General features: G+C 56.7%; 2 protein-coding genes across 2 annotated transcripts; one reads left to right on the top strand and one right to left on the bottom strand.

Annotated features, from left to right (window-relative positions):
* Window positions 1–32,624: 32,624 nt before the first annotated feature.
* Window positions 32,625–33,544, bottom strand: RPRML (reprimo like). Its single transcript, XM_009910530.2, has one exon. The coding sequence runs from the start codon at window positions 33,052–33,054 to the stop codon at window positions 32,719–32,721; it is 336 nt and encodes a 111-aa protein (XP_009908832.1). The 5' UTR covers window positions 33,055–33,544; the 3' UTR covers window positions 32,625–32,718.
* An 11,215-nt stretch (window positions 33,545–44,759) lies between these two features.
* On the top strand, window positions 44,760–65,728 carry ITGB3 (integrin subunit beta 3). The gene is made up of 14 exons (XM_054176945.1): window positions 44,760–44,840; window positions 49,237–49,429; window positions 52,747–52,999; window positions 53,893–54,055; window positions 55,427–55,588; window positions 55,747–55,842; window positions 56,035–56,124; window positions 56,506–56,640; window positions 57,479–57,908; window positions 60,962–61,184; window positions 62,556–62,656; window positions 62,766–62,885; window positions 63,875–64,041; window positions 64,750–65,728. The coding sequence occupies exons 2-14, from the start codon at window positions 49,240–49,242 to the stop codon at window positions 64,816–64,818; spliced, it is 2,199 nt and encodes a 732-aa protein (XP_054032920.1). The 5' UTR covers window positions 44,760–44,840; window positions 49,237–49,239; the 3' UTR covers window positions 64,819–65,728.
* Window positions 65,729–69,121: the final 3,393 nt, after the last annotated feature.

The following is a 69,121-nucleotide window of genomic DNA, read 5'->3' as shown; positions in this document are numbered from 1 at the left end:
TTCCAGCTGGCCAGGGTCTTCTTGAGCTTCTGTTCCCTTCCACACCTGGGAGAGAAAGGCTAATGGGCAAGCCAGCAATGGTGGCCAGGGACTTGGACTATGAGGATTAACTGATCTAGCCTTGCAGGTGTTGTTGTCACAGCTGATGGACTTCTCCATGTGTGCCATGGTCAGGTTGATGCCCACAGCAAGGTCTTTCATTCCTCCTCCTTCCCTTGCACCACCTCCATGACCAGCAGCAGCTGACTCTCTGTTTCCTTCAGCTAGTCCCATGAAGGAGGCTAGAAAGAGCCAACTGGTGGTGTTTTCACTTGGAAACAAGCAGATGGAGCAGCCAGATGGGAGAACAAAGCCATATATCTATATCTATATTTATTGCACAGCTAGCTAATAACCAATAAAATGGGTCTGGGACCACAAAAGTCTCTGGTATGGTTGCCATGGCAATCTGCACACAATTCCAGGGAGATGCAGGGGAGAAACCTTTTGTGCTGTCAGGGAGCTGCCTGAAAGAAAAACAAATGAGATTTAAATGAGTGATTACAGCTGCCTCAAGGAGCACCTGCCAAAGACTCTGGGCCAGGTCATCTACCAGCCCGTGGGGTGGCTTGTTTCCTTGGAGTGCAGCAGGGGCAGAGTGCCCTGTGCAGGAGCCAAAGCTGAGGGCAGCACTGACTTTGAGATGGGATGCTCGTGAGGGGAGCTGCCCTCTGGCATCAACCTGAGCCAGCAGGGTGCCCAGGGGGCCAAGAAGGCCAAGAGCATCCTGGCCTGCGTCCAGCCTGCATTCAGGGAGTTGTAGAGATCCAGGTGGTCTTCCCTCAGTCTCCTTTGCTCCAGTTCCCTCTTTCAAGACCTTAATTCTCCTTGCTTGATCTCACAACCAGCCTGAAGCCTTTGGGCTGTGAAACGTGGTAGCCTCCTTGCTTGTCTTTCAGTGGCTGTGGACAGCCAGTTCTCAACACAACTTCAGGGACTTGTTCCCAGGTGGCCAAGAAGGCCAAGGGCATCCTGGCCTGCAGCAGGAAGAGTGTGGCCAGCAGGAGCAGGGAAGTCCTTGTGCCCTGTGCTCAGCACTGCTGAGGCCACACCTGGAGTCCTGTGTCCAGTTCTGGGCTCCTCAGGTTAGGAAAGAGGTTGAGCTGCTGGAAGGTGTCCAGAGAAGGGCAAGAAAGCTGGGGAGGGGTCTGGAGCACAGCCCTGGGAGGAGAGGCTGAGGGAGCTGGGGTTGCTTAGCCTGCAAAAGAGGAGGCTCAGGGGTGACCTTATTGCTCTCTGCAACTCCCTGCAGGGAGGTTGTAGCCAGGTGGGGGTTGGTCTCTTCTCCCAGGCAACCAGCACCAGAACAAGAGGACACAGTCTCAAGCTGTGCCAGGGGAGGTTTAGGCTGGAAGTGAGGAGAAAGTTCTTCCCAGAGAGAGTTGTTAGCCACTGGAATGTGCTGCCCAGGGAGGTGGTGGAGTCCCCATCCCTGGAGGTGTTCAAGAGGGGCTTGGATGTGGCACTTGGAGCCATGGTTTAGTTGTCAGGAGGTGTTAGGTGACAGCTTAGACTTGATGGTCTCTGAGGTCTTTTCCAACCTTATTGACTCCATGATCCTATGAATTAGATTCACAGAATTGTTTCTGTTGGACAAGGCCTCTAAGGCCATCAGTTCTAACCATCAACCCACCACCACCATGGCCATTAAGCCATACCCCCAAGTGCCATGGCCACAGCTTTCCTGAGCACCTCCAGGGCTGGGGACTCCACCACCTCCCTGGGCTGCCTGTGCCAATCCCTGACCACTCTTGCAGCAAAGACTTTTTTCCTAGTATCCAACCAAGCCTTTGTGTTGTTGGAAGTTTAAATGAAGTCAAAAACCACCCAGGGAAGGAAAATCCACAGAGGATTGCTCCATCAGACCACAGCCAGCTCTGGAAGGCTGAATATAACCAGGAGAAGGGAGGCAAAGGGAAGTGGCATTATAGAGCACCTGCCTGTGGGCACTGTGCAATACTCAGGGCCAGAGAGGGTTAAAGTGATAAGGATCAAAAGGCATAAAAGCATCAGGGGAAAGCTGTTGTCTGCCCTGATGTCAGCCTGACACTGAGCTGCCTGCTGCAAGAGGCTGGAGTCTGAATCTGGCTCCCTGTGAATTTTTCATGAAGGAAGCCCTGGGGGGAGGCAGAGTGTTGGATGTTTCCATTTGTGAGGAGTTTCCATGGGTTGCCAACTCCTCCTGCAAAAGATTGGCACAGAAGAGGAAGCTTCACAATCTCACCATCCAAGTCTGTTCCAGGGGAGGCAGTGTCACAGCCTCTCATCTTCTGCATCTGGCCTTGCTGGGCTCTCCATGTGTGTGTGTCCCCCACCCACCCAGGGCAGTTTCCCCTTTGCCCTGGATTTTCACCTTTCATGGATCATAGAATGGGTTGGGTTGGAAGGGACCTTAAAGATCAAGCCCTGGGAGGAGAGGCTGAGGGAGCTGAGGTTGCTTAGCCTGGAGAAGAGGAGGCTCAGGGGAGACCTTCTTGTCTACAACTACCTGAAGGGACCTGCAACCAGGTCACCAGGCTGGCCCTGAGCACTCAGCCTGCAGCCAGCTCACCAGGCTGGCCCTGAGCACTCAGCCTGCAGCCAGCTCACCAGGCTGGCCCTGGGCACTCAGCCTGCAACCAGCTCACCAGGCTGGCCCTGAGCACTCAGCCTGCAGCCAGGTCACCAGGCTGGCCCTGGGCACTCAACCTTTAGGTGTTACCACCTGGAAGCATCTGCCTTTGCTTGCCCTGGCTGGAAACACCCACCAAGGAGTGAAGGCTCTGCTGTGCCTTATCCCTACCCCTTCTTTCTGCCCTTGGTGGGCAACAGGACACAGCTGCCCAAGAGCAGCTGATGTGGATTTTAGGTCAGCCACATCCTGGGCCGGGTGCAGGGGGAGGCAGGAGCCATCCACAGCACAGAGGGGCTGTGGGAGGCAGGCAGGGGAGCAGTGCTTCTTCAGAAGCAAGGGAGCAAGCTGCTGGGTGGAGCTGTGTGTGGGAAGGGAGCTGTGAAGTGTGACACTCTGGGTGGATCAATTCTGGGCAGCCTTGCCTGGAATAGACCAGGTGGAGGTGAAGGGAAACCAATGCCACGGAGGGGCAACCCTCCAGGCTGAGCTGCATCCGTGCCTGGGTTTGGTCTCTTCCAAGTGGGTTTCTTCCCCCACTTGCTACCTCAGTGGTGCTCTCTCCATCACTCCTTCAGTTTGCAGACACTCACATTCACACACACAGCTACTACCAGGGAGGGAGGCAGGGTGGGAGCTGCCTGAGCCACGCTGAACCTGGCTGCTGGGAAGTGTTGAGCTACGCTGAGCTACGCTGTGACTGCTTCCATGAGGGAGAGAGGGAACTGTTTGCCTTTAGGTTGGCTGCTGGATGAGAGCCTCCCCTCTAATTCCATTGAAACCATCCATTGAGCCATCCCCTTCAGTTTTCCAAGGCTGTAGAACACCTTCAACAGCAGAATCACAGACTCACAGAAGGGTAAGGCTTGGAAGGGACCTCCAGAGATCACCCAGTCCAACTTCCCTGCCAGTGCAGGCTCACCCAGAGCAGCTCACAGAGGAACACAGCCAGGTGGGGTTTGAAGGTCTCCAGGGCAGGAGACTCCACAACCTCTCTGGGCAGCCTGCTCCAGGGCTCCAGCACCTTCAAAGCAGACAAGATTCTCCTCCTGTTCAGATGGAACCTCCTGGGTGCCAGTTTGTGCCCATTGCCCCTCGTCCCATCACAGGACACCAGTGAGAAGAGCCTGCCCACTTCTTCTTGCCCCCCACCCTTTAGCTCTTGCTGAGTGTTGATCAGATCCCCTCTGAGACTGCTCTTCCACAGACTAAGCAGCCCCAGGGCTCTCAGCCTCTCCTCATCAGATATGTTCACAGTATCACCAAGGTTGGAAGAGACCTCAAAGACCATCAAGTCCAACCTGGCACCACAGACCTCATGACTAGACCATGGCACCAAGTGCCACATCCAATCCCCTCTTGAACACCTCCAGGGATGAGGACTCCACCACCTCCCTGGGCAGCACATCCCAATGACAAACAACTTGCTCTCAGTGAAGAACTTTCTCCTCACTTTGAGTCTAAACCTCCCCTGGCACAGCTTGAGACTGTGTCCTCTTGTTCTGGTGCTGCTTGCCTGGCAGAAGAGACCAACCCCCACCTGGCTACAACCTCCCTACAGGGAGTTGGAGAGAGCAAGAAGGTCTCCCCTGAGCCTCCTCTTCTGCAGGCTAAGCAACCCCAGCTCCCTCAGCCTCTCCTCCCAGGGCTGTGCTCCAGACCCCTCCCCAGCTTTCTTGCCCTTCTCTGGACACCTTCAAGTCTCTCAATGTCCTTCTTCAACTGAGGAGCCCAGAACTGGACACAGAGACATGGAGACCTTATTGCTGTCCACAACTACCTGAAGGTGAGGAGGGCCCAGAACTGGGCACAGGACTTTCCAGTCCCTTCAGCATCCTTGTAGCCTCCCTTGGACTCTGGAGACCCCCGAAGACCCATCTGGAGGCATTCCTGTGTGACCTGCCCTAGATGCTGCTGCTTTGGCAGGGAGGTTGGACTGGCTGACCTCCAGAGGTCCCTTCCAGCCCCTTCCACTCCGTGGTGGGGTGATTCCCTGACACTTCCTTCGTGCTCTTTGTTTCCCAGCCCGCGTGGGCCAGCGGTCAGCGCCCAAGCTGGATCTGTCGCTGGTTTGTCTGCGTGCAGGAAACTCTCCAACAGAGGGAAGGGGAAAAAAGGAGAGAGAGAGAGAGAGAGAGGAAATAAGAGAGGGAGGAATGGAGAAGGGAGGGCTCATGACTGCTGGCAGCAAATTTTCATTTGGCTTTGGCAGCTGAGGGGAAGTTATTCAGGGAAATCTTGTCCCAGAATAACACTGAGCCTGCCCTGCGTCAGCCAGGGAGGCAGGGCTGGGCTGTGCCTCCCCTCCCCAGCAGTGGGGCCAGGCAGCGTGCAGGGGGTGAGAAGTGGCATGCAGGGGGTGAGAAGTGGCATGCAGGGGGTGAGAACCGGCATGCAGGGTCAGACCAAAGGGCACAGGGCTCGGCAGCCGCCTGCAGCGCTTCCCTGGCTTGAGGCACACGGTGAGCGGGGCAGGGATGGGGGGGTCTGGCTCTGCCTGCCTGTGTGCCTTCACCAGGAGCAGAGGAAGGACTGCCTGATGGCTGGAAGGCCTGGGGAGGAGGTTTCAGCGTGGGCTGAGCCTGTGGCTTCGGCTCCTGCAAGCCAGGAGGAGTCCTGCAGCGTGCAAGAGCCCTGCCCTGGGCTCCCTCTGCACCTGCTGCTCTTTCATGTCCTTTGAGTTCTGCCTTTTCAGCTCTTGAAGAGAGAGCCAGCAGCAGTGTTTTGCTTTCCAGTTGCTCTCTGAAGCTCTCACAGACCTCAGCCACTTCTTTCCTGTCACTGAACTCTCCTGCAAGCTAAAGATTTCCAGGCTAGTCCATGCCTGTGGAGGAGCTGTGCCACTCTTCTGATCTCTGATTCCTTTGAATCCTCCTTTTAGAAGCTGCAACACAGACACCACATCAGGGCCCTGCCCCTTCTTGCACTGCCATGGGAGAGAAAAGCTCAGTTGCACTCCTCTGCCAGCAAAGCCAGGGCAAGACCTTTGGAGGTCCCTTCCAACCCAGAAGCCCAGGCTGGATGAGGCTGTGGCCAGCCTGATCTAGTGTGAGGTGTCCCTGCCCATGGCAGGGGGGTTGGAACTGGATGATCCTTGGGGTCCCTTCCAACCCTGACTGATGCTATGATACTATGGTTCTCTAAGGACCATGGACCCAATCCATGCTGGAGGAGGCAGCAGTGACCTCAGACAGGGATGACACAGGGCAGCTCAGAGGCTTCTAGGAAGATTCAGACACAGGACAGTGCCTGCTTGTGCCCAGCCAGACCCCTGACAGCCCAGAAGCAGCAGATCTGGGGGCACAGATCAATGTCATAGAATCATAGAATCAATAAGGTTGGAAAAGACCTCAGAGATCATCAAGTCCAAGCTGTCACCCAATACCTCCTGACAGCTAAACCATGGCTCCAAGTGCCACATCCATCCCATGGGGGAAACACAGGGACCAGGTTGTGCCCTTCCTGCCCATGCTCTGTTGCAAAGACTCTGGGGTTAACCATAGAATGGTTTGGGTTGGAAGGGACCATAAAGACCATCCAGTTCCAACCTCCCTGCCATGGGGACACCTCCCACCAGCCCAGGCTGCTCAAAGCCTCATCCAGCCTGGTCTTCAACACTTCAAGGGGTCCACAACTTCTCAGGCCTGGGAGAGCTGGAAGAGAGCCAAGTGAGCCTCACTGCTGCCAGCCTCTGGCATCTGAATGAGTGCAGAGACCTTGCAGGAGGCAAGCAGAGGACTAAGGAAGTTTGGCTCTCCTCAGGCAGCCAGAAGGCCACCCCCAGGGAACCCTCCCAGCTCTGCTGGTGAAAGGTTGCTGCTCTGCCATCACCTGAGCCCACACATGCTGCCTGCACTTGGTGCCATGGTTTAGTAGTCAGGAGGTGTTGGGTGACAGCTTGGACTTGATTCTATTCTATGATTCTATCTGGCCAGCCCCTCCAGCTGCCCTGCTGGGCACATCTGCTGCCTGCCAGCCAGCCCTGACCTCTGCCCTTCTGCCCTGAGACAGCCACATGAGAGAACAACCTGCAGGTCTGCACCTGGGCTGGCACTGCTCTGAGCCCTTTGCTTTGGTGTGGACACCTGGGAGCAGGGCTGCAGGCTGGCAGCTGGGCTGGCACTGCTCTGAGCCCTTTGCTTTGGTGTGAACACCTGGGAGCATGAAGAAGGGGAGCAGTAAGACTAGGGAGATGCCTGGGCTGTGCCACATAGGGAACCAAATATGTGGCTGAAAAACATCTGACTTCCAGCTCTGTAGCTTCATCACAGAATCACAGAATCACCAAGGTTGGAAGAGACCTCAAAGATCATCAAGTCCAACCTGGCACCACAGACCTCATGGCTAAACCATGGCTCCAAGTGCCACATCCAAGCCCCTCTTCAACACCTCCAGGGATAGGGACTCCACCACCTCCCTGGGCAGCACATCCCAGTGGCCAACAATTCTCTCAGTGAAGAACTTTCTCCTCACCTCCAGCCTAAACCTCCCCTGGCACAGCTTGAGACTGTGTCCTCTTGTTCTGCTGCTGCTTGCCTGGCAGAAGAGACCAACCCCCACCTGGCTACAACCTCCCTGCAGGGAGTTGCAGAGAGCAAGAAGGTCTCCCCTGAGCCTCCTCTTCTGCAGGCTAAGCAACCCCAGCTCCCTCAGCCTCTCCTCCCAGGGCTGTGCTCCAGACCCCTCCCCAGCCTTGTTGCCCTTCTCTGGACACCTTCAAGTCTCTCAATGTCCTTCTTGAACTGAGGAGCCCAGAACTGGACACAGGACTCCAGGTGTGGCCTCAGCAGTGCTGAGCACAGGGCAGAATGACCTCCCTGCTCCTGCTGGCCACACTATTCTTGATCACTTCCATGTTTTTTTCTCCCCAAAGGACCTGGATGAGGCTGCCCTTGTGCTTTGCCCAGGGAAGCACTGCCAGTGCCAAACATTAGCTTCCTTCCTTCTCCTGCCTCCATCCTCCAGCCCTGTTTCTAGTGGGAAAGAGCAGAGAGGGAGGGACTTGGAGGGAGGGAGTCTGGAGGAGCTTTCTGCTTAGTTGACTTCACAGCTGCTTTGCTGCCAGCCACTTTCATCATCCAGTAGGAAGATTCATGCTGTGGAAGTGCTACTCGGAGTAGACCCTGGTGAAGGCAAAGAATAGGAAGTATCAAAGACCTTTCCAGCTCAGAGTTCTGCAAGGTGGACTTCATCCCACCAGCCCCCAGGCCACAGGACTCATAGGCCAGCCCTTAGAGACCTGCAGAGTTGGACTTGATGATCTTTAAAGTCTTCTCTGTGATCCTGTGATTCTGTTCTCTGACCTTCTCTGTGTCTTTAAAGATCCTTTTCCAGGTCTGGGGCAGTTGTCCTTGGTCTGTGGCAGAATGGAGAGAGATGAAGACCTGAAGCTCTTTGTCCTCACAGAATCACCAAGGTTGGAAGAGACCTCAAAGATCACCAAGTCCAACCTGTCACCACAGCCCTCCTGACTAAACCACAGCCCTGCTCTCATCCTCTGCTCCCTGCTGAGCACTGGGAGCACACCCCTGCGACACTGCTCCACGCTGAGCTCCAGGAGCTCACTGAGAGGTCTCCACAACCATGAGCTGCTGCTCAGCAGCTCAGAGGAAGGGTGCCGGCTCCAGACACAGCTCAGCCTCAGCTCTTGCTCACTGGCACCCATCAGCAGATGCTGGCCCATGGAGCTGGCCTAGTGCCTGGCTCTTGCAACACTGAGTAACTCCCCTGGGGCCAGGAGGGTACAGCCTCAGCAGCAAGCAGCATGGGGTTGAGTTTCTTCCCTGCTGCCAGTGCTGTGGGTAAGTGGAGCTGGGTCATGGGCTGGCATTGGTTTGGTTGATCAGATGGTGCTGGGTGAGAGGTTGGACTTGATGATCTCAAAGGTCTTTTCCAACCTGCTTAATTCTATTCTATTCTATTCTATTCTATTCTATTCTATTCTATCCTATCCTATCCTATCCTATCCTATTCTATCCTACTCTATTCTATTCTATCCTATTCTATTCTATCCTATCCTATTCTATTCTATTCTACTCTATTTTATCCTATTCTATTCTATTCTATCCTATTCTATTCTATCCTATCCTATTCTATCCTATTCTATTCTATTTTATCCTATTCTATTCTATTCTATTCTATTCTATCCTATTCTATTCTATTCTATTCTATTCTATTCTATTCTATTCTATTTTATCCTATTCTATTCTATCCTACTCTATTCCATTCTATTCTATCCTATTCTATTCTATCCTATCCTGTCCTATTCTATCCTATTCTATTCTATTCTATTCTATCCTATCCTATCCTATCCTATCCTATCCTATCCTATCCAATTCTATCCTATTCCATTTCCTATTCCATTCTATTCTATCCTATCCTATTCTATTCTATTGCTTGGACACACAGCCAGGGATGTGTCTCCCTGCAGAGCACATCAGTGCTGTGGCATGGTGACCAGGGCCTTCGAGGGAGGTCTGAAATAGCTCCTGGCCTGCCCTGCCCCTTGAAGGAAGCCATGGCTCTGCCCAGCCCCTGTCTCTCCCACCTTGCCCTGTTCCTAAGCCCCTGGGTGCTGATGGAGTGGCACAGGGAGGTGGTGAGGGCAGAATGTCCTCAATCACAAGCATGCTGCAGGTCATCCTTGCAAGTCTTGGGGTGTCCAGAGAGGAAGAGGGAGCTGAGCCTGTTCCCCACAGCGTTCCTGAGCTGCACAACAGCCCTGTACCCCTCCACACAGCCCTCCGTGGCACAGAGTGCCGAGGCACGCAGGGAGGGCCCAGGCTGGCTCTGTGGGGGGAGGAGGAAAGGTGCTGGTACTGGAAATAGCAAATCATTTCCATTTCAATGCTCCTGCAGCAAAGAAGGGCTGGGCCTGGCTGCCAGAGCAGCTCCTCTCTGCTTCTCCCTGCTTTATGTTTCTCCCAGCAGAATTCTCCTGTCAGTGGATCCACCTTGCTCCCTCACCTTCACACCTTCCCACCACTCCAGCTTTTGCTTTTTGCTCCTGGACCATCTTCAGATGGCCCTTGCCTTACTCTTCCCAGGGCTTTGAGGTGGCACTGAGCCAGAGAGCTCATCCATCACACCACCAGCCCAGAGCAGAGCTGCAGCCAGCCGCCCATCCTCCACTTGTGGTCTCCTGCTCCTTAGGGCTGCAAGGCCAGAGGCTGCTGTGCAGAGCCCCTCCAGCTCAGAATGGAAATGAGGCCAGCTCATAACTCTGTCACCCAGTGTGACACTGAATTTTCATTAGCCTCTCTGAAGTCTTCTCAGGAGAAGAGACTCTGGCTGCCTTCAACATCAATGATCCCCTCTGATCACTGCCAGGTCACTGAATCCAAGGATATCAATTCAGGGGTCCTTCAGTTCAGGAAGATGAATTGAGGGATCCTTGAATCTAGGGATATGAATTCAGGAAGCTTTCTATCCAGGGATATGAATTCAGGGGTCCTTGAATTCAGGAAGATGAACTCAGGTGTGCTTGAATCCAGGGACATGAATTCAGGGGTCCTTGAATCCAGGGATATGAATTCAGGGGTCCTTGAATTCAGGGATATGAATTGAGGGATCCTTGAATCCAGAGATATCAATTCAGGAAGCTTTCTATCCAGGGATATGAATTGAGGGATCCTTGAATCCAGGGATATGAATTCAGGAAGCTTTCTATCCAGGGATATGAATTCAGAGGTACTTCAATCCAAGGATATGAATTCAGGGCTCCTTGAATCCAGGAAGATGAATTCAGGGGTCCTTCAATCCAGGGATAAGAATTCAGGGGTCCTTCAATCCAGAAAGATGAATTCAGGGGTCCTTCAATTCAGGAAGATGAATTGAGGGATCCTTGAATCCAGGGATATGAATTCAGGGGTCCTTGAATTGAGGGGTCCTTGAGTTCAGGGAGGCTCTTCCTCCATGGCAGGCAGGGAGAGACAGGAGAGCCACTGCTGAGCTGTTCTGAGCCCATGGATCTCTCCAACCCTTCTTGTCTGTCTGCCCACTGCCAAGGCAGAGGAGTGTGAGATCTCCTAGTGGAAAAACAGAGGGAGAAGGGGGAGAATTGCCAAGTGCAACAAGGCAGCAGCAGGAGGCAGATGGATGCTGTGCCAAGCAGAGATGTCAGTCACTCCTCCTGCACCAGGCATGCTGTGAAAGGAGCTGGTGTCCTGGCAGCCCAGTGCTGAGGCAGAAGCAGCTCTCTCCTGCCATGGAAACAGAGCTCCCAGTGTGGAGCAGCAGCCACCTGCATGGCCTGGTGTGGTTTGTGCCTGTGTCCCTGCACAGAGCCATTCCTGCTTCCTCCAGGGCAGCTCAGAATCACAGAGTGGTTTGAGCTGGGAGAGACATTAGAGATCCTGTAGCCCAAATCCCCTCTGCAAGGGGCAGGGATGCCTCAGGTTACTCACAGCCACATCCAGCCTGGCCTTGGGCACCTCCAATGATGGCAACTTCTCCAGCCCAAGCTGTTGAAGTGTCTCACCACCCTCACTGTAAAAAACATCTTCCTTATGTCCAACCTAGATCCACCCTCTCTCAACTCTTTGAAAGCATTGCCCCTGGTCCTCTCACCACAGGCTTTACTTAAAAGTCATTCTCCCCATTGTTCATTCAAGGCCTCCATGAAGTCTCTCTGGCACCTTGGGCTGAACAACCCCAACTCTATCAACCTTTCTTCATCACCCCAGGGACAGCACATCACAGTCACCAGCTTCTGTGTGCTCCTCTTCTCTTGCTGCTTCTTTCCCTGCTCAACTTCCACTGGACTCAGGGCTCTGGGGCTCCACCTCTCGCCAGCCCAGCCCTCCTGGAACCCTGCCTTGATGTTTGTGCCCTGGGAGGGGAGGTGAGTGGTCCCTTGCCCAGAGATACCAAACACCACCTGCATAGACAGAGGAGAAGCTGTGGCACATCCAGGGGGGGCAGAAACTGGATTTTCTCAAGGCTCTGGCTTGCCCAGGGTCCACTACATGCAGTTAGTGTTGGGTCTGTAAGAGCAAAGGCCAGTATTGGACACTGGCTGGCAGAAGGAGACCCTGGCCCAGTCTTCTTGACCCCCCTGGCTCCTTGGGGCAAAAGAAAGCCAGACTGGGTCAGCCATCACGTTGTTTAGGTTGGAAAAGCCCAGCCAAAGGATCACCCAGTCCTACCAGCAGCTTAACATCACCATGGCCATTAAACCATGTCCCCAGTGCCATGTCCCCAAGTGCCACATGCACATTGCAGGTCATTTTAGGCAGGTCGTGGGGAGCTGCAAGAGCAAACGCTCCCCCCTCAAGCACCAGCCTATTTCCAACCCCCATCTGCAGCACAGCCCTGGGAGGAGAGGCTGAGGGAGCTGGGGTTGCTTAGCCTGCAGAAGAGGAGGCTCAGGGGAGACCTTCTTGCTCTCTCCAACTCCCTGCAGGGAGGTTGTAGCCAGGTGGGGGTTGGTCTCTTCTCCCAGGCATCCAGAACCAGAACAAGAGGACATGGTCTCAAGTTGTGCCAGGGGGAGGTTTAGGCTGGAGGTGAGGGGAAAGTTCTTCCCAGGTAGAGTAATTTGCCACTGGAATGTGCTGTCCAGGGAGGTGGTGGAGTCCCCATCCCTGGAGGTGTTTAAGAAGAGCCTGGATGAGGCACTTGGTGCCACAGTCTGGTTGGTCCCCATCACTGGAGGTGTTTAGGAAGAGACTGGATGGGGTGCTTGGTGCCATGGTTTAGTTGATCAGATGGTGCTGGGTGATAGGTTGGACTGGATGATCTTGGAGGTCTTTTCCAGACTAGTTAATTCTATTCTATTCTATTCTATTCTAGCCTAGCCTAGCCTATCCTATCCTATCCTGTCCTATCCTATCCTATTCTATTCTATTCTATTCTACTCCTGTTCTGTTCTGTTCTGTTCTATTAGTTAGGGCTGGATGATCTTGGACTTGATGATCTTGGACTTGATGATCTTGGAGGTCTCTTCCAACCTGGCTGATTCTGTGATCTTTGGCACCCATGCCTGTGGGAGAAGGCCTTGGTGTAGTTGACAAAGCATGAGAGAGAGAGAGAGCTGGGGGAGAAATGTGCAGGAGGTGGCCAGCAGCTTGCTGCAACCTTCTGCTGTCTCCCGAGCGCTGGCGCCAGCAGCGTGCTGGCAGCTCAGCCCAGCTCCAAACACCGCCTCCAGCACAGGGAGACAGCAGAGGAGGAAACATGGAGGTGACATAAAAAAACCCACCACCAAAAAAGAAGAAACACCCCCAAAAAAAGGGAAGAAAACAGCCTTTGCTTTCTTAGCCATCTGTCCCAGCGTCTCAGCCACCTTCCCAAACACAGCCCAGCTCAGGGCTGCCTGGGAAACACAGGGAGGGAGTTATTTTGGCTCAGCAGCAGCCAGCAGCCAGCAGGAGTGGGGCAAGAGCTGCCACACAGCAAGCAGGCAGGCAGTGGTCAGCCTGGGCACCACTGGCTCCATGGCTGGAGTAGGACACAGCAAGCAGGCAGTGGTCAGTGTGGGGAGCAAGGGGACACAGTCTCCAGCTGTGCCAGGGGAGGTTTAGGCTGAAGGTGAGGAGAAAGTTCTTCCCAGCAAGAGAGATTGGCCACTGGGATGTGCTGCCCAGGGAGGTGGTGGAGTCCCCATCCCTGGAGGTGTTGAAGAGGGGATTGGATGTGGCACTTGGGGCCATGGTTTGGTAGTCATGAGGTCTGTGGTGCCAGGTTGGACTTGATGATCTTTGAGGTCTCTTCCAACCTTACTGATTCTATGAGCTGCAGAGAGCAATGAGGTCTCCCCTCAGCCTCCTCTTCTTCAGGCTGAACAAGCCCAGGTCTCTCAACCACTCCTCACAGGACTTGTGTTCAAGACCCTTCACCAGTGTCCTTGTCCTCTGGACCTGCTCCACCAAAACTGACCCCAGTGCTGGAGGCACTGCCTCACCAGTGCTGAGCAGAGGGGGAAGATCACAGCCCTAGACCTGGTGGCCACGTTACTGCTCACACAAGCCAGGCTTCTGTGGGCTTCCTTGGCCACCTGATCCCACTGCTGGCTCATGTTCATGTTGGAGAGTTGGTTGTCTGAAGATCTGGCCATGATAGAATAGAATAGAATAGAATAGAATAGAATAGAATAGAATAGAATAGAATAGAATAGAATAGAATAGAATAGAATAGAATAGAATAGGATAGGATAGGATAGGATAGGATAGGATAGGATAGGATAGGATAGGATGGGATGGGATGGGATGGGATGGAATGGAATAGAATGAACCAGGTTGGAAAAGAGCTCAGAGATCATCAAGTCCATCTGATCAACTCAACCATGGCACCAAGGGCCTCATCCAGGCTCTTCCTAAACACCTCCAGGGATGGGGACTCCACCACCTCCCTGGGCAGCACATTCCCATGGCCAATCCCTCTCTCTGTAGGATTTCTTCCTAACATCCAGCCTAAACTGTGTCCTCTTCTTCAGGCTCTGGCCAGGGAGCAGCAGGACACTGCCAAGTGGAGGATGCCACATTCCCACTTGTCCCCCCTGGGATGGCAGTGGCAGCAAATGGATGCTCAGTGTGGTCAGGGAGCTGATCCAGAGGACAAACCCCGCAGTGATCAGCCAGCTCAGCTCCCTGCTCTGCCTCACTGATGAGCACAGGAGAAGGGGTGGGAGGAGGGACCCCCCACCCCCCCCTTTTGTGACGGCTGCCTGCACTGCTGCGGGACCACGAAGCAGCAATGTCAAGCAGTGCAGGACCTGATGCAGCTGAGCAGGGCTGTGCAAAGGGACCAGGCTCGCTCCGAGCCTGTTCTCAGCAGCTCGGTGGGGCTCCGGCAGCCTGCAGACAGAGCAGGGAGGCGCTCGGAGCCGGTGTCAACCCCCGCACGGCATAACGGGCTCCCTCTGCCCATCCCCACCCCAGCAACCATGCCACAGCTCTCTGACCTTCGGGAGAGGTTTCCCTCAAGCCCTGCCCCGGGCACACTTCCCCTGCTGCCTTCTCATTATCCCGGTCAGGAGGCAGGGACCCCAGAGCAGGCAGAGCAGAGGCTGGCAGAGCGGTGCCACATTGCCCAGGGAGCACTGACAGCACAAAACTGGAGGCTGCTCTCTTGGAGGGCTTCAGCTCTTTCCATATTCATCTCTCAGGCAATTCATTACCCAGCTGAAATTATTCCTCGATTAAAAAGCCAGGTAATACTTCTTTTGTTTGCATCGGGCTGGGGATTTCAGGAGGAGGAAATGACTTGCAGCAGATCCACCCAAGGCAAACCACGACAAGGATGGATTAGAATTGCTTGCCCCAGGATGTTTTGAAGTGGAAGAATTTCCCTGGAGTGCTCTGGGTTCACAGGGAGATTGTCTCAGCTGGGCAAAGGGAGCAAGTGTGAAGGAAATGTTGGGGGAGGAATGAGGGAAGAGTCCAAGCTGTCACCCAGCACCTCCTGACAACGAAACCATGGCACCAAGGGCCTCATCCAATCCCCTCTTCAACACCTCCAGGGATGGGGACTCCACCACCTCCCTGGGCAGCACATTCCAGTGGCAAACAACTCTCTCAGTGAAGAACTTTCTGCTCACCTCCAGCCTAAACTTCCCCTGGCACAGCTTGAGGCTGTGTCCTCTTGTTCTTGCCTGGTAGAAGAGACCAACCCCCACCTGGCTACAGCCTCCCTGCAGGGAGTTGCAGAGAGCAAGAAGGTCTCCCCTGAGCCTCCCCTTCTCCAGGCTAAACAACCCCAGCTCCCTCAGCCTCTCCTGCCTCTTGTCTGGCAGTTCTGGGCTTGTTCTGTAGGTGGGTGGAGGGAGCCAGGTTCTTCCAGGCACAGGTTGCCCTGGAGGGCCTGGGGAAGGGCTGGAGGGGATCTCTGCAGGTCTGAGTGCTGATGGGGTTAGGGGCTGGACCTCTCTCATGGGTTGGTCTCTCCTCACAGGGCTGTGCTCCAGACCCCTCCTCAGCCTTGTTGCCCTTCTCTGGACACCAACACTGAAGACTTGACATTGAGTAAGGAAGCAAGAGGTCCCCTCTAAGCTGCTTTGGGCAAGACATTTCTCACCCCTGCAGGTGGCAGACTCCTGGCATGCTGCCTCTGCTTCCCAAAACTGCCTCCCTGCACCCAGCAAAGCAAGGGAGAAGCTGCCAGAGACCAAGGAGCTTCTGCACAAGGGCTGCTTGGTGGCTTGAGCAGAGCAGACCAGGCTGTGTAATTTGTTTGCAGACACCTCACACTGGGAGGAGAGGTGTGAGTAATGCAAGACAAGATGAGAGTTTGGAAGGAGCCCAGCAAAGCAGACCTGGCACTGGAGTCTCCCCTGTGGTGGTTCACCAGGAGCAAATGCAGGGTCCTGCAAACCTGCCTTCAACAGCAGCTGCACGAACTGGGGGTTCACAGATGGCACTGGGTTGGAAGGGACCCTGGAAGGTCATCTTGTCCAACCCCCCTGCAGTCAGCAGGGACATCTCCAGCCAGATCAGGCTGCCCAGGAGCACATCAAGTCTGACCTTGAATGTCTCCGGGGATGGAGGCTCAACCACATCCCTGGGCAGCCTGTGCCAGTGTCTCACCACTCTCCCTGTGCAGAACTTCCTCCTGATGTCCAAGCTAAATCTGCCCTGCTGCAGTTTCAAACCATTGCCCCTCATCCTACCCCCACAGGCCCTTCTAAACAGTCCCTCCCCAGCCTGCCTGTAGGTCCCCTTCAGATACTGAAATGCAGCTCTAAGGTCTCCCTGGAGCCTTCTCCAGGCTGAACAGCTCCAATTCCTTCAGCCTGGCTACACAGGAGAGTTGCTCCACAACGAGCTGGGCAGCAGCTGTCCAGGAATGGTCCTGGGGTTCTAGTGGATCCAAAGCTGAAGGAGAACTCCCTGAAGCTGTTTTGGGGGGCTTGAGAAATACCTTTCACTGTGACAGCCTTTCCTTCTAGCAGGACGTGGTCCCTGTGCCAGCAGGGCTGCCTGGGGACTGTGTGGTGAACCACAGGGAGCTGACCACAGGGAACTCTGTGTTCAGTGTTGAGTCGGAGGGGGGAAGGGGGAGGGGGGGTTCAGGCTCCCTGCTCTGATCCACAGCATGACTGCCCTGTGTGTGAGGGCATGAAGAGAGCAGGGATTGCTCTGGCAGGGGGGGTTGGACTCCATGATCTCTTTGGGTCCCTTCCAGCCCCTGCCATCCTGTGAGCCTGTGAGCCTGTGAGCTGGGGATGCTCTAAGCTGTAGCTGCCAGAAACTTTAGCACAGGAAGGCAGAGTCCTGTGTGATCCCCTCCTCCAGCAGCAGGCAGAGCTGCCAGGCTCAGCTGGGCATTTCCTCCCCCACCACCAAGAGGGGAGTGCTGCTGCAGAGCCTTGGCCAAAGCTGTTCTGCAGTGTCTCCATCCCACAAGCCCTGCACATGAGGAGAGAGCTAGAAAAAAAGGGGCTTTGGCCAGGGGGAGGTTTAGGCTGGAGGTGAGGAGAAAGTTCTTCCCAGGTAGAGTAATTTGCCACTGGGATGTGCTGCCCAGGGAGGTGGTGGAGTCCCCATCCCTGGAGGTGCTTAGGAAGAGCCTGGCTGAGGCACTTGGTGCCATGGTTGAGCTGATCAGATGCTTCTGGGTGAGAGGTTGGACTGGATGATCTCTGAGGTCTTTTCCAACCTGGTCAATTCAATTCAATTCAATTCAATTCAATCCAATTCCATTCCATTCCATTCCATTCCATTCAATTCAATCCAATTCCATTCCATTCCATTCCATTCCATTCCATTCAATTCCATTCAATTTAATTCCATTCTGTTCTATTCTATTCTATTCTGTTCCAACATTCAGCTGGCTACAACCCCACACAAGCACCCCTGGTGATACAGCTCAGGCAGATGGAAGCATGAGGAAAAGCCAGCAGCTCCAGGAACGGTGCAAATGTGACTGGTACCTCCCTGCTGCACCTTCTGCCCACCCCAGGGAGGATGACAAGGATGACATTTCCACAGGAGATGATGAACAGTCGGCACTGAGTGAAATGTGTGCAGGATTCTTCATCCCCTCCCCTCCCCCCCTTCTTGCCTTGTTTCCCCAGGCACTTGATAAAGCCTCTAATGAAATGCAGCCACCTGGCAGGCAGCAGGAAACTGGAGCCAAGGATGCAGCAGGAGCCTTCAAGGGCTGTGATGAAAAGAACAATCTTAGAGCAGCCTTCCAGTGCCTGAAGGAGAGCTGGGGAGGGACTTTGGACAAGGGCTGGGAGTGACAGGCTGAGGGACAATGGCTTTGAGCTGGGAGAGGAGAGATTGAGACTGGGAAGTTTAGGCTGGGTGTTAGGAAGAAATTCTTCCCAGCAAGAGAGATTGGCCACTGGGATGTGCTGCCCAGGGAGGTGGTGGAGTCACCATCCCTGGAGGTGTTTAGGAAGAGCCTGGATGAGGCCCTTGGTGCCATGGTTTAGTTGATCAGATGGTGTTGGGTGAGAGGTTGGACTTGGTGATCTCTGAGGTCTCTTCCAACCTGGTTAATTCTGTATTCTGTGTTCTGGAGATGAGGAAGAAATTCATAGAATGAATAAGGTTAGAAGAGACCTCAAAGATCACCAAGTCCAACCTGGCACCCAACAGCTCCTGACAACTAAACTATGGCTCCAAGTGCCTCATCCAATCCAGGTTCTTGAACACCTCCCGGGATGGGGACTCCACCACCTCCCTGGGCAGCACATCCCAATGGCCAACAACTCTCTCTGGGAAGAACTCTCTCCTCACCTCCAGCCTAAACTTCCCCTGGCACATCTTGAGACTGTGTCCTCTTGTTCTGGTGCTGCTTGCCTGGCAGAAGAGACCAACCCCCACCTGGCTACAACCTCCCTTCAGGGAGCTGCAGAGAGCAAGAAGGTCTCCCCTGAGCCTCCTCTTCTGCAGGCTAAGCAACCCCAGCTCCCTCAGCCTCTCCTCCCAGGGCTGTGCTCCAGACCCCTCCCCAGCTTTCTTGCCCCTCTCTGGACACCTTCAAGTCTTCTTTCCAGTGAGGGTGGTGAGACACTGGCACAGGTTGCCCGGGGAGCATGTAGCTGTCCCCTCCCTGGAGATGTTCAAGGCCAGGCTGGATGAGGCCTTGAGCATCCTGGGCTGCTGGGAGGTGTCCCTGCCCATGGCAGTGGGGTTGGAACTGGAGGATCTTTAAGGACCCTTCCAAGCCAGCCCATTCTATGCAGTGGGTGCCCAGTTTGTGGCCTGTGGGGTGAAAACCCAGGAGCCTTGCCCTGTGTGTGGGTCACCAAACCTCTCTCACTGCAGCCCACAGGGTTGAGGGCTTTTGACATCTCTCTGGAGGTGAGGAACAGAGCCCTGCAGACTGGTGCAGACCAGGTGGAAGGCAGTGTTGAGTGTCCAGGCTGGTGCTTGTGCAGTGGTGTGGCAGCTGGCACAGCACACCCCCAGGCTGGCTGCTGGCTGCACTGGGAATTCATTCCAACCAATTAGTCCCAATTTCAATTATGTGAGAGAAGGAAGTTAGCTGATTAAAGCCCAATTACATTTTGTCTGCTTCTTCAGCTGTCTTGTCCCATCAAACCTGTGTTTGGGGACCCTGAGGGGGGGGGAGGGGGGTTGGGGGAGGTGGAGCTGCTCACAGCTGCAGAGAAAAACCTGCAGGATGTGAATGCTTCACAGAATCAGAGAACTGTCAGGGTTGGAAAGGACCTCAAGGCTCAGCCAGCTGCAACCCCCCTGCCATGGGCAGGGACACCTCACACCACAGCAGGTTGCTCACAGCCACCTCCAGCCTGGCTTAAACACCTCCAGGCAGGAGGCTTCCACCACCTCCCTGGGCAGCCTGTGCCAGGCTCTCACCACCCTCCTGGGGAACAACTTCTTCCTCACATCCAATCTCAATCTCCCCACTTCTAGTTTTGCTCCATCCCCCCAAGTCCTATCCCTCCCTGACACCCTCAAAAGTCCCTCCCCAGCTTTCTTGTAGCCCCCTTCAGATCCTGGAAGACCACAATTAGGTCTCCCTGGAGCCTTCTCTTCTCCAGCCTGCACAACCCCAACTCCCTCAGTCTGTCCTCACAGCAGAGCAGCTCCAGCCCTCTGCTCATCCTCGTGGCCCTGCTCTGAACTCTTGTGGGAGCTGCCAGAAAACATAACTCTGGGCTTAGCCCCACATGGATGAAAGCTTGAGCCATGCCAGGGCAGAGAGGCAGCACTCAGCACCTGCCAGGCAGCTGGCACAGGAAGGGGACAGCGCCCTGAGCTTGCTTCCATGCACACCTTGCTCTCCTGCAAGGTGGAGTGCTCTGCACAAGCCTCAGCATCCATCCTCACAGCCACACTGCTGTGCCAGCCTCAAGCAAGACACACTGAGGAAACCAGAGCAGCTCTTTGCTGAGGCAGCAGAGTTGTGTAGCTGTGCAGGTCCAGCCTCCCTTCCAGGAAGGTCACTCTAGTTGCCTGCTGCCATAGGCTAGGTGTTTCTCCTGCCTTTTGTGTTTCTCCTGCTCTCTGCTGATTATTGCCTTGGTAATTTCCACTTCCAGGGTCACATCCACAGCTAGACCAAGGTGAAAACTCATGGCCTTGCTGTTTTGGACCTGGAGCATCACAGGAAGGATGGATCCTGTCTTCCTCCCTCCCTAGAGTCACTCAGAGCTGTGGCATTCACCAGAGGCACAGAGAGGCACAGCTGGTGCTGCATAAATCACAGGCAGCCAGTGAGCCCACGTGGAAAGGGAAGGCAGATCTGGCAAGGGCCTGTGGTGCTGTGTGCCCTCTAATCACACAGCTCCTTGCTAGGAGAGGAAATCCATCTGCTGAGGTGAGGTCTTCAAAGGCTGCCACTGGGGCAGGACAGCCACAAGCATCTGAGAAGTCATCTTCAGCCAGGACTCAGTAACTCAAAAAGAGGAAAGCTGACTGATTGAAGGAGTTCTCCCAACACAGAGCACTGTGCCATGGCCAGATGAATACCATGGGATGCCACACAGACCCAGCTCTGCCACACAGATCCAGCTCTGCTACACAGACCTACTTCTGCCACACAGACCCAGCTGTGCCACACAGACCGAGCTGTGCCACACAGACCCAGCTGTGCCACACAGACCCAGCTCTCTGCCACACAGACCCAGCTGTGCCACACAGACCCAGCTGTGCCACACAGACCCAGCTCTGCCACACAGACCCAGCTCTCTGCCACACAGACCCAGCTGTGCCACACAGACCCAGCTCTCTGCCACACAGACCCAGCTCTCTGCCACACAGACCCAGCTGTGCCACACAGACCTACTTCTGCCACACAGACCCAGCTCTGCCACACAGACCCAGCTCTGCCACACAGACCCAGCTGTGCCACACAGACCCAGCTCTCTGCCACACAGACCCAACTGTGCCACACTGACCTACTTCTGCCACACAGACCCAGCTGTGCCACACAGACCTACTTCTGCCACACAGACCCAGCTGTGCCACACAGACCCAGCTCTGCCACACAGACCCAGCTGTGCCACACAGACCCAGCTGTGCCACACAGACCCAGCTCTCTGCCACACAGACCCAGCTGTGCCACACAGACCCAGCTCTCTGCCACACAGACCCAGCTCTCTGCCACACAGACCCAGCTGTGCCACACTGACCTACTTCTGCCACACAAACCCATCTCTGCCACACAGACCCAGCTCTGCCACACAAACCCATCTCTGCCACACAGACCCAGCTGTGCCACACAGACACAGCTCTCTCTGCCACACAGACCCAGCTGTGCCACACAGACCCAGCTTCCTCTGCCACACAGCCCCACCTCTGCCACACAGATCCAGCTCTGCCACACAGACCCAGCTCTCTCTACCACAACGATCCAGCTCTGCCACCCAAACCCAGCTCTGCCACCCACCCTCTCAGCTTCTTACACCTCTGTGCTAAAATCTGTTGTTAAACAGACATTTGGGCTTTGGTGATGATTAACCTGCCTTAAATGAACAAAGTGAAAATGGCTTCCATGCTGAGGACACAGTCTCCAGCTGTGCCAGGGGAGGCTCAGGCTGGATGTTAGGAAGAAATTCTTCCCAGCAAGAGAGATTGGCCATTGGAATGTGCTGCCCAGGGAGGTGGTGGAGTCTCCATCCCTGGAGGTGTTGAAGAGGGGATTGGATGAGGCACTTGGAGCCATGGTTTAGTTGATCAGATGGTGTTGGGTGAGAGGTTGGACTTGATGATCTCTGGGGTCTTTTCCAACCTGGTTAATTCAATTCTATTCTATTCTATTCTATTCTATTCCATCCTATCCTATCCTATCCTATCCTATCCTATCCTATCCTATTCTATTCTATCCTATCCTATTCTACTCTATCCTATTCTATCCTATTCTATTCTATTCCATTCTATTCTATCCTATCCTATCCTATTCTATCCTATTCTATTCTATTCTATTCTATTCTATCCTATCCTATTCTATTCTACTCTATCCTATCCTATTCTATCCTATTCTATTCTATTCTATTCCATTCTATTCTATCCTATCCTATTCTACTCTATCCTATTCTATTCTATTCTATTCTATCCTTTCCTATTCTATCCTGTTCTATTCTATTCACTTCCTCCTCTATTCACTCCTGGGCAGGATGAGGGCTGCAAAGGCATCCCTGGAGCTGGGTTGGGGCTGTCCTTACAACCTCAAATCCCTGTAGATGAGCAGCATCCACCAGAGCAGAGAGAGGCACTTTAGCTACGTGCTCCTGCCTTCGACGGCTGCCAGTGGCCCCCGCCGCTTCCCAGCCTGTTGACAGTGATGTCTTCAGGGATGTGCCAACCCAGCCTGGCTGTTGGCAGCATCCTGCTTTTCTCTGAACTGAATTTTCCACAACCATGTGCTGATGGAACAAACAAGCCCAAGAAGCTGCCTGGCTCTAAAATTAGAGGAGCACAAACGTGAGCAGACTGCTGGGGGAATCGCTTGGCTCTGTCATCTCGGTGGGAGAACGAAGTGTGAACCCAAAGATGTGCCCAGCACCAGGGAACAGGCAGCTGTCAAGGCTGTTGAGGATGTTTTGTGCCTCTCTGTGCTCTCTGGGTTGCTGTTGGGGGTTTTTTTCCACCCCCCAAAGGTATTCTCCAGGACTAAATCCAGGGGAGTCCAATCCCTCGGTTGTACCTGAGCAAAGGCAGGCTGGATTCAGGGAGCCAAACAACTGCTCTGAAGACATCAGAGCTGAGATACTCACCTTGCACAGACAGCAGAGGCCAAAGCAGTGTCCTTGACTGCACTGTGATCTCTGAACTCTGGCATTTCACCACTGCCCAGGCTCAGGCTGTTGGCACAGGTCTGAACCGCACCAGGAACCATTCTCACAAGGCACCGAGGTCATGGAATGAATCACAGACCCACAGAGTGGTTTGGATTGGAAAGGACCTCCAAAGATCACAGAATCCCCAAGGTTGGAAGAGACCTCAAAGATCACCAAGTCCAACCTGGCACCACAGAGCTCATGGCTAAACCATGGCACCAAGTGCCACATCCAATCCCCTCTGGAACATGAGAATGGAAAGACAGAGAAAATGGGAAGACACAAACTGGGGAGACACAGAGGCTGGGAAGACAGAAACTGGGAAGACAGACTGGAAGAAACAGAGGTGGGAAGACACAGAGGCTGGGAGGACACAGAGGCTGGGAGGACAGAGAGAATGGAAAGACACAGAGTCTGGAAAGGCAGAGGCTGGGAAGGCAGAGGAAATAGGAAGATGGAAACTGGAAGGACATAGCAATTGGAAAGACAGAGAAACTGGGAAAGCAGAGGCTGGGGAGACACAGAGGGTGGGGAGACACAGGAAATGGGGAGATAGGAACTGGAAGGACAGCAATTGGAAAGACAGAGAAACTGGGAAGACACAGAGGCTGGGATAGAGAAACTGGGCAGGCACAGGGACTGGGATAGAGAAACTGGGCAGGCACAGGGACTGGGATAGAGAAACTGGGCAGACACAGGGACTGGGGTAGAGAAATTGGGCAGACACAGGGACTGGGATAGAGAAACTGGGCAGACACAGGGACTGGGATAGAGAAACTGGGAAGACACAGGGACTGGGGTAGAGAAACTGGGCAGGCACAGGGACTGGGATAGAGAGAAACTGGGCAGACACAGGGACTGGGATAGAGAGAAACTGGGCAGGCACAGGGACTGGGATAGAGAAACTGGGCAGACACAGGGACTGGGATAGAGAAACTGGGCAGACACAGGGACTGGGATAGAGAGAAACTGGGCAGACACAGGGACTGGGATAGAGAAACTGGGCAGGCACAGGGACTGGGATAGAGAAACTGGGCAGACACAGGGACTGGGAAACATTTCCACTTCAGAGAAACTGGCAGGCAAAGCCTCTGAAGCTGTGAGGCAATGCTGGCTCTGAAATGCTGACAAAGTTTGGCTGCAGTTCTCCCTTGAGCACCTGACTCTCGTGGCATCAATTTGTCCCTTCCTAGCAGAGCTAATGGACTACAGAGGCTTCATCTGGAGGCTAATGGCTCTCTCACGGCTGACAGCAGGGAACCACGCTGGGCTGCGGTGGGGATTTATGGAGAGCTGCTCCTGAGTAATTGCCCAAGCCATCTCTCTGCTAAGTGAGGCCCTGCATGCACTGCCTGAGCACCGAACGGGCTCCCCCCGCTGCTGATTTAACCAGCACTAGATTAAAATTCAACGTGAGCATCAGCTGGAGGAACCTGACACACTTGCTGGAGGGGATGGCTCAGGAGGAGAGAGGGAGGTGGGAGGGCAGGAGGGAGACACGGGTAGCTTCCATTCTTAATTGATGGCAGCACAGCAGCCCGGAGAGCTTGCCAGAGCTCAGGAAACCTCTTCTTGTTTGCTTCTTAGGTCAGCCATGGGGCTGCAGGGTGAGTGGTTTGTTACCTCTCTACCAGCCCCCACACTGCCTGCCTCATCTTGGAGACCAGCTGTGGGACCTTCATCATTTGGGTAACAGCAGGCTGGCTGCAAAGTGGCATCACAGCATCCTTCTGAGGGCTCAGGGGGATGAGGGCTGCTCCCTGGCTGCTCTCCTGTGTGATCCTTCTGTGGGCTCAGGGGGATGAGGGCTGGTCCCTGGTTGCTCTCCTGTGTGATCCTTCTGAGGGCTCAGGGGGATGAGGGCTGGTCCCTGGCTGCTCTCCTGTGTGATCCTTCTGTGGGCTCAGGGGGATGAGGGCTGGTCCCTGGTTGCTCTCCTGTGTGATCCTCCTGTGGGCTCAGGGGGATGAGGGCTGGTCCCTGGTTGCTCTCCTGTGTGATCCTTCTGAGGGCTCAGGGGGATGAGGGCTGCTCCCTGGCTGCTGTACTGTGTGATCCTTCTGTGGGCTCAGGGGGATGAGGGCTGGTCCCTGGCTGATCTCCTGTGTGATCCTTCTGTGGGCTCAGGGGGATGAGGGCTGGTCCATGACTGATCTCTTGTGTGATCCTTCTGTGGGCTCAGGGGGATGAGGGCTGCTCCCTGGCTGCTCTCCTGTGTGATCCTTCTGTGGGCTCAGGGGGATGAGGGCTGCTCCCTGGCTGCTCTCCTGTGTGATCCTTCTGTGGGCTCAGGGGGATGAGGGCTGGTCCCTGGTTGCTCTCCTGTGTGATCCTTCTGAGGGCTCAGGGGGATGAGGGCTGGTCCCTGGCTGCTCTCCTGTGTGATCCTTCTGTGGGCTCAGGGGGATGAGGGCTGGTCCCTGGTTGCTCTCCTGTGTGATCCTCCTGTGGGCTCAGGGGGATGAGGGCTGGTCCCTGGTTGCTCTCCTGTGTGATCCTTCTGAGGGCTCAGGGGGATGAGGGCTGCTCCCTGGCTGCTGTCCTGTGTGATCCTTCTGTGGGCTCAGGGGGATGAGGGCTGGTCCCTGGCTGCTCTCCTGTGTGATCCTTCTGAGGGCTCAGGGGGATGAGGGCTGGTCCCTGGCTGCTCTCCTGTGTGATCCTTCTGAGGGCTCAGGGGGATGAGGGCTGGTCCCTGGCTGCTCTCCTGTGTGATCCTTCTGTGGGCTCAGGGGGATGAGGGCTGCTCCCTGGCTGCTCTCCTGTGTGATCCTTCTGTGGGCTCAGGGGGATGAGGGCTGCTCCCTGGCTGATCTCTTGTGTGATCCTTCTGTGGGCTCAGGGGGATGAGGGCTGGTCCCTGGCTGCTGTCCTGTGTGATCCTTCTGAGGGCTCAGGGGGATGAGGGCTGCTCCCTGGCTACTCTCCTGTGTGATCCTTCTGTGGGCTCAGGGGGATGAGGGCTGCTCCCTGGCTGCTCTCCTGTGTGATCCTTCTGTGGGCTCAGGGGGATGAGGGCTGGTCCCTGGCTGCTCTCCTGTGTGATCCTTCTGAGGGCTCAGGGGGATGAGGGCTGGTCCCTGGCTGCTCTCCTGTGTGATCCTTCTGTGGGCTCAGGGGGATGAGGGCTGCTCCCTGGCTGCTCTCCTGTGTGATCCTTCTGAGGGCTCAAGGGGATGAGGGCTGGTCCCTGGCTGCTCTCCTGTGTGATCCTTCTGAGGGCTCAGGGGGATGAGGGCTTTCCCATGGCTGCTCTCTTGTGCACATACACTTGGAGGGAGGCACTTGTCCTTCCCTTCCCCAGCCAGATGGGGACATGCCTGAAGTCAGGCTAGAGGTCTGGCAGGGAAACCAAGTGGTGGTGGAGAATCCTAGACCCACCCATGAGAGAGGTCCAGCCCCTAACCCCCATCAGCACTCAGACCTGCAGAGATCCCCTCCAGCCCTTCCCCAGGCCCTCCAGGGCAACCTGTGCCTGGAAGAACCTGGCTCCCTCCACCCACCTACAGAACAAGCCCAGAACTGCCAGACAAGAGGCAGACTTAGATTGGATGTGAGGAACAACTTCTGCACCGTGAGGGTGGTGGAACACTGGAACAGGTTGCCCAGGGAGGTGGTTGAGGCTCCATCCCTGGAGATATTCAAGGTGAGGCTCAACAGAGCTCTGGGCAGCCTGATCTAGTGGAGGGTGTCCCTGCTGACTGCAGGGGGTTGGGCTGGATGATTGAAGGTGTCCAGAGAAGGGCAGTGAGGCTGGGGAGAGGCCTTGAGCACAGCCCTGGGAGGAGAGGCTGAGGGAGCTGGGGTTGCTTAGCCTGCAGAAGAGGAGGCTCAGGGGAGACCTTCTTGCTCTCTGCAACTCCCTGCAGAGAGGTTGTAGCCAGGTGGGGGGTTGGGCTCTTCTACCAGGCAAGCAGTACCAGAACAAGAGGACACAGTCTCAAGCTGTGCCAGGGGAGGTTTAGGCTGGAGGTGAGCAGAAAGTTCTTCACTGAGAGAGTTGTTAGCCACTGGAATGTGCTGCCCAGGGAGGTGATGGAGTCCCCATCCCTGGAGGCGTTCAAGAGGGGATTGGATGTGGCACTTGGTGTCATGGTTTAGCCATGAGGTCTGTGGTGCCAGGTTGGACTTGATGGTCTTTGAGGTCTCTTCCAACCTTGGTGATTCTGTGATCATTTTGGGGGGGGCTCTCCAAACTGTATTGAGTCTGGGTTGAGCTTACAACCTGGGTAATGCCTCCCTGCCTAGGAAAAAAAAAGGCAAGGAAAGAAAAGTCTGTTGCCATAACAACCTGACTCTGCCTCTCATTACCATGGCAATTCTCAGGAATTATTAAATACTGTGTGTGTGTGTTTGGTGCAGGAGCTCCAGCTCCAAGTACATCTGGTGCTGGGCTCAGGTTGGGATCCTCCCCCCACCCTCATCTGTTTGTCTGTCTCATCTCGTTTAACTCTTTCCGTGCCCTCAGCCAAGGCTGCCAGGGGAGGGAGGAGGAGCTGGGCATTGCTTGGGACTTCAGAGAATGGTCTGGGTTGGGAGGGGTCTCCAAAGCTCATCCAGTCCAATCCCCTCTGCAGTCAGCAGGGACATCCGAGGGCAGGAGATTGAACACATCCAAGTGCCAGGTTCTGCACTCTGGCCACAACAACCCCAGGCAGTGCTGCAGGCTGGGGGCAGAGTGGCTGAGAGCAGCCAGGCAGAGAGGGACCTGGGGATACTGGTTGATAGCAGGCTGAACATGAGCCTGCAGTGTGCCCAGGGGGCCAAGAAGGCCAAGGGCATCCTGGCCTGCAGCAGGAAGAGTGTGGCCAGCAGGAGCAGGGAAGTCCTTGTGCCCTGTGCTCAGCACTGCTGAGGCCACACCTGGAGTCCTGTGTCCAGTTCTGGGCTCCTCAGCTTAGGAAAGAGGTTGAGCTGCTGGAAGGTGTCCAGAGAAGGGCAAGAAAGCTGGGGAGGGGTCTGGAGCACAGCCCTGGGAGGAGAGGCTGAGGGAGCTGGGGTTGCTTAGCCTGCAGAAGAGGAGGCTCAGGGGAGACCTTCTTGCTCTCTGCAACTCCCTGCAGGGAGGTTGGAGCCAGGTGGGGGTTGGTCTCTTCTGCCAGGCAAGCAGCACCAGAACAAGAGGACACAGTCTCAAGCTGTGCCAGGGGAAGTTTAAACTCGAGGTGAGGAGAAAGTTCTTCACTGGGAGAGTTGTTGACCATGGGAATGTGCTGCCCAGGGAATTAGTGGAGTCCCCATCCCTGGAGGTGTTCAAGAGGGGATTGGATGTGGCACTTGGTGCCATGGTTTAGTCATGAGGTCTGTGGTGCCAGGTTGGACTTGATGACCTTTGAGGTCTCTTCCAACCTTGGTGATTCTGTGAATAAATCAAAATCAAGAGAATCAAGAGAAGTGTGGCCAGCAGGGCCAGGGAGGGGATTCTCCCCCTCTACTCAGCTCTGGGGAGACCCCACCTGGAGTACTGCCTCCAGTTCTGGAGCCCCTATTACAAGAGGGATATGGAGGTGCTGGAAGGTGTCCAGAGCAGGGCCATGAGGAGGAGCAGAGGGCTGGAGCTGCTCTGCTGTGAGGACAGACTGAGGGAGTTGGGGCTGTGCAGTCTGGAGAAGAGAAGGCTCCAAGGTGACCTCATTGTGGCCTTCCAGTATCTGAAGGGGGCTCCAAGAAGGCTGGGGAGGGACTGCTCAGGATCTCAGGCAGTGATAGGACTAGGGGGAATGGAATGAAGCTGGAGGTGGGGAGATTCAGGCTGGAGGTGAGGAGGAAGTTCTTCCCCATGAGAGTGGTGAAGCCCTGGAATGGGTTGTCCAGGGAGGTGGTTGAGGCCCCATCCCTGGAGGTGTTTAAGCCCAGGCTGGCTGAGGCTCTGGCCAGGCTGATCTAGTGTGGGGTGTCCCTGCCCATGGCAGGGGGGTTGGCACTGGATGATCCTTGTGCTCCCTTCCAACCCTGACTGATTCTATGAAAACAAAATGAAGCCAGCCTCATTCCAAAACCCCAACAAACCTGCTGCATCTTCTTGGGAGCCAGTAGCCACTTGTGGGCTTCAGTTAGATGAGGAGAGGAGTGTGAGGAACAAGCAGAGCTCTTTGTAGAGACAGGCAGCAGCAGGAGCTGTTAGGCTTTACTGTCTTGACACAAGCCCTGCAGTAGCCACCTCACCCTCTGGCTGCAGGGCTTGTGCCCACGGGGCAGGGCAGCTGGGGCTGAGCTGGCAGCTCCCCTGAGACCTGGGGAGCATCCTGGTGCCCCCAGCACCCTCCCTGCCACCAGGCACTACCTGCTCTGGCATCTTCTCTGTGCAAACAGAGTGGGGGAAGGAATCAGAGCAGTTGAAACAGCAGCCCTGCCTTCATCTCAGAAGGGTCTTTAGACTCTAACTCTCTAACCCAAGAGGTTTCCTCATCATGCCAGCCCTCCCTGCCTTACTTCTCCCTTCACTGGCTCAGATCAATGCCTGGCATCAGTCCTCCAGAGGTCTTCTTTTCCCTAGCTTATTCCTCCTCTCAGTGGGGTAATCAGCCTTTTATTGGGAGTCAAATGGGAGGAGGACTTGTGTGCAAGTGTCTTAAACCCACTGCAAGCAAGACAGAAGCCCAGGAACCCCATGGAGATAGGGGCCATGTAGTATGGTAAATGTGGACGGTGCTCACCACCTGCATCACTCTGCAGAGCCTCTTCTGTTGGCCCACACAAGCTGGAACTGCAGACATCACCTTGATGGTTAAAAAGAGACACAGCACAGCTAGAGGATGGATAAGGCAACATAAAGCTGGGCTCTTGCCCCAAGGGGCCATGTGGAAAGCCCTCCCTGTCCTCACTGACTCCTGAGCAAGCTGCCTCTGTCTCAGCAGGTGCCCAGCTCTGCTCTCAGGGGCAATACATTGCTCCTCCACCTCATGTGTACACAACCCTACTGTGGTTGGCTTTTCTGCACTCCTCTGGAAGACTCTGGAGCACAAAAGGGATAAAGACCCCCACAGTCTCTCCAGGATGTGGCTTCTAAGGACACTTGGTGATGTGGTGGCTCTATGGGATTGCAGAGCCTCCAGTATCTGAAGGGGGCTCCAAGAAGGCTGGGGAGGGACTTCTCAGGCTCTCAGGTAGTGATAGGACTGGGGGGAATGGAATGAAGCTGGAGGTGGGGAGATTCAGGCTGGAGGTGAGGAAGAAGCTCTTCACTGTGAGAGTGGTGAAGTCCTGGAATGGGTTGTCCAGGGAGGTGGTTGAGGCCCCAGCCCTGGAGGTGTTTAAGGCCAGGCTGGATGAGGCTCTGGCCAGTCTGATCTAGTGTGAGGTGTCCCTGCCCATGGCAGCGGGGTTGGAACTGGATGATCCTTGTGGTCCCTTCCAACCCTGACTGATTCTATGATTCTATTTCCCCCTTGGGGCAGCAGGACTCAACAACACACACCAGCTCTGGCAGCCCCTGGGGACAGCTGAGATCATTTGGCCAGCTCCCTCACTCAGGGCACTGCTGCAGTTTGGAGTGAAGGTGGTTTTGATGTTTTCTTTGGATTAGCAGCTCTTCCTGTGCCTTGCTGCCACTGCTGCCCCTGGAAGGCTTCTTCCATCACCTCTGAATCCTCTCTTGTGCCGGGCTCATGGCTAGTGGATGGACTGGCAAGGGGGAGCAAACGCCAGCTCCAAGCAGAAGCTGGATGGGAGTCCAGGGAGCATGTCTGAGCTGTCTTCTGGTTGCACAGGGACCTGAAGACCATAGAATCATAGCATCATTTCGGTTGGAAAAGACCTTTAAGATCCTTGAGTCCAACCATCAGCTCCACACCACCATGGCCACCCACCCCAAGTGCCATGGCCACATGCTCTCTGAACACCTCCAGGGATGGTGACTCCACCACCTCCCTGAGCAGCCTGTGCCAATGCCTGACCATTACACCGTCAGGTGATGCATGGAGTCGACTCCTAAGTGTTTGCAGAGCTGGATCATGGTGTGCAGTGGGGTTATTTGCATCTCAGGCTGCACTCCCACCGTGGGAGCAGTGGGCACTCGTGTGCAAAGAGGTCAGTGGCAGGGACCACGATGCCCTTCCACGCTGTGAAGCTGCTTTCACAGGCAAGGGAGCAAACCCTCCATGCTGAGAAGGGCTGCTCAGGTCTGCAGACCCACGAGCTGCTTATAAAACCCCAAGCCCTGCCTGTTTGGTCATGTCACTGGCACCAACAGGACAGCTCAGAACTCTGAATGCCCAATCCTGGTCCTGCTGCCACGCTGCCCTTCTCCTCTGAAGGTGTCACAGGCAGCAGCTGAGCGGAAGCGACCAGGGACAGCGCTGCCGGCGCTGCTCTGCGTGGGGTTTAGTCCGGCAGCACCCCCTGGGAGCCCTGCAGAAGGTGCTCAGCAAACATTGATTCATTCCAACACGTCCTCTAACCCTTCAGGGCAAGGCAGAGAGCTGTTCTTCTGGATTTACCTCCAAGCAGCCCAGCTCCTCCAGCAGCCTGGATTGCTTTCCCCACCGCCGAGGTGCCCCCAGCAGGAATACTGTTGGCGCAACAAAACTCAAATTATTTCCATCTCCCACCCACAGGCAGAGCTGCAATTCCATCACAGAACACGGGTCAGGAGTCCTCCTCCTCTCACATAATTTAGCTTTGACAGCTCATCAGGATCAGAGGAGCTGGGAGATTGGAACTCAGAGGCTCGAAATCTTGCTTGGCAAGAGGCGCTGCGAGCAGCTTTGCTCCGGGGCTGCGCAGGTATTCCTGGCACACACACCTGAACTTCCCGGCCCCTGATCAATCTGTTTGCTGCTGGCTGCTGCCAGTGGCCCCTGACAAAGGGATGCTCCTTCCTGCTCCAAAGAAACGCCTCCCATTAGAGCTCAGCTGGCAGCTGAGCTGATTGCAGCTGGAACGAGGACGGGAATACCTGAGCCCCCCACACATGCAGGGAGAGAAAAGGAAGACAACACAAAAGTCTCTTGAACCAGGTTCTTCGTTGGGTTTGGTTTGGTGGGGTGTGTTGTGGTTTTTTTTTCCTCAGTGTTCAGCAGTTTACAAAAGGACTACAAAAAACCCTCAAGGACTGTGACAACAGAGCACTCAGGGGGAAAGGCTGCTGGCTACAAAACCAGGCATGCGTCGGGGTTGGGGTTTGCACTTCTCGGGGTTCTTTTCTCCCTCCAGCACAGTGGGAGAGGAGAAAAGGACCAACTGATTGGCCAGGAGAGCTGAGGGGAAGAAGGAAGGACATGCTGTCCCCTCCCAAAGCTGCCAGAAGCTGCATGCTGGAGGTCCCAGGTACAAACAGACACATTGTGTAGCACAGAGAGGCTTCGGTGTACGACCCACACAGCACTTCCCTTCCCCTGCCCCCCACCCCGGGGGCAGAGAGGTGGAGATGTGCTCCATGCCATGCATTTTGCTTTCCCTTTGGTTTTGGGGGTTTGATTTGCCTTTCCTGGGCAGTTAGTTACCTTTTTGTGGTTGCTGTCGGTGGTGGTTTGGTTTGGTTTGTGGTTATGGGTTTGGGGGGTTTCGCTTTTTCAGCCCTAAATCCCAGGTAGCAGTATCCAAGGAAACAGAGGAGAGTCCAGAGCTGCACATTATCACTGTTCCTGCAAGTTTCATGCAAAACTTGAGCCATTTCTGCATGCAACACGATGCTGGCCATTTATTGTGCTTCATACAACTCTGGGGAGACGTCCCCACGACAGCTGGCTGGCTGGGAAGGACAGGTTGGCTTTCCCACGGACACAGACAGATTAAAAGACCCCCTCCCCAGCCCTCCCCTTCTCACTCCCCCCCCCCCACACACACACACATACACACACAGAGCTGCCCCAAATGTGCCTTCTTGGCAGCAGGTGCAGACAGTTCACTTGCCTACAGAAGCCTGGAGGCTTCAGTAGAGTCCCATGATTGCAGCTCCCACATCCTTGGAAGGTCTTCGGTCCTTCACCAGGAAGTTAATCATGCTCTCCGACTTGATCAGCAAGTTGCAGCCCAAAAAGAAGATGCCAAAGAGGACAGTCAAGGAGAGGACGCAGAGGACAGCGATCTGCACCACCCTGGTGATGTAGAGGCTCCTCTCGTCGGGTGCCAGGACCGAGGAGCCGCCGTCGGTCGCCAGCACCGAGCCGGTCCCGTTGCAGCAGGCCATGAGCACCCCCAAGCCCTGGGTCCTGTTGGGGTAAGCTCCCTGCTCTAGGAGAGTCTGGTTGAAAAGGGACTCGTTCATGGTCTCTGCACGATCCCAGGGCTCTGGGGGAGGCAGGAAGGAAGCTTCTGGTGCCCCTGCCTACCCCTCACATGCCGGGGCTCGGCACCTCCGAGCCACCTCCTGCCTTTCTTCTCCCAGCGCCTGGGATGGAGAGCAAACTTCTGGAGGCTGTGAGCAGGTGGAAGCCAACTGTGGAGCCCAGGGCTGGCTGGCTCCGGGGTCCCTCCCGGCACAGACGGCGTTAGCACAAGCCCCCAGGCGAGCAAAGAGAGAGAGAGAGAAAAGGCGAAGGGGGCACAGGGGACAGGAAAGCAGCCGGAGGTCCCCCCATGCCTCCTGGCCCTGCCTCTGCCCCGAAGCTGCCACCCCGAAGCGCAGGGCAGCGGAGTGATGCCCACTCCCGGCGACAGGAGGGAGAGCTGGTTCCTGCCGGCTGGGAGCTCCACAAATGCAAGTTCCAAGCTAAAGTCTTCACCGTGTTCAAAGAAAAAACAGCAACTCCACCCCCTTCCAGGCTCCCCCCAGGACCGCCTTCCTCCCCCTCCACCCTCACCCAGGCTGCCCACCCCTTCCCCGTGCCTCTGCACCCCCTCTCTGACCTGCCACGGGTGCCTGCGCCCACCCCTGCGCCACCCCCGGCTGGGGGCTGACCCCTAAGGCCCTGCAGAGCAGCACCTAACCCATCCTTCCCCCCAGCCCCCCAACCTGCCCCCCGAAGCTGCCCCCATGGTCTGTGTTCATCCTGGACCCCCGGCAGGTCCCTGTCCCCCTCCAGCGAAGGCTGCCCTGGGCCTCAGGTCAGTGCTGCTCTCGCCGATCCCTGGCTGCTGCTCTGTGCCACCCACTCCTTCTTGCAGAAGGTCCAATCCAGCCCAGTCCACCCCCAGCTCTGCTTAGTGATGCTTGTCCTGTGCCTCCAGAGGAGAGATGGATCCAGCCTCCTCTCTGCATCCTGATCTTCCTCCGGCTGAGGGTTTCCTCCCTGAGTACCTTTGCCTCCCTCTTCTCACCCCGACCCCCCCCCCCCCCAGCTCTTTTAGCCCCTTTGAAGAGGAGCACTGCAATGCTGCACCCCAGTCTGTGCCCAGCACCCCTGCTCTGCCCTGTTCCCAGCTCTGGGTCCTGCAGCAGCATCACTGCAGCATGGCAGAGCCTCTCACCCAGGCCCCTCAGCCCCAGCAGGCGATCCCAGGGGAAGTTCCATCCACGTTCCTCTCCCTGTGTCAGCCCAAGCTCCCGAAGTGACACCACGAGTCGGGGGGCACAGCCCTGCCCGGCTCAGTCCTAGCCCTGCCCAGCTCAATCCCGACCCTGCCTGCCCCAGAGCTGTGCCCACAGAAGTGCCCTGGCCCATTGCTGTTTGCCTGGAGCCATGTCAGGGTGGCACTCAGCAGCAGGTCAGCCCCGAGCAGCAGATCAGCCCCGAGACACGATGCCGACGACCTTGTTGTGATTCATCTGTGTCCATCCCGGCTGGCTTCCTGTGCCCAGCCCCTCAGGGGCATTTTAAGAACCCTGAAATGAGAACTGCTCAGGGCCAGCTAGGGCAGAGGCGTGGGGTTGGCCGAGGATGGAGCTGGCTTGGCAGAGAGAATGCCAACTGATTGTCCTTCTAGGCAGCTCCAGCCCCCTGCCCCTCTTCTGCTGCTGTGACTGCAGGGGCTCAAAACCTGCTTGCTTTGGGGTTTACTTGTTGCTTTTTCCTCCCTGCTTTGCGCCTGGAGCCTCTCTCCCTGAAGGGCTGCCCGGTCTGCGAGGGCAGTGTGCAGCAGGGGCGCTGGCAGAGGGATCTTGACTGAGCAAGATCATCTTCTCCTGCTTAACCTGAGGGCCAGGGAAAATGCCCACGAGAAAGCAGAGCATCCCCAGCCCGGCTGGGAGCTCCTCTGCCCGGCTCACTCCCAGTCTGAAGGAGTTTCTGCTCCCTCTGGTGGCTCCAGCTCCAGCCTCTCCTCTCCCCACGCACCCGAGCGTGGATTTGGGCTGCTGCACCCCTGGCTCCTGGGTCACAGCCTGCAGTGGTGGGGCAACCAGGGCCACGGGGCTGCTCGGCTCTCAAACACCTCCCTGCCTGCTCCTTGCCCTCATCCATTCCTCATCCATCCACCTCTTACACAGTGCCCAGAGGTAACACCACAGGATGTTCTCAGGACAAGCAGCACCACCTTGCTCACGTTAAGTCCACACCATCCTTGTCCTCAGGCAAGATGAGAGCCCAGAATCCTGCAGGCAGGTCAATTACTTCATCTGGGGACTTTTCCCTTCTTCTTCAGAGTTTTCTTCCCCAAGATGGAGTGTCCCAGTTTATGCTGGGCAGGGAATTTCAGGGCAGGGTTGTGACCCTCTAGATCCAGCAGCCTCTTGCTAGCCTGGGCCCAAGTGCCATGGCCACACATTTTTTGACCCCCTCCAGGGCTGGGGACTCCTCCACCTCCCTGGGCAGCCTCTTCCCATCCCTGACCACTCTTGCAGCAAAGAAATCTTTCCTAATCTCCAACCTAACCCTCCCCTGGCACAGTTTCAGGCCATTTCCTCTCATTCTATCACTTGATACTGGGGAGGAGAGACCAACTCCCACTTCTCTACAAGCCAGCCAAGGTGCAGCCCTTTTTGACACTGCATGAGGATCGATGGACTTCTCCTAACCTCCTTTATCAAACCCTCATTAACAACTCTTGGGGAAGGTGTTTGATCCCAGGTGAAAAATGATCCCAACACTGAGCCCTCCCACAAGACCATGAGAGGGCACCCGCAGGGACAGTGGGGCTGAGAGGGGAAGCAAAGAAGCATCAGAACTTCCTTGAAAGCCAACAAAAGTCCCAGCTAATGAGGCAGAGTCCCTGGAGATGTTCAAGGTGAGGCTCTGGGGCTCTGAGCAGTCTGCCCTAGCTGGAGATGTCCCTGCTTACTGCAGGGGAGCTGGTCAAGATGACCTCTGGAAGTCCTTCCCAACCCAAACCATTCTGTGATGCTGTCATCTCCATCTTACCCTGGCAAACTCCCTCACCCCTTGTTGAGAGCCACACAGCTCTGGGGCAGGAGCTCTTGTCCTCACCCATCCCTCCCAGCGTGGGGCTGTGGTTCAGCACCTTGCACATCCTCAGCCCGCAGCATCCGGCGCCGCCAGACAGCGCCTGCAGCTCTCCACACCCACACCAGCTCCCTTCCTGCTGTCTGGTGTCTGCTGGAATGCCTTGACCCAGGGTTGTGTCACTACTGTCCCCAACCCCTGACACCAAGTGGGACAGAGCCCTTCTCTCCCTTTTGCCCCCCAGCCTGTACTTTGAGTGCCTCAGTTTCCCTGGGTCTGAGCAGGACCTCGGGATCGCAGGGCGAGGAGGGGTTTATAAAGCCCCCTCAGGGGGCATCCACAAGCAGCCCAAGCATTCCAGCTGGGACAAGCCCTGTGTAGATCCAGATCCTTGCATCTGCTCAGCAGAAGAGCAATTTCTGAGGACACAGAGGGGTTGAAACCAACCCAGGTGAGAAGAAAACCCAAATTACCTGACCCACCGCTGCAGCTCACTCCCTTTGTGATGTCCGAGTTTAAACCCACACTGCTGGCTTCAGCAGGCCCAGCTCTTGGCTGAGTCTCACTCAGCTGCCAGCTGTTGCAGCAGGGATATTCCCAGTGCCCTGAGAACCCACACTTCCATGGAATCACCTGCTTGGAAAAGACTTTAAGATCATCCAGTCCAACCATAACCTGACACCCCCTGTTAGACCATGTCCCTGAGCTCCTCACCCAAACCTCTTCTAAACACCTCCAGGGATGGGGACTCCACCACCTCCCTGGGCAGCCTGGGCCAGTGCCCTGTGACCCTTTCAGTGAAGAATCTTTTTATTCCCATCATCCCAATTTCCAATTTGAATCTTCCTTTTGGGTTTTTTCCTTCATTCATTTTCATATTCAAGCTGCCCAGGGAGGTGGTGGAGTCCCTGGAGGTGTTCAAGAAGTGTGTGGACACAGCACACTTTGGGACATGGAGCTGGGATTGTTTAGCCTGGAGAAGAGGAGGCTCAGGGGAGACCTTCTTGCTCTCTCCAACTCCCTGAAGGGAGGTTGGAGCCAGGTGGGGGTTGGGCTCTTCTCCCAGGCAAGCAGCACCAGAACAAGAGGACACAGCCTCAAGCTGTGCAGGGGGAGGTTTAGGCTGGAGGTGAGGAGAAAGTTCTTCCCAGAGAGAGTTGTTGGCCACTGGAATGTGCTGCCCAGGGAGGTGGTGGAGTCCCCATCCCTGGAGGTGTTCAAGAGGGGATTGGATGTGGCACTTGGTGCCATGGTTTAGCAGTCAGGAGGTGTTGGGTGCCAGGTTGGACTTCATGATCTTTGAGGTCCTTTCCAACCTTATTGATTCTATGATTCTATGGCTTAATGGTGGTGGGTTGAGGGTTGGACTTGATGATCTTGGAGGGCTTCTCCACCTGAAACGAGCCTATGATTCTACAGTTTCAGTTTCAATTTCCTCATGTTTCCATAGCAGTTGGTATTTGCTCTCTTTCTCCTTAAATCCTTGCCCTCAGAGGCAGCTCAGGCTGAGTTTTAGAGCCCAGGCAGCTCAGGCTGGGTTTTAGAGCCCAGGCTGCCTTTCAGGCAAGAGTTAATAAAAGAGGGAGTGAGCAAGATCCTGCCAGGAATTAGACCCAAGTGGAAGAGCCTATGGGAAAGAGCCTGTTAGCCGGGGGCTATAGGTCACTAGTGCCGAGTACTCGCTGCCAAGGTTTATTAAGTCCCGCTCCGAGCTGAGAGAGCAAAAAAAAAAACCCCATGAGGAGCTGGCTGCAGAGCGGGTGGGGGCACTCCCTGCCTCCCAACTGAATGACGAGCTGCAGTTTCCTCTGGCCGGCCCCGCTCACCCTGTGTCATACACCCCGGCTCATGATTCATCTCCTGGGCTGCTCGCAACCTCCAGCTGCCCCGGCGCTGCTCCCCGCCGCTCACCGAGGGGCCGGTCCCAGCAGCCCCGCAAGGCTCGGGGCTGGCCGGAGAAGATGGGAAGGCTGTGCGCGGCGGTCGCGATCCTGACGCTCTGCGCGGCCGGCGCCTGCGGTAGGTTTAGAGCCTGTAGCGCTGTTCCTTGCTTCAAGCCAGGTCGCTTAAGCCGCTCTGCTGCTTCTTCCCGGAGTTTCTGCGTTCCCAGGCTTTGCGATTTCCTGGGGAAAGCGCTCGGAACGGGGCTGGCAGCCTGGAACCTCGCTGCGGTTTCAAAGCGCTGCTTGGGCTTCGGCTGGGTCGGGGCCAGAGTTTCTCAGAGACGTTCTAGGGTCGAGCCGTGGTTTGGGGAGGAGGGGTCGCTCTCACCCTGGGTGAGGCAGGGCTGTGTTTTCTACCTACGCTGTGTTTGGCTGGGCACTGGTGTGTAATGGAAGCCCCGGGGTGTGACCTGGGCTCTGTCCTTCACAAACAGAAAGCGCACCGGGGGGGAGTGCGCAGGGCAGGTGGACCCTGGGTCCAGGGCTGTTCAGATGTCAGCGCTGCTGTCTCCCGATATTTTTTCCCTCGTGTTATTTTGGTGCTTTCCATGAAGCACTCTGGCACCAGGGAGCTGCAGGACAAATGCAGTTTGTGTATGGAAAAGTTTTCCCACGTCTGAAGCCTGGAGAAGCCCAGAGCAGCGTTACCTCCTCCCCAGGTGTGCTCCCAGGGCTCAAAGCAAAGCCTGTAGCTGCACAACCCGAGGTGTTCCCACTTCCTCAGCTATAAATCGGCCTCATTGTTTCCCAGGCCCCTACTCGAGGAGGGTTTGGGGCAACACTGTTCTGGCTAAAGAATCCCAGGGTTTGTTGAATTCCCAGGAAGAGCCTGAGGCTCTGATCTGCTGCTGCTGGATGCAGCTGTCGCCAGCACAGGACATGGCACAAGCCCTGGAGGAGTTTGCTGATGGTACAACGGTTTTGTTGATGCAGTTCTGCTCAGGATCTTCCAGTGGTGGCACTCCAAAGCAGGTCAGGCTGTTTGCCTTGCTGTGAAGTACTTTGGTTGCACTGCTGAGGAAAGAGGAGGCAAGGCTGGAGAGGTGCTGCCATGAAATCGTTGGAGATGTGGAATAGCTGAACTAGTTCAAGTGATCTGTGGCCCCTTTCCTCCCAGGCCACTGAAAGCTCCCCACTGCTACATGGGGCACATAAAATCACTTTGCTTGCTTGTTCCATTGGATAGGATAGGATGGGATAGGTTGGGATAGGATGGGATAGGATAGGATAGGATAGGATGGAATAGGATAGGATGGGATAGGATAGGATAGGATAGGATAGGATAGGATAGGATAGGATAGGATAGGATGGGATGGGATGGGATGGGATGGGATGGGATAGGATAGGATAGGATAGGAGTAGAATAGAATAGAATAGAATAGAATAGAATAGAATAGAATAGAATAGAATAGAATAGAGCAGGTTGGAAGAGACCTTTGAGGTCCAGTTTGGGGCTGTGCAGGTGATTTCCCTGCTCCTCTGCCTTCCTGCCTGTGCTCAGCTGAGCTCAGTGTAGGGCAGCTGCTGGCAGACAGGGAGAGGCTCAGAGCAGAGACACAGCCCCAGGATGGTGTGGGCAGGAGATCAGCCAGAAAAAGCCCAAATCCTTATCACTGAGTCAAGCAGAAAGGGCCAGGGAGAGGCTTTAAGTAAGGCTGGTTTTACTGAACTATTTTAATCCAGCTTTCTCTGTGCACATTCTTGGTCAAATTGGCAGAAGGGAGAAAAACAAAGAGTGTGGCTGGGGGAGGAGGTTACTGGGAGGGCAGACTGGGGGGGGACTGAGTAATTGTCTCCAGCCAGGGCAGGGTGATGCTCAGCCACAGGCGTCTGGGGTACTTGGAGTGCATGTCTTGAGCTCTCTGGGGGCTGCAGCTCTGGTGGTTCCCATGCTGCCCAGTTTGTCTTTCTCTGTATTTCACGGGCTGGAAGTTTTTCATTTCAGTTTTGGGTGGGTTTTTGGGGTTGGTTTCTTTTAATGCCTGAGTCTTCAGGATCAGCTCAGCTGCTTTCACAGAGAGGGGGGGGAATGCAGCTTCAGTCCTTTGGTTTGTTAGGGTTTTATGGCTAGAAAAACAAACCCTCAGAATGAATAAAAAGGAGAGAGAGACAGGACTAAAACACAAAGACTGTCTTAGTTTAGGCTGTGCTGGGCTCTTGTTAACCTGCTCAGGGCCAGAGTCCTGAGCCTGGGAAGTGCTGCTGGGCACTCACAGGGCCACCATCTGAAGGGGCTCAAGCTGCAGCATCCTCAGCCTGTGCTTCTGCTCCTGCATCACCCCAAAGAGCCACTCCCAGCCTCCCTCCTGACACCAAACCCTGTGTCCAGCCACAAGAGCAGTGCTGGGAATGCCAAAACAGGGACATCTCCCCTCAGCTCAGTCTCAGGCTGTGCCAGGGGAGGTTTAGGCTGGAGGTTAGGAAGAAGTTCTACACAGAGAGAGTGATTGCCCATTGGAATGGGCTGCCCGAGGAGGTGGTGGAGTCACCACTTGATAGGGTGCTTGGTGCCATGGGTTAGTTGATTAGGTGGTGTTGGATGATAGGTTGGACAGGATGATCTTGAAGGTCTCTTCCAACCTGGTTTATTCTATTCTGTTCTAAGCTCCAGAGGGAGGCTGCCTGCTCCCAGCATGTTTGGGTGGTGATAACTCCCTCTGTTAATCACCACTGGTGCCCAGGGGATTTTTGACCCCTGCCCAGGGCAAAGGGATGGCCCTGCTCCAATCCAGCCCTGCATGAGGGGCAGCCAAGAGTGGAGGCTGGAGAAGGGTCCTCCATCCCCAGGCACATGTTTCAAGCATGGAGTGATGGAGACCACAGGGACCACAGGACACTGTGAGTCGGAGACAGACCCCCCCCCAGGCCGGGCCAAGGGGTACAGGTGGGTACAGGACAAGTACCCACCTGTGGGGACCTCCTGGGCAAAGCCACCACTGCCAACAATGGCATGGTGGCAGGATGTGGTGGCAGACCCCAGGGCAGCTTTGGGCTTGGCAGCATCCCTCCTGCAGGGTCCCTCTGCTGCAGCCTCATCTAACCCCATGTGCTGCTCCCCAGCCACAGGCCCCCTGCTCTGCCCAGCTGGGGCAGCCTGGCTTGTGGCCCTCAGTCCAAAATCAACCCCAAAACTGGGTTTACATCTCCAGCATGAAGGGGGACACCAGATCAAGGAGCCCTGGGCTGTGGGGAGAGGGGAGAGCTGTGAGGGCTGTGGGCAAGAGAGGAGAAAATCACTGGGGTCCAGAGGCTGTGCACAGCAATGTGTACTGAATACTGAGGAGCAGATGAGCTTTCCAGCCCAAAAGGGCAGTCCTGGGGCTCTTAGCCCCAGAGCCCAGGTTTAACAGCATGTGGAGGAGAAGTGAAGACAACCAGGGGCTCCCCTGGCTGAAACGAGCTTGGAAATCCTCCACCTTGTGCTTCAGAGCAGCTGAGGGCAAAGTTAACCCTGCACAGGGGAAACTGAGGCAGGGGGAAGCTGAAGGACTTGGCTCAAGTCACAGGAGAAAGCTGTTTGAGGTAGGATTTGGACAAGGATCTTTCATGTCCTGGCTGCTGGTGTGAGTGAGCCCTGGGTCCTGTCCCCTGGCTGGGAGTGTGCCTGGAGCACCCATGAGTGGCAGGAGCCCTTGGCAGCTCTGGACTTCCCCAGCCAGCTGGGTGCAGAGCTGGGTGATTAAACAATCCTCCAGCAAGCTAAACCTCACCCCTGAGGGAACAAAGCCCACGCTGGCATTCATTAGGAGCTGGCCAGGAGTGCTGCTGCTGGTACTGGGTGCCATAACCCTGCCCCAGGCAGGGCTCTGACTTGGCAGCTGGACACAAGCACTGCAGGGAGAGAGGTGAGAGTGGAAAACACCTGGCACAGGCCAGATGGCTGCCTGGCACCTCTCCCCTCATCCCCCACCCAGGGGCCACGATGCTGATCCAGCTATCAAAGCATCAGGGGGCTCCAGGGACCTGAACTTCTGAGAGCTGTTCCCAGGTTCAGGCACATGGCCACGGGGCTGGCAGCTCTGAGAGTTTCATCCTGAGCACTCTGAGCTGCCAGGGCTGCCCCTGACTCCAAGAGGTGCCAGGATAATGCCTGTGTCCCTGGAGGGCTGAGCCACTGCCAGCCGTGCCAGAGCTGGCTCCCACCTGCATGGCACCAAGGTATGGCACGGTGTAAATCCAGGCCATGGCACAAAACAATCCAAGGCAGGGCACAGCACAAATGCAAAGCAGGGCAGAGCCCAAATCCAGGGCACAGCACAGCACAAATCCAGGGCACAGCACAGCACAAATCCAGGGCACAGCATGGCACAAATCCACTAAACCATGTCCCCAAGTGCCATGTCCCCAGATTTCTTGAACACCTCCAGGGGTGGGGACTCCACCACCTCCCTTGGCAGCCTGTTCCAACCCCTGACCACTCTGGCAGCAAAGAAAGTCTTTGTAATATCCAAAGCCTTTCCCATCCTCACAGGCTGCAGCCAGGTATTGGGGTTGATGGAGAGAGCCCTGGAAGTGAATGCCACCCCAAAGCAGGGAGTGTGAGTGGCAGAGGTGCTGGGGCATGTCCCTGAGCACTCACCAGCCTGGGGGACAGTCAGAGAATCATAGACTGGCTTAGGTTGGAAGGGACTTCAGAGATCACCTGCTTCAAGTTCCCCACCATGGACAGGGACACCTCTCAACTAGACTCAGCTGCTCAAGGCCTTATTCAACCTGATCTTGAACCAGGGAAGAGGCAACCACAAACTGTCTGGGCAGTCTGTTCCAGAGTCTCACCACCCTTGCACTGAAGAACTTCTTCCTAAGATCCATCTCTCCCTCAACTTCAAACCACTGCCCCTCGACCTGTCTCTAGACACCCTCATGAGAAGTCCCTCTGCAGCCTTTCTGCAGCATCCCTTCAGCTATTGGAAGGCAGCTGTGAGGTGCCCCTGGAGTCTTCTCCAGGCTGAACACCCCCAGCCCCCTCAGCCTGTGCTCACAGCAGAGCTGCTGCAGCCCTTGGGTCTTGCACAGTGTGTGCAGCCCAGCCTGGGGCAGCACCTTGGCACAGACACACAGCCATGGCACAGACACACACCTGTGGCACAGACACACACCCCTGGCACAGACACACAGCCATGGCACAGACACACACCCCTGGCACAGACACACACCTGTGGCACAGACAGCCATGGCACAGACACACACCCCTGGCACAGACACACACCTGTGGCACAGACAGCCATGGCACAGACACACACCCCTGGCACAGACACACAGCCATAGCACAGACACACACCTCTGGCACAGACACACACCTGTGGCACAGACAGCCATGGCACAGACAGCCATGGCACAGACACACAGCCCTGGCACAGACACACAGCCCTGGCAGGCTGCAGGCACAGGTGCCACGCTCACACACAGTCCCTGCCTGCATGCCAGGGGGCACAGGCACACGGTGCTGTCACCACGGCTCTGCCCAGAGTCCCCACGACATCATTTCATCATTTCCTCCTCCTGCTTTGTGTTGCATTTCCTGTGGCTGTGGAAGGTGTTGCTGCCCACAGCTCCCAGGGAGAGCCACGGGTGGGGCTGGGGCAAAGAGGAGAGCCTGTGCCCACTGCTCCTCGCTGGCATCTCCTGGGCTGCGGCGTTCCCCCAGCCACACCGGCACACGGCTGTGGTCTGCTCTGCCTAGGGAGGTGTGAAACTCTGCTGGGACACTTGTGGCCCAGGAGGGAGGAAGAGCTGAGGGCGATGCCACCACAGCCCTGAGCCCAGCCGCAGCGGCCGTTGGCAGCAGGAAGCGCAGAGCCGCTGGGTCCTGCTCTGCTGGAGAAGCTCCTCCTGCCCTGGCAGACGCTGGCACTGCCCTGGGAACCCTGCAGGCATCTGGGGGCCCTTTAATTGGGACCCACACAGGCCCACTGGCCTCTGACCTTCACAAGTGGTGCCATCATGCATCTCCCACATGCATCTCACCGCCACTTCCCCCAGCAGAGCCCAGGGCCTTGGCACAGACGGCTGCCTGCACGTTTCTGGACTCATGCCCTTTCCCTTCCCCAGGGCTTGAAGCCCAGCCAAGCCCAGCTGCCTGCACCAGAACACACCAACCACCCCGGGCTGGGAGCAGGGAGAAGAGGTAGCAGCTCCCCAGCTGCTGGCAGGGCTGGGGGCACCACGCTGAGCCCCTGGGAATTCACCCCTCCCTGCCGCCCCAAAATCTCTGCAGGGAGGCACAAGGGGAGATGTCCAACTCTGACAACCATGTGGGCTGCACTCCAACATCTGCGAGGCTGCAGAGACGGGGGAGCCCTTTAAGGAGCTAGCAGGTGGCAAATGATGCTGGGCAGGATGAAGCTCAGCTGGTAGCAGGCTGAGGAAGTGCTTATAAAAGGGGCAGGGAGGCAGGGGGGTAAAGAAAGGGTCCCAGGCATTGGAACAGGTTGCCCAGGGTGGGGGATGGTGGTGGAGTCCCCATGCCTGGAGGTATTTAAAAGACTCTTGGCTGTGGTGCAGTGGATTGTGAGCAGCCACAGTGGGCTTGTGAGCCCTGGGTGAGTGGCTGCCCTTGATGACCTCCAAGGTCTCTTCCAGCCTCAACAGTTCTATGATCAGCTGGATGTGGTGCTGGGACAGGGGTGAGAGGGGGATGGGGGCTGTGTCTGCTCCTGCAGTGCTGGCTGAGCACTGACACTTCAGCACACATGTGGGTCTGGGGGCTCTGCAGGCTGTGACCCCTTTGTTTTGCTGTTCCAGGGGGCAACATCTGCACCACCCGTGGGGTGAACTCCTGCAAGCAGTGCCTGGCTGTGAGCCCCCTCTGCGCCTGGTGCTCTGCTGAGGTAAGAGCTGGGGGGAGGCCCAGTGGGGCTCAAGCAGGACCCCAAGCAGGACAGGGGAGCTGTAGGAAGGCTCTGGGCTGTGGGACAGGTGCTGCTCCCTGTGCTACAGCCTCAAGCTTGGTCTCCATCTGTTCCCACCGTGCCTAAGCCCATCCCCATGGCATCTGGCTCTGACCACAGCTGGAGATGCCCATGGCGGGGGGGGGGGGGGGGAGCTTAAGCTTCCTGTTCCTGCCTTGCCCCCCAAACCTGCCCCTTCTCTGGGTGTGTTGCTGGGAGTTACATGGAGCAGGCTGGGAAAAGCTGCTGTTTCCACTGGGAATGCTCTTTGTCTCTCAAAGAACATGTACAGAAAAAAAGCCTCGCTGAATTCTGCTTTGCCTCTTGAAAGCTCATTGTCAGGCTCCAGCTAAAGGAGTTTAATTGCTGGAAGGGCTGTGGGAGGAAGGAAAAAATACTGATTAGAAGTTAAGGTTTGGGTTTCAAAACCTTCTATTCACTGGAATCAGGAGGGGGAGGGAAGACAAGGTGCTTGGCTGTGGTTAAAGAGCTAAAGAGGATGTGAGAGCTGAGCTGTGACTCTGAAATCATCCTCCTTGGGTGAGTTAGAGCCTGGAAGGGCTGCCACCTTCCCCTCCAAAAATGCTGCCCTGGGGGTTAGTCCATGGGGCAAGAGGATGGAATTTCCCAGCGGATGGGAGGGAGCCCCAGGGCAGAGACAAGGGAGGTTGGGATGGGGAGAAGTGATGAAACCTCCCTCAGGGCTTCCCAGGGGAGCAGCTTCCCCTCTGGCAAAGCTTTCCTCGCTATCTGCTCCTCCATCCATGAGACCCTGCTTCCCCCGGCTGTGTGCCTGTGGTGCCCAGCGGGGCTGGCAGAAGACCCGGGGGGGAGCGATGCCAGCTGGCAGACGCTGCTGGATCCTGAGTGCACGGCCCGATGCCTCGGGATCAGTGTGCGTCCGGAGGGGCTGCCTCTGCTCGCTGTGCCCATCAGATACGGCTCGGTGCGAACCAAGATGCTTGTGTCCCGTCTTATCTCCCACAAGGAGAGGCTGAAATGCGGAGGGTGATAAGAGCCCTCGCTCCCCTCTCCAGATGGGGCAGAACTGGCCGGGCTGGGCTGGGCTGGGCTCCCTCCTTCCTCCCCAGCCACCGCTCCTGGGCTGGGGCTGATGTCCTGACGCTGCAGTGGGGGCCGTGATGGGTTGGGTTTTGTTTCCCTGGGTGGTTTGTTGAGGGTGGGTTTTTTTTGTTGTTGTTTTTCCTCCGGATCAGCAAAAGCTTCCAAAAAAGGCAATATTTCCAGTGGTGCTGAGGGCTGTGCTCACAGTCAGCCGTGACAGGCAGCGAGGGAACCCTCCCGCTGCCAGCAGCCGGCCCCCGGCGGGCCGGGGCTCTGCGAGCTCTGCCTCCAACATCTGGACCCCATTGCCTTAATTTAGCAAACGAGGGTTTTTGCTGCGGGTTGGGTTCGTTTCCCTGGGGGTGGGGGAGGTCCCTGAGGCTTGCCCCCACCCCCACCCCCCTTTTTTTTAAAGGGACAGTGCTCTTATTTTGTGCTCCCACTGCAGCCCTTTCCCCACCCACGCTGCCTGCCCGTGGAACTGCAGGTTATCAGTTGCTCCTGCTCCACCCTGGCTTTGGGCTGGGGAAGAGCTTCACTGCTGTCTCCTGTGACCCCAGTGAGTGCTGAGGTGGAGGAGGGTTTGATTTTTCCAGTAACCTTGGCCACTGACAGCAGCAACTGAGAGTTGTGCCCATCCGCTCGCTCTGCCTCCTGGAAAAGCCAGCCAAGCCTCAGCGCTGAGATCTGCCTCTCAAAACCACTTTGGAGATGATCATCACCCCTTCCAGACTCTCACCCACCCGAAATGTCACCCCCCTCCCCCCTGTCTTTCCCTCGAGGGAAGGTGGAGGCAAGCTTGGAGCAGGATTTGAGCCTGGGAGAAGCTGATGGGAGGTTTTTAGTTGTCATCTGCGAAGGCATCTGTGCTTTGGGGCCTCCCAGCAGCTCTCCTGCAGAGAAGCTGTGGTTGCCTGCAGATGAAAACAGAGATGCCCTGGGGATGGGTGACTCCTAAAGCCTCCCCCACCCAGCAGCAAGGGAGCTCGGGGCTGGAGGTTGCTCTGCCAGCACCTTGCCTGACCCTGCCTTCAATGATGGGGCTTGGAGGCAGTGAGCAGGGGATAAAAACATCACATTTCCCACCCTGGAGCAGATGCTGAGCTGAAACCTCTTCCTCTGCTGTGGGGCAGAGGTGGCTGAAGGGCAGGTGGGGCTGGGGAGCATCTCAGCTAAGGGATGGGTCGTGATGGTGGGGTGGGAACACGTACCCCTCCCCAGCATCCCTGTGATGGGGGGGCTGATGCTCTCAGGGCTGGTTTGAAGTGTGGGTTGCAGGTTGTCTGTCTGTGCATGAAGTCCCTTGCCCTGGGAGTTTGTCACCAGCCAGTCTGGGCTGCTGCTGGGTCACTGCTCCCTGGGGCTGTGTCCACGTCACTGAGTCTGGAAGCCATCAAATCAATCACAGAGTCACTTCAGCTGGGAAAGACCTTTAAGATCAAGTCCAACCATTAAGGTCTGCAGAGCCTGGGGAGGAAAAAAAAACCCCACATAGATTAGGGGCTGGGGGCTGCAAGAGTCTCACAGCCAAAGGTCCTGGCAAGGGCACAGCAACTGCCCTTTGCCTTTGGCAGAAGCTGTGTGGCTTGGGAGGGTCTTGGGCACCCTGGGTCAGTGACCCCTTGGGCTCCAGGGAAAGGGGAAGGATGCAGCCCTGGGGTTAAACAGCTTCTCCATGAGAATATCACAGTGGGAATGATGCTGCTAATCCCCTCAGGTGACCTCCCCAAGGGCCCAGCACCACAGCTGGAGCCCTCTTTGCCCAGCCTGCTCCTCACCCCCATAACTCAGCAGTGATTTCCCCACCTGGGACAGGAATGTGTGGGGTGATTGATGGGATCTGGAGTACACCAGCCCCTCCTCCAGCGGTGGGGAGGCCTGAGGGGTGGGTGGGTGGGTAGAGAGGAGCTAATTTAGGGGGATGACTTCTCCTCTTCACTGACAGCATGGGGCAAGGGTGGGATCAGGAGGCCCCGGGGGAGGACCATGCCTGCTGATGTAATTTCTGGCTATTGCTTGGCTGCTCTTTCCAGAGGGCTGTTGGCCAGCCAGGGCCTCCTGACACTGTTTGCATTTTCCTCTTGTTTGCTTAAAACACACAAATTCATTCCTGGGTTCAAGCAGCCTGAACCTGGAAGAGCCAAAATCCGGAACGGGGGAAGCCCTGCAGTGCCGGCAGGCTGCAGGGTCGGGATCCGGCCTCCCAGGAGCTGGGAGGGAGCTGGAACAGCCACAGCAGGATGTGTGCCACCCTTGTTTGCTGCAGGGAAAGGCTGTGCAGGTCATCTGCCGCAGGACTTTGGCTGCAGAACGCTTTGGGCTGTGGGAGGGAGATGGTGAACTCCTCTGGAGCAGAGGGTGGCTGCTGCCTGCCCGGAACTTGGCAGCCTTGGGCTGGGAGAGAAATTCTTCCCATGTTTGTCCCCGGGAGAAACCAAAGCCACAGGAGCCCTGCTGATGGGCTGTGATAAGGGCCAGGAGCCAGCAGCTTTCTAGGAAAGGAGGGCCGGGGCTGGAGCCCCACCATGACTCCACACTTGGTGCTTCCTGCCCCTGACAGGCCCTCGACAGCTTTCCCGCAGCTCTGTTGCCTTTTTTGCTCGTTCTCTCCTTTTTTGGTCCTCCTCTTCCCCCGGCCAGCTCCATCCAGCAGGAAGCTGGAGAGCTAGAGATAAGCCTGAGCCCTTCTCAGGCAGGAACTGAGCACTGCTCCGTGCCGTGGGCTCACCCCCAGCAGGGCTGCTCCTTGCTCGTGGTGAGATGTCCGAGGGCGTAGGCTGAGGAAAAGGGGAGGGAAAAGGTGGCTCCACTGCTGCCAGGGCTTAGAAAATGACTAAAAACTCCCAGCCCCTGCCCCTCACCCCCAGCCTGCCACATTCTCATCCCTCCTCACCCTCCTCTGGCCACCCCGCACAGAGGGGCTTCCCTTCTAGCTCTGCCAAAACCCAAACCTCATGCTGCAGCTGCTGGGAGTCAGGAGGGGGCTGGGCAGGGATGCTTTGACCATCACTCCTTGGCAGGGTTTGCTGAGCCCCTCTGTGAAGCACAGGAGACCAAAACCTGCCCTGAGCCCCAGGAGAACTTGCTGATGATCCTGGATCCCCTCTGTCTGCCACCTCCCTCAAGCAGCGACCTTGTCCCCCAGAAAGCCTCTTATCCCAGCCTTGCCTCAGGTGTGCTCAAGCAGGGGCTCTGCAGGGCAAGGGGGGGTCCTGTCCTCCTGGTATAACCCCGGGGAGAGCTGGCTCCTGACCGTGTGGCCCTCCTGCAGGACATGGTGCAGCCCTCCCCTCGCTGTGACTTCCACGCCAACCTCCTGCAGAACGGCTGCGGGCAGGACCACATCGAGTTCCCCACCAGCAGTGTGACCATCCTGGAGAACAGACCCCTCAGCAGCAAGGGCTCAGGGGGCTCCACCACAACCCAGATGAAGCCCCAGAGGATACAGCTGGACCTGAGGCCAGGTAAAGAGCCCCCAGGCTGCTGTGGGGAGGGGAGATGCAGTGGGGATGACCCAAAGGGCTCAGGTGATGAGTGGCCATCACTGCTTCCCCAGCCAAGGTTGTCTGACGTCCATCAGGGCTGCACCAAACCCTCTGAGAACATCCCTGGGGGGCAGCTAGGCTGCCTGGGAGCTGCTGTTCAGCCTCTGGTATCTCAGGGAGCAGGGTGGGCTGTGACTCAGACAAGGCACAGGCTCGTTGCATGAAGGCATTTAGATCCCAACCACTGCTGCTGCACTGTGAACGCTCTGGTGGAAGCCAGCCCACGGCTGAGGAGCTGTGGAGCAGCTGGCAGGGCTGGGCTGCCAGCAGGTCCCTCTGATTTCCCAGGCTCCTTTCAGCCAGGCAGGCTGGAGCCAACTAACTGTTATGGGCCTCTGCCAGCACTAAGGAGTTTCGAGAGGTGCCAGGCAGGAGGCAAAGCTAACAGACCTGACTGGCCCAGGGTCACAGAACCAGTTTGGGGAATGTGGAGTGAGTGGTGCCATCGCTGTGCTCTGCCCCACACGTAGCCCACCCCCAGCCAGCCACTCATGGCTGACCTCCAGTCTCAGCAGGAAGAGATTTGGTTCCTTGTGCTCAGTACAGCCCTGGGGCCACAGAGCAGTGGCTGATGGCACACAGCATGCCCTGGACATCTCTGGGCTTGGCCAAGAGGAGTCCTGACCTACCTTGGGCTAAAGATTGCTTGGCAGCAGACAGGTGCCAAGAGAGGGGCAGAATCAGGGTGCAGTGCTTTAAGTCCCTGTTCCTTGGAAGCAGTAGAAGAAAACCCAAGCTTGGAGTCATCTCTGCCCATCCAAGAAGGCTTGGCATGAGTTACAGAACCAGAGGCCTTTAAGATCAACCAGTCCAACCCTCAACCCAACACCACCATGACCAGCAAACCATGGCCCCAAGTGCCACGGCCACAGGTTTCCTCAACACCTCCAGGGATGGGGACTCCACCACCTCCCTGGGCAGCCTGTGCCAGTCCCTGACCACTCTTCCAGCAAAGAAACTTTTCCTAATCTCCAACCTAACCCTCCCCTGGCACAATTTCAGGCCAGTTTCTCTCCTATCACCTGATACTAGGGAGAAGAAGCCAAGCCCTGGTTGCTTCCCCTGCTGCAGCTTGAGACTGTGTCCTCTTGTTCCGGTGCTGCTTGCCTGGGAGAAGAGCCCAACCCCCACCTGGCTTCAGCCTCCTTTCAGGCAGCTGTAGAGAGCAATGAGGTCTCCCCTGAGCCTCCTTTTCTCCAGACTGAACACCCCCAGCTCCCTCAGCTGCTCCTCCCCTCCACTGTTCTCCAGACCCTTCCCCAGCTTCACAGAATCACCAAGGTTGGAAGAGACCTCAAAGGTCATCAAGTCCAACCTGGCACCACAGACCTCATGACTAAACCATGGCTCCAAGTGCCACAACCAATCCCCTCCAGGGATGTGGGCTCCACCACCTCCCTGGGCAGCACATTCCAATGGCTAATGAGTCTCTCATTGCCCTAACTCATGATTCAAGATTAAAAGCTGAAGGACATAAGCAGGAGAGGTCAGAGCCCATGTCCTGCAAGCTCTGAGCCCTCATGGCTTTAGCTCAGCAAGGAGAAACAGCTGCACAAAGCTGGGAGCCCAGCCTGTGGTGCTGCTCCAGCCATGCAGCTGGAGGGGGCATGGAGCCCTTTGGAGCTCCTGCAGGTCTTGAAACTTCCTCCATCCCCAAAAGCCAGAATGTGATGTGTAGGTTTAGAAGGGAATATGGCAACAAGCACAATTTAAGCTCAATTAAAGCCCTTTTTTGGTTGTTGTTTCTTTCCCCTCAACATTGGAGGTGGTGTGAGAAGGCTGCAGCTGTGCTCCAGCTTCCTCTTCAAGGAGCAGCAAGAAAGAACCTTTGTGTCTCCAAAAGGCAGAAGGAAAAAGGTCAACCCAAAGGGTCTGCAGCCTTTGCTTTTTCACTTTCAAGGCCAAAAGTCATTGGAATTGGCCTGTGCCCCAGAAGGCTCTGCCTAAGGAGAGTTTTGTTTCAGTGGAAAAATGTTTCACCAAAAGCTTCCCAGAAGGAGCTGGGAGGAGCCAAGAGGAGAGGGAAGTGGTGGAGGAGTGGAAGAGGTGGAGGAGGCGCTGGGAGATGCTCAGAGACTTCCCAAGCAGCCTGGTGATCCCTGTGAGATCTTGCTGCCCACACACTGGGTGTCTCACTCCCTCCATCCATCACATGTTTGTCACACTCCTCATGCCTGAGGAGTCAGCTCTGAGCAAGGAGGATCTGCTCACATCCTGGTGATCAGAGGTGTGGAGCACGGGAGCCATAAGCCACATTTGCCATCTCCAGGGGTGCACAGCATATCTCCTGCACAAGCACCCTGCCCTTTTGTCTGTGTAACTGTGATGTTCTCCTCCCAGCAGCTTTTAACCATCTCCTTGGGTTCCTGCTGACCCTGCAGGCTGACTTTGCCCCCAGCCCTGTGGTGAGCTCCCTTTGCTCCTCCCAGGAGACACATCCAAGTACCAGGCTCTGCACATTGGCCACAGCAACCCCAGGCAGTGCTACAGGCTGGGCTCAAAGTGGCTGGAGAGCAGACAGGCAGAAAGGGACCTGGGGGTACTGGTGGACAGCAGCTGAACATGAGCCAGCCGTGTGACCAGGGGGCCAAGAAGGCCAAGGGCATCCTGGCCTGCAGCAGGAAGAGTGTGGCCAGCAGGAGCAGGGAAGTCCTTGTGCCCTGTGCTCAGCACTGCTGAGGCCACACCTGGAGTCCTGTGGCCAGTTCTGGGCTCCTCAGGTTAGGAAAGAGGTTGAGCTGCTGGAAGGTGTCCAGAGAAGGGCAAGAAAGCTGGGGAGGGGTCTGGAGCACAGCCCTGGGAGGAGAGGCTGAGGGAGCTGGGGTTGCTTAGCCTGGGGAAGAGGAGGCTCAGGGGAGACCTTCTTGCTCTCTGCAACTCCCTGCAGGAAGGTTGTAGCCAGGTGGGGGTTGGTCTCTTCTGCCAAGCAAGCAGCAGCAGAACAAGAGGACACAGTCTCAAGCTGTGCCAGGGGAGGTTTAGGCTGGATGTTAGGAATAAGTTCTTCCCAGCAAGAGAGATTGGCCACTGGGATGTGCTGCCCAGGGAGGTGGTGGAGTCCCCATCCCTGGAGGTGTTTAGGAAGAGCCTGGATGGGGTGCTTGGTGCCATGGTTGAGTTGATCAGATGGTGCTGGGTGATAGGTTGGAACTGATGATCTTGGAGGTCCCTTCCAACCTGGTCTGTTCTGTTCCATCCTATTCTCTCCTCTCACCCCCTGCCCTCTCACCTCACAGATGACTCCCAGGTCTTTCGCGTCCGGGTGCGCCAAGTGGAAGACTACCCTGTGGACATCTACTACCTGATGGACCTCTCCAACTCCATGAAGGATGACCTGAGGAACATCCAGAACCTGGGCACGAAGCTGGCCAGCGAGATGCGCAAGCTCACCAGCAACCTGCGCATCGGCTTCGGGGCCTTCGTGGACAAGCCCATGTCCCCCTACATGTACATCTCTCCTCCAGAAGCTGTCTCCAACCCTTGCTACGAGTGAGTCCCGGGCTGAGGGAGTCCTGCAAGGCCTTGAAGTCACTGGGATGGCACTGGAAGCTGCCTGGAAAGCCCTACCCCTGGATTTCAGTGGGGAGCTGGGCAGGGTTTAGACCTTGGGTTTGTTTAAAAGCTCCTTCTCCAGCCTTCGGCTTTGTCCTCAGGCTCCTGGAGTGGTTGAGCTCCTGCAACACATCCTGAACAGGACCATGGGGTGGGGGATGGCTGCAGGGTGGAGATGAGAGCTGTGAGAGTCTCTTGGAGTGGTTGGATTCTCCACCACATCCTGAACAGGACCATGGGGTGGACATGAGAGCTGTGAGAGTCTCTTGGAGTGGTTGGGTTTCTCCACCACGTCCTGAACAGGACCATGGGGTGGGGGATGGCTGCATGCTGGGGATGAGAGCTGAGAGAGTCTCTTGGAGTGATTGGGTTTCTCCACCACATCCTGAACAGGACCATGGGGTGGGGGATGGCTGCATGCTGGGGATGAGAGCTGTGAGAGTCTCTTGGAGTGGTTGGATTCTCCACCACATCCTTAACAGCACCATGGGGTGGGGGATGGCTGCATGCTGGGGATGAGAGCTGAGAGAGTCTCTTGGAGTGATTGGGTTTCTCCACCACATCCTGAACAGGACCATGGGGTGGGGGATGGCTGCATGCTGGGGATGAGAGCTGTGGGAGTCTCTTGGAGTGGTTGGGTTTCTCCAACACATCCTGAACAGGACCATGAGGTGGGGGATGGCTGCATGCTGGGGATGAGAGCTGTGAGAGTCTCTTGGAGTGGTCGGATTCTCCAACACATCCTGAACAGGACCATGGGGTGGGGGATGGCTGCAGGGTGGGGATGAGAGCTGAGAGAGTCTCATGGCCTGGCTGCTGCCCTCCCACAGGATTGGGGACACCTGCCTGCCCATGTTTGGCTACAAGCACGTGCTGTCCCTCACAGACGAGGTGACTCGCTTCAACGAGGAGGTGCAGAAGCAGAAGGTCTCTCGGAACCGTGACGCACCTGAGGGTGGCTTTGATGCCATCATCCAGGCCACTGTGTGTGATGTAAGGGCAAGAAGGCATGGGGCTGGGAGAGGGCCATCAAGCTGGGCTTAGGGGATTAATAGAGACCACCCAACAGCACTAGGGCAGGACTTGTAAGTCCTTGGAGATGCTGCAGGGCTCCAAATTCTCCTTGGGCAGTGGACACAAAGTGGAACACAGGAGGTTCCACATAACCACAGGGGGGAAAACAAATCCTTCACTTCAAGGGTGGTGGAGAACTGGGACAGGCTGTCCAGAGAGGCTGTGGAGACTCTGGAGGCATTCAAAAGCCTGGATGTGTTCCTGATGAATTTATTCTAAGTCATCCCACTCCAGGAGTGGGGTTGGACTGGATGAACTTGAGGTCTTCCAACCCCCACCCTTCTGTGATTCTGTGACACTTCTAGACCCACAGCCAGGGCAAGGGAAGAGCAGGACCCTTACATGGTGCTGGGAGAGGAGCAGAACAGCTGCTTGGGAAGTGATGATGATCCCATGTCAGTCCTGCAGTAACCAGCCCAGGAGGGACAGCTCCTCCTGTCCTTGATTTTGCAGGACATGGCCGAGGCTGCATCCCTCAGTCGTTAGCCACCCTGATTAACACTCAGCAAATTGAAACCTTGATTCAGGGAGGGTTTCAGAGAGTTTGCTGGGTTGAAAAAGACCTCAAAGATCATCAAGTCCAACCTGGCACCACAGACCTCATGACTAAACCATGGCACCAAGTGCCACATCCAAGCTCCTCTTCAACACCTCCAGGGATGGGGACTCCACCACCTCCCTGGGCAGCACATTCCAGTGGCTAACAACTCTCTCTGGGAAGAACTTTCTCCTCACCTCCAGCCTAAACTTCCCCTGGCACAGCTTGAGACTGTGTCCTCTTGTTCTGGTGCTGCTTGCCTGGGAGAAGAGCCCAACCCCCACGTGGCTTCAGCCTCCTTTCAGGCAGCTGTAGAGAGCAATGAGGTCTCCCCTGAGCCTCCTCCAGGCTAAACAACCCCAGCTCCCTCAGCCTCTCCTCACAGGGCTGTGCTCCAGACCCCTCCTCAGCTTTGTTGCCCTTCTCTGGACACCTTCCAGCATCTCAACATCTTTCCTAACCTGAGGAGCCCAGAACTGGACACAGGACTCAAGGTGTGGCCTGAGCAGTGCAGAGTACAGGGGCACAATGACTTCCCTCCTCCTGCTGGCCACACTGTTGCTGATGCATGCCAGGATGCCATGCCCCCTGCCAGGCTCCACAGCCCTTCCTTGGCAGAGCGATTGCCCTCACTTCCCTCTCCATGGCAGGGTGGTCCCTACAGCCAGGCCATGCCAGCTCCTCAGGTGGTGGCACGCAGGGCTGCCCTTGGCACGTGCTGCCACCTGACTGGGAGCTGCCCTTTGCTGCAGGAGAAGATTGGCTGGAGGAATGATGCTTCCCACCTCCTGGTCTTCACCACGGATGCCAAGACGCACATCGCGCTGGACGGGCGGCTGGCTGGCATCGTGCAGCCCAACGATGCCCAGTGCCACATTAATGAGGACAACTTCTACTCTGCCTCCACCACACTGGTAAACCCCAGCCCAGGCTTGGAGCTGGGCTGCTCAGAGCTTCCATGGAGGGTCCCTGTGGGATGGGAAAGGTGGTCCAGCCCTTGTTGGAGGGCATGGTGGGATTCGAGGTGATTGGGAACACGCGTTCCTAGGGTATGACCTCTCCTCTTCCCCAGGACTACCCCTCTCTGGGCCTGATGACTGAGAAACTCTCCCAGAAGAACATCAACTTGATCTTTGCTGTGACAGACACAGTTGTTGGCCTCTACCAGGTAACAGCTGCTGAGCAAAGTCACCTTCTTGGGGGGGTGGTGGGTCCTGAGGAGCACTCTGTGCAGCTGGACATGGGTGGCTAGACATAGCCTGGTGGTCTCCTGTGCTACCAAAGCTCCTTGGGAAGGGTTTGGCCCAGCTGTGGCACATTCCCCTCTCCCAAGCAGACCATGCTTATGATGTCTCTCCAGAACTACAGTGAGCTGATCCCAGGCACAACGGTGGGCACCTTGTCCAGAGACTCCAGCAATGTCCTGCAGCTCATAGTGGACTCCTATGGGGTGAGTGTGCAGTGTGATGGTCCCACCGCTGCCCTCTCCCTCCTGAAACAGCCACAGCTTCACACTGCAAGCAGCCCACACAGGTTTGGCAGCTCCCTCAGCCCCAAGCATCCCCCCTAGACCAGCTGCAAGCATCTGCCTCCACCCACAGGTGCAGAGACTCTAGGGAAGGGACATCACTGTGCTCACCACTTGCCCCTTCCCATCCCTGAAGGCATTTCCCTGTGGGATACGATGCAGCCAAGCCCCAAAATGGACTTGGGGCTCTTGGCTTCCTTCCCATGCACATGAGAGGGTTGCTGTGGTGCTCAGGGTGGACCTAAGGACTAAACCTTGCCCAGCCTGCACTGTCATCTTCATCACTCCTCTCTCCTCCTGCAGAAAATCCGCTCCAAGGTGGAGCTGGAGGTTCGTGACCTCCCTGAAGAGCTCTCTCTGGCCTTCAATGCCACCTGCCTCAACGACGAGGTCATCCCTGGGCTCAAGTCTTGCATGGGGCTCAAGATTGGGGACACGGTGAGGATGCTGCTCGTGGCTTGGGCTTTCTTCCCCTCCATGTAGCAGTGCTGCCAGCTCGTCTGATGCTCTCCACCAGCACCACCTCCCTGCCCCACAAACTCCTGAGGGACAGACAGAAGACCAGGGGACAGACAAAGATGCAGACCCTGTGTGTCTGTAGTGGAGAGAGGGGTCCAGCTGGGCAGGTCCACAGAGGAAAATGCCCTTCTGAGTCTGCTGGATGCCAGCTCTGGTCTGCTAGCTCAGCCCAGGCTGCTGGCCACAGCATGGGATTTAGCCTGGTTACTGTGGCAGGCAATGCCCTGACCCAAACCATGCTGGGACACCTTTGAAAAGCTCAGAGACACCTGGTGGGGCCCATTTCATAGAGCCACTGAATTGCTTTGGTTGGAAGAGACCTTTAACACCATCAAGTCCAGCCATTAACCCAGCACTGCCAGGTCACCACTAAACTGTGTCCCTCAGCACCACATCTCCATTGCTTTGAAGCCCCACCACTTCCCTGGGCACCCTGGTCCAGGGCTTGACAACCCTCTGGAGGAATTGTTCATGTCCAGCCTAAACTTGCCCTGGTGCAACTTGTTTCCTCTTGTCTTGTTGCTTACTGCTTTTGGAAGAAACCAACTCCCCCCTGGCTCCAACCTCCTTTCAGAGAGTTGTAGAGAGCAATGGGGTCTCCCCTCAGCCTCCTTTTCTCCAGGCTGAACACCCCTAGTTTCTTCAGCTGCTCCTCACAAGCTTTCTGAGCTCCTTAACCTTGTTCATAGACTGGAGCAGGTACCCCAACACCACACTGCTGGCTCCTGTCCCCTGGACGTTCTCCTCTGCCTTCCAGGTGAGCTTCAGCATCGAGGCCAAGGTGCGGGGGTGCCCGGAGGAGCGTCAGAAAACCTTCACCATCAAACCCGTGGGCTTCAAGGACAGCCTGACGGTGACGGTGAACTTCCACTGCGACTGCGACTGCGAGAGCCTGGCCGAGGCCAACAGCTCTGCCTGCAGCCAGGGCAACGGCTCGCTGGAGTGCGGCGTCTGCCGCTGCAACCCGGGGCGCCTGGGGTCGCACTGCGAGTGCTCGGAGCAGGAGTACAGCCCCGCGCAGCAGGACAACTGCAGCCCCCGGGCCGGGCAGCCCCTCTGCAGCCAGCGGGGCGAGTGCGTGTGCGGGCAGTGCGTCTGCCACAGCAGCGACTTCGGCAGGGTCAGCGGCAAGTACTGCGAGTGCGACGACTTCTCCTGCGTCCGCTTCAAGGGCCAGATGTGCTCCGGTGAGTGCTGCGCCCCCGGGGCAGGGTGAGCAAGAGGGCTGGAGCTCCTCTCCTGGGACGACAGACCGAGAGCTGGGGCTGTTCAGTCTGGAGGAGAGAAGGCTACGAGGAGACCTAATTGTGGCCTTCCACTGTCTGAAGGGGGCTACAAGAAATCTGGGGAGGGACTTCTGAGGGTGTCAGGGAGTGATAGGGCTGGGGGGGATGGAGCAAAACTAGAAGTGGGGACATTGAGATTGGATGTGAGGAAGAAGCTCTTCCCCACAAGGGTGGCAAGAGCCTGGCACAGGCTGCCCAGGGAGGTGGTGGAAGCCTCATCCCTGGAGGTGTTTGCAGCCAGGCTGGAGGTGGCTGTGAGCAACCTGCTGTAGTGGGAGGTGTCCCTGCCCATGGCAGGGGAGTTGGAACTGGGTGATTTTTAAGGCCCCATTCAACTCAAGCCTCTCACCAGCCTCTGCTAACAGAGCTGGAGACTCTGGGTTTCCCCAGCCTGAGCAGTTGGTGCCCTGGGGCAGCTGGGTGCCTGGCCCAGCTCCTGCTCCCTGTTTGCACAACTGCTGCCGGATCTGGTGGGCGAGGGGACAATGACAGAGCTCTGCCCCCAGCCTGGGTGAGCTGTTAATTAACAGGATCTGTCTGCCCCTGCTGGCCTCCATCCCGTCCCACTAAGCCATTGCTTGCTGTCTGTTTCCATGCCCTGTCACCCAGCCTGGTGGCAGCTTTCCTGTGACTCAGCCCCAGTTCCTCATGACTGGCTTACACATTTATTTCTCACGCTGGTGCCCCCAAGGCCATGGTGGGGACAGTGCATGGTGGGCAGTGGAACATCTCCCTGTGAGGACAGGCTGAGGGAGTTGGGGTTCTTTAGTTTGGAGGAGGCTGAGGGGCAACCTCATTTATCTTGATAAAGATGTGCAGGGCTGTGTAGGGAGAACAGAGCCAGGCTCTGCTCAGGGATGCCCAGTGATAGGACAAGGGGCAGTGGGGGGCAAGCTGGAGCAGAGGAGGTGCCACAGGAACATAAAGGAGAAACTTTCACTGTGAGGATGCTGGAGCCCTGGAGCAGGCTGCCCAGAGACCGTCTCTAGGGAGACTTCAAAACCCACCTGGATGCATTCCTGTGTGAGCTACTCTAGGTGCCACTGCCCTGGCAGGGGGGTTGGGCTGGATGACCTTTGGAGGTCCCTTCCACCCCCCACCATTCTGTGGTGCTGTGTGCCCAGCCGCTCCCGACCTGCCCTGCTGCGCCTGGGGCTTGGGCCGGGCCGGCGCGTGCCAGCTCCACGCCGTCCTCCCTGCTCGCTGGGTCTTGTCTTGGAGCTGAAATCAAACCACAAGCCAAACAGCCCCAGGCTTTGGCAGGCTTGAAGCACGTCTGTCTGTCTGTCTGATTAAGCTGGTGTTGGTGAGTGTGCAGAGCTTGTGGGGCTTTTCCCAGCAGTTGGCTACCCCTGGTCGGTTCTGGGCTGGGAAATCACAGTCCTGGAATTGTTTTGATTGGAAAAGACCTCTAAGGTCATCAGTAGTGTCCTCCCTACTCTAGTCATGAGGTCTGTTGTGACAGGTTGGACTTGATGATCTTTGAGGTCTCTTCCAACCTTAGTGATACTGTGTGATGCTGAGCTCAACCAGCAAGCCAACAGCACTGTGGTCACTAAACCATGTCCCCAAGTGCCATGGCCACAGGTTTCTTGAACACCTCCAGGGATGGGGACTCCACCACCTCCCTGGGCAGCCTGTGCCAATCCCTGACCACTCTTGCAGCAAAGAAATTGTTCCTAATCTCCAACCTAAACCTCCTCAGGTGCAGCTATTCTTGTTTTAGCACTTGCCACCTGGGAGAAGAGACCAACTCTCACCCCACTCCAACCTCCTTTCAGGGAGCTGTAAAGAGCAATGAATTCTCTCTTCAGCCTCCTCTTCTCCAGAATAAACAACCCCAGTTCCCTCAGCTGCTCCTCAGCAGACCTGTTGTCCAGACCCTTCCCCAGCTTCATTGTCCTAAATGAGTGGGATTTGGGAGGGGATTGACCAGATGTCCTCACTCAGTCTGAAATTCAAAGCCAAAGCTTGACTAACTCAGAGATGGATCTGACTGAGCATCTTGAGCTGTGGCTGCCAACCTGCCAGAGCTGGGGCGGCTCAGCCTCAAATTTGGCAGCTTTCTCTTGTTTGGCTGAAATAAGAGGAGTGATGGGCACGTGGTGAAGGGTGAGGTTTGATGTGATCTTCAGTGTCCCACCACAAGGACAGTGGAAAAGAGTTGTCCTTGGTGGTGCTCAGGCATGCCATAACCCACAGAGGTGGAGCTGCTGCTCAGGGTGTGTGAGCATCCCATGTGGGTGATGGCTAATGGGCTGCATTGAAAGCAGTGTGCCCAGCAGGATGAGGGAGATGATTCTTTCCCTCTGCTCTGTTCTCATGAGACCCCACCTGGAGCACTGCATCTGGTTCTGGTGACTCCAACAGAAGGACTCAGAGCTGTTGGAGCAGGTCCAGAGGAGGCCATGAAGATTATCAGAGGGCTGCAGCAGCTCCCCTGTGGGGACAGGCTGAGAAAGGTGGGGCTGTTCAGCCCAGAGAAGAGGAGGCTCCACTCCAGAGACACTTTAGAGCAGCCTTCCAGTACTTGAAGGGGGCTACAAGAAAGCTGTGGAGGAACTTTCTACAAAGGCTTCTAGTGCCAGGACAAGGGACAATGGCTTTGAGCTGGAAGAGGGCAAACTGAGACTGGAGATGAGGAAGAAATTCTTGATAGTGAGGGTGGGAAGACACTGGAACAGATTGCTCAGGGAGGCTGTGGATGCTCCTTCCCTGGAGCTGTTCAAAGCCAGGTTGGATGAGGCCCTGAGCAACCTGGACTGGTGGGAGGTGTCCCTGCCCATGGCAGGGGGGGTTGGAACTGAATGATCTTGAAGGTCCCTTCGAAACCAACCCATTCTATGATCTGTTGTGGTGGGTTGAAATTTCGCCCCCTCCTCACCATGAACTTTGCCAGCCCAGCTCAGCAAACGAAAGCTGAGGGTCCTGATGCCCTCCTTGGCTGTCTGCAGGCCACGGGAAGTGCAGCTGTGGGGACTGCCTGTGCGACTCGGACTGGACCGGGGACTACTGCAACTGCACCACCCGCACGGACACCTGCATGTCCAGCAGCGGGCTGGTGTGCAGCGGCCACGGCTCCTGCGTCTGCGGCAGGTGCGACTGCACCCAGCCCGGCGCCTACGGAGACACCTGCGAGAAGTGCCCCACCTGCCCCGACGCCTGCACCATCAAAAAGTGAGAGACGGGGCACAGGGCACACCCCACCGGCCAGCTGGGGCGCTGGGTCATGCCCCAGCGGGGAGCTGCGAGAGAACTGGGGTGGCTCATGCCCTGTTGGGGAGCTGGGATGGGTCATGCTCCACTGGGGAGCTGGGATGGGTCATACCCACTGGGGAGCTGGGATGGGTCATGCCCTGTTGGGGAGCTGGGGCGCTGGGTCATGCCCCAGCGGGGAGCTGCGAGAGAACTGGGATGGCTCATGCCCTGTTGGGGAGTTGGGATGGGTCATGCCCCATTGGGGAGCTGGGATGGGTCATGCCCCAGCGGGGAGCTGCGAGAGAACTGGGATGGGTCATACCCTGTTGGGGAGCTGGGATGGGTCATACCCATTGGGGAGCTGGGATGGGTCATACCCACTGGGGAGCTGGGATGGGTCATGCCCCATTGGGGAGCTGTGAGAGAATTGGGATGGGTCATGCCCTGTTGGGGAGCTGGGATGGGTCATGCCCTGTTGGGGAGCTGGGATGGGTCATACCCATTGGGGAGCTGGGATGGGTCATGCCCTGTTGGGGAGCTGCAAGAGAATTGGGATGGGTCATGCCCCGTTGGGGAGCTGGGATGGGTCATGCCCCATTGGGGAGCTGCAAGAGAATTGGGATGGGTCATGCCCTGTTGGGGAGCTGGGATAGGTCATACCCATTGGGGAGCTGCGAGAGAATTGGGATGGGTCATGCCCCGTTAGGGAGCTGGGATGGGTCGTGCCCCATTGGGGAGCTGCAAGAGAATTGGGATGGGTCATGCCCATCAGGGAGCTGCGAGAGAATTGGGATGGGTCATGCCCTGTTGGGGAGCTGGGATGGGTCATACCCATTGGGGAGCTGCAAGAGAATTGGGATGGGTCATGCCCCGTTGCCCGTTGGGGAGCTGGGATGGGTCATGCCCCATCAGGCAGCTGGGATGGGTCACACCTCACTGGGAAGCTGGGAAGGGTCATAACCCATTGGGGAGCTGTCAGGGGAGTAGGGATGGGTCATAACCATCAGGGATCTGTAAGAGAGCTGGGATGGGTCATGCCCCACTGGGGAGCTTCAGGAGAGCTGGGATGGATCATCCCCCACTGGGGAGGCTAGCAAAGAGCAGGGATGGGTCATACCCCGTTAGGTAACCAGCTGAGATCTGGGATGGGTCATACCCCTCTGGGGAGGCTAGCAAAGAGCTGGCATGGGTCATACCCCTTCAGGGAACTGGCAGCAGTGGTGGCAGGAGCTCTCACCACCTGCAGCTGGGTTGGGGTTGCAGTGATTTCTGCAGCCTGAGACTGAAAGGTGGGGGAATTCCCTGGGCAGAGCATGGCAGATCTCACAGTACCTCCCTCCTCTTCCTCAGGGATTGTGTGGAGTGCAAGAAGTTTGAGCGGGGAGCGCTGGTGGAGCAGCAGACCTGCAGCCGCATGTGCCGCGACGAGATCGAGACCGTGCAGGAGCTGGGTAAGAGAAGAGACCCAGCCCCCGACCTAGAGCATGGCCGTTTGGGGGGCTGTGCACACAGCCTGCTCTCCCCCCAGCACGGGGGGCTCTGAGCCTCTCCCTCTGGCAGGTGACAGAGGCAAGGACGCTGTGAACTGCACCTACAAGGACGAGAACGACTGCGTGGTTCGCTTCCAGTACTACGAGGACTCCAGCGGCAAGTCCGTCCTCTCCGTCATCGAGGAGCCAGGTGAGCCCCAGCTGGGTGCCTCAGAGCGTGCAGAGCTGGCTTTCCATGCTGAATGGGGGGTGGGTTTGTGCCCCTTTCACAACACCCACCGCTGCCAGGCTCGCAGAGCAATGTGGTTAGGGGCTAAGAGAGGTTAAAAGCTGCTTTGTTCCCTGCTCTGTGCCACTGGGGCTGTGGTTTCCTGCCTGTCTCATGTTTCCCCACCACGTTGCTCCATTATTTCACCCCCACGTTGAGGCCAAGGATGGGGGGGGCTCAACCTTCCCGCTGCCCTGATCCTGTTTCTGCCTCCATGGGTGTGGTTTTCCTCAAGAGAGATAAGAGCTGGTTCCTGTTAGCCAGGCAGGAGCAATGTTGTGGCTGCACACCAGGGCTGGGACATGGCAGCCCCTACCATGCAGAGCTTGCCCTGGGGTCGCCAGCAACCTCAAGCTCTGATTTCCAGCTGAGCTGGGAGCTGTGTGGCCACAGATCCTTCAAAAGCAGGGCTGGAGCCCACCCTCCTTGGCCCCTGTCCCTGGAGGGGAGAGGCAGGCCAGGGCTGGGGTGGCTGCACAGCCCTGGGCAGGGGAGCAGGGTGGGTGCTGGGTTCACACCAGATCTTGCCACCTTGGTTTGCCAGCACTGTGTTGATGGTGCCAGGGCATCAGCCAGGATGGTGGCTTGGGGATGAACTTCCACCAGCCCAAGGACTTGGTCTCCTGTGTCATCCCTCACCATGGGTGGGACCTGGCTTGCTCCAGGCTTGGGTGCAGACCCCCACTCTATAGGAGCTTGAGGATGTCAGCACACACACACCCAGAGGTGGGGTCCTCCTTCATAGACCCTGCTGTGCTCAAGGGTGGAGGCTCCTGCTCCCTAATGGAGGATGAAGCCCTTCTGAGAGCAGGGGACCTCCATGTACCCACAGCCAGGCAGCCACAGAGCTGCTTTTAATTGCCCTGGGGACACTGAGCCTCTCCCAACCCTGCCCCTCCTCCCTCCTGCAGAGTGCCCGAAGGGGCCAGACGTCCTGGTGGTGCTGCTCTCGGTGACAGGAGCCATCCTGCTCATCGGCCTGGCTGCCCTGCTCATCTGGAAGCTCCTCATCACCATCCACGACCGCCGGGAGTTTGCCCGCTTCGAGGAGGAGAAGGCCAGGGCCAAGTGGGACACGGTGAGGGCCAGTGGGTCACCCAGTGCTGGCCAGCAGCCCCTGAACCCCACAGCCCCTGGGCTGAGTGGATCCAGATCCCAGTGCTCCCAGCACGGGAGCCCAGTTGCTGTCTGTGGTCCCAGAGCATGATCCTTAGAGGACCACCTTGCCCACCCCTCTCTGAAGCACAGCAGAGTGACACTGCCGGCCTGGACACCCCTTGCCCAAGCCCACTGTGGTCCCAGGGGTGTGCACAAGCCATGGCAGATGCCCCAGGTGACTTTCCTACCTCCAGTGTATCCCAAGCACTTGGCACCAGTGTGACCTCTTACTCACTGCCCATGCCAAGTGTTTCCATCCTGTGAGCGAGCTGGAAGGTCCCTGCTGCCACGGGGTGCTGGAAGGTCCCTGTTGCCATGGGATGCTGGAGGGGCTGAGGCACCCAGAGCCCAAGGGAAGGGGGCTGGGACAGTGCCTGCCCCCTACCTCTCGTCCAGCTCCCCAGAGAAAAGGGGTGGTGGGGTGGATCTTTCAGGAGGCCTCTCTGCTCCTGAGCTCCTGCTGGTTCTTCACTTTGGGGGGAGTCATTGAACTGTGCAGCCAGAGCCTTGAGCGCAGATGTGGATCCACCACTTGATGCTGAAATGGTGCCCTAGTTTCCCCAGCTGGAACACAGAAGGCATGCTGATGCCAAGCACAAACTGAGGGTGCTCTTTTTCCTCCTTCCAGGGCAACAACCCTTTATACAAAGAAGCTACATCAACCTTCACCAACATCACCTACCGTGGGAACATGTGAGGCTGCCACATCCAGCGCTGCCTGTGGGATCAGCTGAGGATCCAGGGGACCTTCTGGAGCCTGGTTTACAGAGGAGCTCCTGTGTGCCTCTGTGTCATTTAACAACCCCTCAGCTGCCTCCCTAGGCCTGCTGTCCCTCACCCCACTGTCCCTGCAGGGATGTGTTTTCCACAGCAGACCTCTCATCCTTACCTCGGCGGGTCGCTCCTGACCCCTCCACACACTGAAGACAGAGAAATGGACTTTCTATGCCCAGGGAGGCTGTGAACTCTTAGGTGCTCCTCAGGCCAAGAGGATTGGGGGAGCAGCTGCTGGAACTGAAGGCTGAGCTGTGCTCTCCTCCACGGCCTGCGCTGGTGAAGCTCTGCCCACTCGAGCACTGGACAGATGTGGGCCCCTGGGTACCACAGGAGCTGTCCCCTCAGGGGACAGGGCAGCTGCACTTGCTGCCAGCAGGCAGGAGCCCTGGTGTGGCTGTGGGGGTTGGGGACATCAGTCCAGCAACCCAGTAGCCTCCTCCTCCTCCTTGTAGCCGCACACTTCTGGTGCTGCTGTGGGCTGGGATGGTGAAAAGCAGATGTCCCAGCATCACAATGCCCTTCCTCCTCCCCTCCACCTGCACTGTTTGCATCACCAGCCACCTCCATGTAGCATCAGCTGTGCTGCTCCCAGCTGCAGCATGGCTTATCCCCCGGGAGGGTGCTGAGCTCCCCCTGTCCGCCTTCACTGTGCCCATGCCACAAGGCAGCTGGAGGGACAGGCAGGAGCCTGGGCAGGGCTGTGACACCCTCCAGCCTGGTCCCCTCTCTCCTTCCCTGTGTTTTTTGGGGGCTGTAACTGCACCATGCCTGGTTTTCTGTTTAGCTCAGGGTTCCAGAAGAGCAGGCAGGGTTCAGGCCACATCCTGCTGCCAGGGAAAAGCAATGTTCCAGCAGCAGAGTTTGGCTCTAACAGGGCTGGAGCAGCGTGGCTCTAGCCCCCTGGCCTGCACCCAAAATCAACAGGGACCTTGTGCTGGCTCCAAGGGCACCACCAGCATGGTTGGCTCGGCAGGTGCTGGCCATGTGTCTCTCTTCCCTGGCTGACCTGTGCCCAGCAGTGTGGGAGCAGGGACAGGGGTTGGCTGCAGGCAGCTGGTGCCAGGGTGGAAGCTGGGGCTGAGCCCTGGGGCTGGGGGGTGGTTGGAAGGGCAGAGCCAGAGCAGCAGCACCTCACACCATGAAAATAAAAATAAATGAAACCACTCAAGCTCCTGAGGGTGTCAGCAACCACACCACAGGGCTGTGCCCAGGCTACCCACCCCTGGCACCCACCATGACTTGGGGAGCTGGTCTGAGCTGAGAGAGGTGGAGGGGTGGTGGAGTCAGTGCAAGCAGAGCTGTGGGTACCCCAAGGGGGTCTCTGCTCTGTTACTGGTGTCCTCCTCAGGGTGGAGAACACGTCTGGGGGCACAGGGCAGGCTGGAGCCCACTGTGGTGTTCCTGGCAGCTACCTTCATTGCAAGTGGGGTGAACAGCAGCAGGACCCCTTTGCCGGTCCCTGTGAGCCCTCCCGACTGCTGGATGAGCCCCCAGAGGAGGCGATCTGCGCTGGGACCACTGCAGGATCATCCCAAGGACAGCTGGGGGCTGGGCTGAGGGTGAAAGTGCTAAAGCAAGGAGCAGGGTCCTGCCTGTGCCCCCCAGCCCCTGAAGCCGCTCCGCACTGTGTTGCAGAGGGCTGCAGGGACACCCAGCGGCCACCCTTCGGAGCAGCATTCTGGGACCGCAGAAGGTGCTGGGAAAGCTTCTTGCCTGCCTCTCTGACACCCCCCTGCACTCCCTGGGGTAGGGAGTGCCCCGGCCCAATGTGTTGAGGCACCTGCAGCAGTACTCAGTGTTCTCAGCTGCAGCAGGTAGGGGTCTGAGGTGGCTGTTCCCAGAACCCAATGGTTCTGGGGTTGGGTTGAATTGGGCATAGCTGGGTCCAGCCCCAGAAGGGAGCGTTTCAGCTGCAGGGGAAGGCAGAGGAATGCTTAAGGCAGAGCCTGGCTGCAACACAAAGGAACAGGATGAGACCCCCAAGCTGGTGTGGCCCAGTCTGGGGTAGACTCCTGCACAGAAGCTGAGGCCCCCCCCAGAGATGGAGGACTGCACCCTCCCAAAGGCCTCTACACAGGGGCTGCTAGGTCACTCCCATTCCCCTCCCTGGGCTCAGCTGGTGTTTGGGCTGTGTTTGATGGTGTGGGTGCTCCTGGCCCTACATCCTCTCCTCCTCAAGGGGTTATGGAAGCAAGGGCAGCCACAGGGCAAGAAGAAGAAGAAAAGTCTGCGAGCAATTGCCACAGCAGCAAGCCTTCTTGCTCTCTACAACTACCTGAAAGGAGGTTGTAGCCAGATGGGGATTGGTCTCTTCTCCCAGGCAAGCAGCACCAGAACAAGAGGACACAGTCTCAAGCTGTGCCAGGGGAGGTTTAGGCTGAATGTTAGGAAGAAGTTCTTCCCAGCAAGAGAGATTGGCCACTGGAATGTGCTGCCCAGGGAGGTGGTAGAGTCCCCATCCCTGGAGGTGTGTAGGAAGAGCCTGGATGAGACACTTGGTGCCATGGTTGAGTTGATCAGATGGTGCTGGGTGATAAGTTGGACTTGATGACCTCAAAGGTCTTTTCCAACCTGGTTAATTCTATTCTATTTTCTATTCTATTCTATTCATGGAGAGCTGTTCCCAAGCAGTCTCCATCCCAGCTGGCTGTCACAGCCAGAACAGGTAATGCAGGGCCTGTCTGGGGTTGAGCCAGTCCCACCCCTGGGTCTCCCTCCAAAGTGATCTGGGCTTCCAAGGCAGAGAGGCAGGGGCTGGGCAGGGTGGTCCCACCCCTGTCCATCTGCTACCCCGGCAGGAAGAGCATGGCCAGCCTGTGCATGGATCCATACAGCAAGGAGGGGGAGGAGCAGGATGAGGCTGTGCTGGAGCTGGAAGTTAAGCCCTGATCCTCCCCATCCAGTTCAGCTGTGCTTGATCCATGGTGCTTCTCTGAAACTCTGTCCCACCTCGATGCCAGCACGACAGAGGACCTGCACCGCTGCCCCCGGTGTGGTTCAGACAGCTCTCCACTGTCCACTGAGCTGTGAGATGAGACCAAACCTCTGATAAGGGAAGTTCCCTGCCCCTCAGTGCCAGTGGGATCAGCAGGATCAGGCCCATGACTGTGAGGACCAGCTGCTGGCAGTCTGGAGTGACTTTCCCCCCCTCCCAAATCAGAGCTGTTTTGTGGTGCTGGACAATGTGAAGGGTGTGAGCAGCCAGGGCAGCCTGGGGCAGGGGTGGCTGCTCTCAGCTCCCTGGGAGAAGCCATTCGGGAGCAGGACTGACTCCAGCCCTGCCGAACCTGCACGTTTGGGGCTGCGCTGAGGCTGTTGGCGTCGGGCACCACTAGATGGTGATGTCTGTACGTGCTCCACCAGATGCTTCCCACCTTCCTCCGCCGCTTTCTGCTCACTTCCCACTGCGGACAGGGATCCTCCGGGAAAGGATCCCTGTGGAAATTTCCAGAGAGCGGGGACACGGCTGGACTCGAAGATCTTCAGAACCGACACAATTCCGCCATTCTGTGACACCTCGGAACCCATCCCACAGACAGCTTTTCAGGCTGGGGCTCCTTTGGATCCTCCTTTTCTTCCTGGAAGTGCTGAAGTGCTCCCTCTCGGAGCTCCTTGACACAACAACTTTGGTCTGGTACTAAATCCAAGAATGGGCAAAGGTCTTCCTGATGCATCTAGGAGGTGATCTGAGATCCATTCTGCCCCGTGCCTTCACAGAATGGTTTGGGTTGGAAGGGACCTTAAAGATCATCCAGTTCCAACCCCCCTGCCACGGGCAGGGACAGCTCCCACCAGGGCAGGGACAGCTCCCACCAGGGCAGGGACACCTCCCACCAGGGCAGCTTGCTCAAGGCCTCTTCTGCTCCAGGCTGCTCTACAAAGACACTGCTGTAAAGGCTACTGTGTGTCTGTCACACACCTCTGCACTCTGGGTCTTTCCAGCTTGGCAAGTGTGCAGCAGCCAGCACGGAGCAATGCCTTGGACTCTGTTTCACAAGACAGTGATGCCCTCTTTGGTCTATTGGTTACCACCAGCAGAAGCTTAGGCACTGGCCATAAAGTCTGGGCCCCAATCAGCCTCCAGATAAATAGAATAAACTAAGAATAGAATAGAATAGAATAGAATTAACCAGGTTGGAAAGAACCTTTGAGATCATCAAGTCCAACCTATCACCCAACACCATCTGATCAATGAAACCATGGCACCAAGGGCCTCGTTCAGG

The sequence above is a fragment of the Dryobates pubescens genome, chromosome 36, assembly GCF_014839835.1.
Source record: "Dryobates pubescens isolate bDryPub1 chromosome 36, bDryPub1.pri, whole genome shotgun sequence".
Classification (NCBI taxonomy): domain Eukaryota; kingdom Metazoa; phylum Chordata; class Aves; order Piciformes; family Picidae; genus Dryobates; species Dryobates pubescens.
This window is presented reverse-complemented; position numbering and strand designations above follow the sequence as displayed.

Excerpts from the sequence above, each read along its gene's own strand:
- RPRML (XM_009910530.2), bottom strand. The coding sequence starts at position 33,054 with ATGAACGAGTCCCTTTTCAACCAGACTCTCCTAGAGCAGGGAGCTTAC.
- ITGB3 (XM_054176945.1), top strand. The coding sequence starts at position 49,240 with ATGGTGCAGCCCTCCCCTCGCTGTGACTTCCACGCCAACCTCCTGCAG. Across the intron at positions 49,430-52,746 it reads ACAGCTGGACCTGAGGCCAG|ATGACTCCCAGGTCTTTCGC; the intron begins GTAAAGAGCCCC and ends CTCACCTCACAG. Across the intron at positions 56,125-56,505 it reads TCATAGTGGACTCCTATGGG|AAAATCCGCTCCAAGGTGGA; the intron begins GTGAGTGTGCAG and ends CTCCTCCTGCAG.